At 51.2% G+C, this 65,435-nt stretch overlaps 1 protein-coding gene across 1 annotated transcript; it reads right to left on the bottom strand.

Annotated features, from left to right (window-relative positions):
• Nucleotides 1–6,311: 6,311 nt before the first annotated feature.
• GPD2 (glycerol-3-phosphate dehydrogenase 2) lies at nt 6,312–62,060 on the bottom strand. Its single transcript, XM_079311268.1, has 17 exons — nt 61,938–62,060; nt 50,937–51,044; nt 46,787–46,955; nt 44,084–44,208; nt 42,368–42,465; nt 40,383–40,546; nt 23,629–23,790; nt 22,409–22,553; nt 17,349–17,542; nt 15,660–15,794; nt 14,775–14,950; nt 14,200–14,331; nt 12,313–12,471; nt 11,079–11,191; nt 10,006–10,084; nt 9,820–9,918; nt 6,312–6,744 (listed from the first exon to the last, which is right to left on the bottom strand). The coding sequence occupies exons 2-17, from the start codon at nt 51,036–51,038 to the stop codon at nt 6,619–6,621; spliced, it is 2,178 nt and encodes a 725-aa protein (XP_079167394.1). The 5' UTR covers nt 51,039–51,044; nt 61,938–62,060; the 3' UTR covers nt 6,312–6,618.
• Between the last annotated feature and the right edge of the window lie 3,375 nt (nt 62,061–65,435).

Genomic DNA, 65,435 nt, shown 5'->3' with positions numbered 1-65,435 from the left:
TTTGGAAAAAAACCAGCCGGCGTCACAGATTACCTCAAATTACTCTAATTGGTCTTATTTTAAAAATTTATTTATTAGAAACAAATTGTTCAGGAACCAAGAACTGGTTTTAATGATCCAAAACAGAAATAAGTGTTCTAGTCTATTATGGCCCTATATGGAATAAATCAATATTAAAACTAATTAACCCTTTTCAAAGGCGTTTTGTCTCCAGTTTTTATTTAATGGTTCAGTGCAACCTGAAGTACTGCCAGAGCTGGATAAGCTCCATTTAAAAAATGGCCAATTTTGAAAACAATTTAGCAGCTTACTGTGATGAACATTTTTGTATTTTCTTTTTCTTTTAACCAGGAAGAACTTGGCTTCAAGAGGAGATGGGGGACAAACCATTTCCTTTGCTGATGCAATGAGTCACTAATCAGAACTGGGCACCCAGCTCAACCTCATGTGGAAAATGCACATATATTTCTGGGATTTCAAAGTAAATATTGTGGGCAAGGATTTAAGTGTTGTTCTACCAGCTACAGGGTTCTAGATGAGGATTTTTTTACATTCTTAATTAAAAAAAAAAAAAAAAACCAAACACCACTTTCCCCCCCCCCAAAAAAAAACCCCAAAAAATCCTGACCTTTTTGCAGTTCACAAGATTTATTTGCAAGAGGGCAAATATATAAAGGAAGTGGGAAAAAAATCCCAGTTAAGAATCTCTGCTTCCTGCTCCCTCCTTCCTACAGCAGTTTAACTGGAGAATCTCTTAACACCAAACCAAAATAACTTCAGCAGCAATAACTGGTTTTTAAATTCATATGAAAGCTTTATTAGTTGTTCCTTACACAATTTAAAAGAGAGGAGACAGATTTGCAGACAATTTGGGTAGAGACAAGCCCTCTTCACCTGGCTACTCCAGGCCCCACACTCCTCTTCCTCCCAGGAAATTACAAATTAGAGGAGTGCAGGGGGGGAGAGAAAAGCAGTAATTTATGAAAACACAGTACACCATAATTTTGCCATTTTTCTGCAATAAGGATGGCAAATGATTCATGGGGAAAAATGAAATATATTCCCCTGTCAGCTCAACAGATCCAAGATTTACAGCTCCTCGACTTGGACAGGAACAGCTCTGCTTGCATAGGAATGAACTGCAAATCAGTTAATTGGAGAGATGCAAAAATAATAAATGAATCTGTGCAAAATAAACAGCAGCAATCGGGGAGAGGAAGCGAAGGGCAGCTTGTCCTGGGTCTGCTCTGGGCAGGGACAGCAGCGAGCCTGGGGCTGGGAAGGGCAGAGGAATTCCAGCTGGTGGGAGAGGCTGAGCCGGGGCTGCCCCTGGCGGGAGGAAAACGCGATTTATCGGGGTGGGGGTGATGTGCACCCCAGGGGCTCACCTGGGAAAAGGGGGTGTGAGACCCCAGCCCCATCCATCCCTCCTGCACAGCTCACCTGGGAAACGTGAGATGTGTGATCCCTGCACAGCCCTGCACAGCTCACCTGGGAAAAGGGGGGTGTGTGATCCCTGCACCTCCCTCCTGCAGGAGCACAGCTCACCTGGGAAATGTGGGATGTATGATCCCTGCACAGCCCTGCACAGCTCACCTGGGCACTGCAGGATCCCTGTCCCATCCATTCCTCCTGCACAGCTCACCTGGTAAACGTAGGATACCTGCCCTGCACATCCCTCCCTGTCCCCAGCTCTCACCTAGCACTGCAGGATCCCTGTCCCACCCATCCCTCCCTGTCCCCAGCTCACCTGGCATGGGCACACCCAGCTGGGGCCCCCAGGCTCAAACATTAACGCTGCTTTGATGTTCCCCACCCTATTTCTATTCCTGCAACAGCCACACCAGGGTGATAAATCTGAATTTGTGCTCACTCTGGGGAGATGCCAGAGGAAGGGACCAGCCCCAAACTCCTGTGCCTTCCAGCAGCTTGACACGAGGTTTCTGGTGCTGCAAAGTGTGTGGGATAAAGCTGATCACAGCAAACATTCCCTGATTTACCACTGCACACTGTGGATTAGGGGGATCCATAATCTCTGTATTCCCCTCGGGTCCCACGTGCAGGGAGCTACTTGCACACAGCCCCTGCAGGAGCACAGCTCTGTGGCAGCTGCAATATCCCAAATTAACCCAGAAAATAATCTGGAGATTATCAACATTGTGCTCACAGAGCTGCTGATTCCCTGAAACGGAGAATGGATCTGTTCCCTCCTCCCAGGGCAGTGCAGGATCCCTCACCTGGCACCTGGCAGTGCAGGATTCCTCACCTGGCACCTGGCAGGGCAGGATTCCTCACCTGGCACCTGGTAGGGCAGGATCCCTCACCTGGCACCTGGAAGTGCAGGATCCCTCACCTGGCACCAGGCAGTGCAGGATCCCTCACCTGGCACTTGGCAGGGCAGTGTAGGATCACTCACCTGGCACCTGGAAGTGCAGGATCCCTCACCTGGCACCAGGCAGGGCAGGATCCCTCACCTGGCACCTGGCAGGGCAGGATTCCTCACCTGGCACACCCCAGGCAGTGCAGGATCCCTCACCTGGCACACCCCAGGGCAGTGCAGAATCCCTCACCTGGCACACCCCAGAGGAGTGCAGGATCCCTCACCTGGCACACCCCAGGGCAGTGCAGAATCCCTCACCTGGCACCAGGCAGTGCAGGATCCCTCACCTGGCACACCCCAGGCAGTGCAGGATCCCTCACCTGGCACCTGGCAGTGCAGAATCCCTCACCTGGCACACCCCAGGGCAGTGCAGAATCCCTCACCTGGCACACCCCAGGCAGTGCAGGATTCCTCACCTGGCACACCCCAGGGCAGTGCAGGATCCCTCACCTGGCACACCCCAGGGCAGTGCAGGATTCCTCACCTGGCACCTGGCAGTGCAGGATCCCTCACCTGGCACCAGGCAGTGCAGGATCCCTCACCTGGCACACCCCAGGCAGTGCAGGATCCCTCACCTGGCACATCCCAGGGCAGTGCAGGATCCCTCACCTGGCACCTGGCAGTGCAGGATCCCTCACCTGGCACCTGGCAGTGCAGGATCCCTCACCTGGCACACCCCAGGCAGTGCAGGATTCCTCAACTGGCACATCCCAGGGCAGTGCAGGATCCCTCACCTGGCACATCCCAGAGCAGGGCAGGATCCCTCACCTGGCACCTGGCAGTGCAGGATCCCTCACCTGGCACACCCCTGGCAGTGCAGGATCCCTCACCTGGCACACCCCAGGCAGTGCAGGATCCCTCACCTGGCACCTGGCAGTGCAGGATCCCTCACCTGGCACCTGGCAGTGCAGGATCCCTCACCTGGCACACCCCAGGCAGTGCAGGATTCCTCACCTGGCACCTGGCAGTGCAGGATCCCTCACCTGGCACCAGGCAGTGCAGGATCCCTCACCTGGCACATCCCAGGGCAGTGCAGGATCCCTCACCTGGCACACCCCAGGGCTGCCCTCACTCCCACTCCCTCTGCCCCAGCCCTGCACTCAGCTCTCAGCTGAGAGGTGAAATCTCCCCACCAAACACATCCCTCCCCTCGTGCTCCTCCCCAGAGAAACCCCCCCAGGGCCACCCCGAGGCATTTTCACACCTGCCACAACAAACTGCCAGCAAAAGGAGAGTTTTTAACCAGTTTTATTGATTCATGCTTCCAGTCCTGACTCAGTTAAAAACAAGGCACATTAAATACATCCTCTTATTGCTCAATAAACGCATGCTGCTCATTCCAGATATCAAAGGTAATAAATAATGGCAGGAAAACACCAGGACAGTTATAAAAACGACAGCCCAGCTCCAAACACAGCATTGAACAGGCCAGGCTGCAAGAGGAAGCTGCTGACAGACCCAATGCCACGTGTGGCCCTGCAGTGTGTCTGTGCACACATTTACACACATTTACCCAGACCCTGCTGGGCCCCCCTCCCCACAGGGACAGCCATTTAAAATACAAAACACCCACTGAAAAGCCAGAAATCTTTCACTTCACCAAAACAGAAAAAACAATCAAACAAACGAGAATAAAATAATCCCATTCCTGCTTTCCCATCCCAGATCAGCACAGCAAGACAGTGACATCTCCCAACTCTTCCCACAGTGCATTCACATCAAAACCCCAAAGAGCAAAGCCAACATTCTGCAGACACAACAGGGGGAAATAAACACCTGGGAGTTTTGCTTGGGCAGGCTCAGCTGCTGGGGGAGCACATGCAGCTGTCCCTGTCACTGCAGGGCAGCAGGAGGTGACACAAATGCCTGAGACACAAAGCAAAGCCTTGCCCAGGGACACCCCAGAGCCACACTCCAGATGCAGGACCAGCAAAACCAGAGAACAGAGAGGATACTTGGGTGTTCCTGCTTTCCAGGTGAATCCAGGTTATTATTTTAACAATGCCAGTTAGAGAGGAGTGGAGAATTTATCTTCAAACTGTACAAAAACTGTTCAACAGTGAAAATATTTTTTCTTTACAAAAAACCAGTTCAATATTGGAAATATTTTTTCTTCACATAGGCTGGAAAAGGTCTTGTGACTTTTACTTTGTTTTTTTTTTTTTCCCCTTAAACTTTTGTAACTAGTGGAATCCTGAAGCCCTTCCCTCACCTCTGAGCCAGAATGACTGTGTGTTATAAATTCATTTCCCTCCATCCTGCAGGATGTGTGCAATCTGTCACTGTGGGTTTGGAAACACGAGCATTCCACCCTTCACCTGAACATTCTGGAACCCAGCTCAGGAGGAAAAGCCTCCAGGAGCACAGGAACAAACCCTTCTGATATTCCAACACCCTGTGGTGCCAGATGTGCCAACCCCCTCCTCAGCCCCTGCCCAAAGCACAAAGCCAGAACCTGAACAACATCAGCACCAAAAACCCAAACTGGACATGCAAAAAACATCTGAACTGTTTTAGCAACTCATTTTAGGTCATTCTTGCCCTTTTCTGCTATTTTTCAGCAGCTGCATGTTTAATGTCTATTTTAAGGGCTCTGTTTCTGCAGGCAAACAGCATCTGCTCAGCATCTCCTCTGGTGCCTGGAGCCATTTCCCTGATCCAGCACCTGAGGAATCCTGGCTGCTCATTCCTGCCCTGCCATCTCCCACCAGTGCACGTGGTGGTACCAGTTAAACACATCCCATTTCCTTCAGCAGGAATTGTGACCCCTGGGAAGTGAGGGTTTGGTTGGAGGTGGAGCTTGCCCTGCTCAGGGATGCAGCAGATGCCAAATCCAGCTGCAAACCAGATTTCCCTGCCTTGTTCTGCATCAGGCAGAAATGTCCCCTGGCCTCAGCAGCAGCAGGACAACAGGCAGCTCCAGGGAGGGCTCCAGGCTTTGGCTTTCTCCTTTAACCTGCTGGAAAACAGCTGCTTTTCCCTAGAAAAGTTAGCAGGATGCAAGACACACACTCGTGGGCTTTTTTTCACTGTGTTTGAGCACTTTTAAATCAACATTTAAGACTCTTGTGCTACCAAAACCTGCCCCATCATCAGGGTGTCTGCCCCAAACTTGAAGCACTTTTTAGCACGAAACACCTTCAGCCTTTATTTCACTGCACAAAGCACCACCTGCACCAAGGCCATTTATTAGAGGCAGTTTATTTGTGTTAACAGGAGACAAGGGAAGCTGTTCCCAGCCTTCAGCTACATTATTACCTGGGGTGATTAATGCAGGAGTCTTGTTTGCCAGCTGCACTTTCTGAGTGGCCAAGCACTGGCCCCACTGGGGTACCAGGGCAAGCCCATCACCCAGGGGAGGCTCAGGACAGGTGCCCAGCAGCCCAGGAGGGGCTGGGTGTGTTCCTCTGGATGGGATCTCCCCTCCAGAACAAGCCCTCCCCCTGCCTGGGATTCTGTGTGTGCAGGACTCACCCTGAGCTCCCTGTGCTCTGAAGTGATGCAAGGGTTAATGGGCAAGGCATGGGCCAGAGGGAGCCCCCAAATCCCTGAGGGCACCTGGCACTGCAGGACCTGCACTGCTGCACATCTGGGAGCACAGCTGGCACTGCAGGACCTGCACTGCTGCACATCTGGCACTGCTGCAATCTGGGAGCACAGCTGGCACTGCAGGACCCTGCACTGCTGCACATCTGGGAGCACAGCTGGCACTGCAGGACCTGCTGAACCCCTGGCACTGCAGGACCTGCACTGCTGCACATCTGGCACTGCTGCACATCTGGGAGCACAGATGGCACTGCAGGACCCTGCTGAACCCCTGCCTGCAACCTGCCTGCTCCCCTGGCACTGCAGGGCCCTGCACTGCTGCACATCTGGGAGCACATCTGGCACTGCAAGATCCTGCACTGCTGCACCCTGGCACTGCAGGAACCTGCACTCCTGCACATCTGGGAGCACATCTGGCACTGCAGGAACCTGCACTGCTGCACATCTGGGAGCACATCTGGCACTGCAAGATCCTGCACTGCTGCACCCTGGCACTGCAGGACCCCCCACCCCACGGCCAATCCCAGAGCAGTAAGGAGATCATTAATGAAGGAGACAATGACAAACGCACCAGAGTGTTTCGGGAGAGCTGCCCAGGGGGCTGAGGAGCCCTGGGGTGGCTGGGGAGCCCCGGGGGCATGAGGAGCCCCCTGAGAGCCCCCTGAGAGCCCCCCAGAGCCCCCCAGAGCCCCTCAGAGCCCCCCTCCGCTGCGGTCCACGGGGATGGCCTGGCGCCGGCGCAGGTTCTCCTCGGCGCTCTTCATCAGCACGGCCAGCCTGCTGCCCGACACACGGCCCTTCTGGATGGCACTCATCAGCTGGGGACAGGCACAGTGTCACCTGCTGCCAGCACACAGCTGGGGCCAGAGCAGCAGCAGGGACACACACAGCTCACCTCCCTAATGCAAACCACACCCAAACCAACCCAAACCCAAACCAAACCCAAACCAAACCCAAACCGTGCCCCAGAGCCTGGCTCTGGCTTGGGGTGCAGCACAGGATGTCACCAGAAATGTGAATTCTGTCCCCATCTGCTGACCCGGGTGTGGCAGTGCCCCTGATCTCCTGGCACACATTCTCTGCTAATGGGATCTTTAAACCAGCTGGGCAATCACCTTTACCTTTCCCATGACCCACCCTTCATCCAGGAGGTATCACCTGTTAATGGGCCATTGTTAAAAACTGGGTGTGGCAGCGATTCTTATCCCTGTGGGAGATATCTCCTGTTAATGGGCCATTGTTACAAACTGGGTGTGGCAGTGCCCCTGATCTCCTGGCACACATTATCTGCTCATGGGCATCTTTAAACCAGCTGGGCAATCATCTTTATCTTCCCACAGCCCATCCTCCCTCCAGCAGATATCTCCTGTTCATGGCCACTGAGTCCCAGGGCATGGCTGATAAAATTCCATCATCCCACTGGGAGATGCTCCAGCCAGGGAAGGACCAAGCCTTTCTTTATTCAGGAGAAATTATTTTAGTGTTCCAGATAAAAAAAATTAAGAGAACTGTTAAAATATGTTATAAAGTATTTTCCGTATGAAGATGATAATTATGTTACAAGCGAAACTTTCTGGGATTGAGGTAGTTTGAAACCACAGGCTTTCTTTGGTTATTTTTAATATCTAAAGGATGCAGCTCATAGAAGATTCAGGATTTTTTTTTTTTTTTTTAATTTAGGAAGAAATTGTTCCCTGTGAGGATGGGCAGGCCCTGGCACAGGTGCCCAGAGCAGCTGAGGCTGCCCCTGGATCTCTGGCAGTGCCCCAGGCCAGGCTGGAACAAGTGAAGATGAGATTTAGGGTCCCTCCCAACCCACATCAAGCAGGGATTTCCTGATTCCTGATCCCCCACTGATCCCAGACCTGCCCCTTTTCCACCCACATGCCTTTCTTTGCAGAGACACTGTACTTGACTCCCACAATTCTTTCAAATCCAAATTCCTCTATGGACTTTTAAAACTAATTTGCCTTTAAGTCCTGGAAGCTGGACTCTGCTCCCTGCCAGCGAAAGCACACTAGTGCTAAGATTTTAGTTAATTCTTTTTTATCCCACGGATAAAGCCAGCATTAGAGCTGAAATTACCTGCAGCCAGCTCTGCACAGAGTGCTGGGGAAGCACTCTGCACTTGCCAAATGCAATTTCTTACTCCCACTGACTGCAGGGATCCTTCCCCTCCTCCCCCCCCCCAGGAAAAGCTGCTCATCACACCTGCAGCTGGACCTGTGCAGGTGTGCTGTGTGCCACAGCCACAGGGAGGAGACCAGTCCTGTGCACAGACAGGGATGTCCCTCGTGCCCAGACACCCTCCTGAGCCACCAAGCTTGGGGCCAGGTGCTTTAGAGGGATGGGATGGGCTTTGAGGTTCCTTCCCACCCAAACCATTCTGGCATTCCACGACTCCTCCTGATCTATCCTGGGGTCGTTGCCTTTACATCACTGCACTGTGACAGCAGGGCCACTCCCTGCCAGCCCACTGGGCTCCCCCAGCACCCTGCAGGTGGCCCAGGCCAGCCCTGCTCTGCCCCCAGCTGCAGAGCCAGGCAGCCCCCAGGCACAACCTGCTCTATTTTCCAGCACAAACCTCCACAAATATTTGCCCAGGGCTCGCTCAAGTTCTGCGCTGAAACGCAATTACTTGAAAGTTTTCAGAAAGCAAACACCCAAGTGCTGGGCCCTGACTTAACAGATCCATTAAAAAATTAAACAAACATTTAATGCATTTTGCTCCTTCCATGGCAAGCCCAGCTGATTTCACTGGCAAGCCCAGTGGAAGGTTTCCAGTGCAGATACAAGGCTGTCCCTTTGCAGCAGCCAGAGCTTTAACTCCCAAAGCCATCCAGGGTTCTCCTTCCCCCCTGGTGGGTTTGGTTTGGTTTGGTTTGGCTTGGTTTGGTTTGGCTTGGTTTGGTTTGGTTTGGTTTTCCCCCTCCCCCAAGTTCACTGCAGCTCCTCAGCTCAATTGCTGCATTTTAGGCAAATAAATACTCCTTTTTGCTAATGCTGGACACAACCTGTGAAAATTTTCTGCATTTAGATTCAACAATGCTGCTCTTATCCCCAGCTCATCTCCAGAGAGACAATTACCATTTCCTTTGCCTTGATCTTGTTTGTTTAACTTGACACAGTGAAGAAAGGGCTGACATTGACCAAAATCCCCAGCATTAATTTCTCTCCTGTTTGGCATTCATCATTGCCACTGGGCAGGGGAGGCACAGCAGGCTCTGAAATGCCACCCCAAAAAAGACTCCTCAAACACCAGCCCAGCTGACAAACTGCATGGGCAAAGGGAGCACCCTTGGGTTTGCTTAAAAGCCCCCCAAAAAGCACATGAATGTCATTTTTTTCAGTGAGACTGGAGCAATTTAGCCAACTCAGGAGTTAAAATGGGTTGTAGGGCCTGGAGGGGCTCTGACTTCAAGCTCATTGTTTAATATATTCAGTTTATTATTTAGTTGTTGTTTATTATTATTATTGTTATTGTTATATTATTATTTATTGTTATAAATATTTGGTTATTTAGTTGTTTATTATTCAGTTTCTTAGTTTACTAATTTTTATAACAACCTTTAACAACTGCAGATAAAGCCAGTGTGCACACCTGTGCCCTGCACCTTCCAGTGGACACCTGTATCACTTTAAATACATTTAAACAGTATTTCTGGGCTCAAAATGCCAAATTCAGGTCTGGACTGGGACACACTTTGTAAATTACTCATTCTTTTTGAGTCTGACTGGGGAAAAAAACCAACCTGAATCTGCAAGCCGTTGAGGATGGCTCTGTGTGCCTTGTACCAACACCCCAGGGGACACAGCCCTGGTGTCCAGCCCAGCCCTAAGCAAGGGGAGTAGCTCCCTAAGCTGTGTGCAGTTTAAACCAGGGCAGCACCCACCTGCAGGAACTCGTTGAGCTCCACCTGCCCGTTCTTGTTGAGATCCACCTCGTTGAGGATCTCGTGCAGGGTGTTCTCGTCCATCTGCACGCTGATGCTCTGCACACAACAAGCACAGCACGAGGGGGCTCAGCAGCCTGGCCTGTCTCAGGCTGCCCCCAGGGCCAGGGGCACAGGGCAGCTCACCTGCAGCACACGCTGCACGTCCAGGATGGTGATGAAACCCTTCTTGTCCTTGTCGAACATGTGGAAGCGCTTCTTGTACCTGCACGGGAGGGGCTGGCACTGAGCTGCCAGGGCTGCAGGGACAGCAGCACAGCAGCTCCCTGCCTCCCTGCCCTGGGCTGCAGTGCAGGATGTGGCAGAAATGGGCATTCTGTCCCATCTGCTGACCCGGGTGGGGCAGTGCCCCTGATCTCCTGGCACACATTCTCTGCTAATGGGATCTTTAAACCAGCTGGGCAATCATCTTTACCTTTCCCATCACCCACCCTTCATCCAGGAGATATCTCCTGTTAATGGGCCATTGTTAAAAACTGGGTGTGGCAGCGATTCTTATCCCTGTGGGAGATATCTCCTGTTAATGGGCCATTGTTAAAAACTGGGTGGGGCAGTGCCCCTGATCTCCTGGCACACATTCTCTGCTAATGGGCATCTTTAAACCAGCTGGGCAATCATCTTTATCTTCCCACAGCCCATCCTCCCTCCAGGAGATATCTCCTGTTCATGGCCAGTGAGTCCCAGGGCATGGCTGATAAAATTCCATCATCCCACTGGGAGATGCTCCAGCCAGGGCAGGAGCCAAGCCTTTCCTGCCCAGAGAAAAACTGAGATTTGGAACACCAGAGCAGCCTTTCCACTGGATCCCAGAGGAAAACCAGACCCTCCCACATCATCCCTGCACCTTCAGAGGAAACTGCACCTTCTCCAGGAGCACTGCTCCAGCTGAGCCACATCTGCCCCTGCAGGAGGATGCAGCACCATGGAATGGGACTGTGCCACCACCCTGACTGACTGACTGTGCCAGCTTGGATTCTGACTCTGGCAGGGTTGGGATTGTTCTGTGTAATACTGCATTGCTATTTTAATTTTCCTAGTAAAGAACTGTTATTCCTAATTCCCGTATCTTTGCCAGAGAGCCCCTTAATTTCAAAATTATAATAATAATTTGAGAGAGGGGGTTTACATTCTTCATTTCAAAGAGGAGCTTCTGCCTTTATTGGCAGACACCTGTCCTCCAAACCAGGACACTCACTCACCTCTCGATGTCTGCAGGCAGCAGGCTGATCTCAGAGCTGTCTGTTAATTGGTCTGTTTTCACTTTGTAGCCCATCTCATAGTACAGAAATGTTCTGGCAGCTTCAAGCTGCTCCTGCAATGGAAACACCAAACCTGGGTATCTGAGCAACAGCAACTTCTTACACAAATGTTTATTTTTTATACTTTATTATTGGGTGCTTCTACTTAACCAGTACTTTTCTAAGGTCCCAAAATTAAGCAGATGTCAACTGCTTAATTAATTTAAACTTAGGCACTTTTTACTCTTGGAAAAAGGTATCCAGGCTAGTAAAGACACTTAATTTCTGTGTAAATACTTCCAGGACCATCCACACCTTCAGTCACACACAGTCTGTCTGCCCCTTTCAGGGAGAAATGGCATTTTTAGGCCAGCCCTACAACATGTCATTTCTCTCCCACTTGATATCTCACTGTGAGGGTTCACCCAGCTGTCCAAAATCAGAAAAAAAATCAGGGAGCTCAACACCAAGCAGGTTCTTTATGGTTACAGGAGCTTCCTTTGCTGAGGCAGATCTGTTGAAAAGTGTCACTGAAGCAAAATAACTGACAGGAATAGGACAGCAATGCCAAACCTGCTTTCACTGCTAGGGCTGGGGAGCAAGGATACAGATCTTTCCCTTCCTCTCCACCCCCTGGCCCATCCCAACCCATTTCACAGCCATTTGATAAAGCTTTAGAATGAAATGCACCAAGTGACTCATTCTGCTGGGAATAAAGCATCACTTGTAGTTTTCTACTCAAGCAAGTTGCCCAGAAAGTTTTTTGTTCTGTTTTTCCTAAAAATTATTTTAGACTGGAATCCTGGAGGGAGCACCAAGAGCTTGCATCTGTAACCCACCAGGGCCTGGCCTGGCCAGCAACATTTTCCAGCACCAAAGGGACTGATAACTAACTAAGGCAAGCTACCACCCACAGGAGAGAGACTTTCTGAATTTTCCTCTCTTCAAAGCAAGTTGTTTTGTTGTTCGATATAGTTAATTTCTTTTTGTGCTGAGCAGTTGCCTGTTGAATAAACAGGTTTTTTTTCCAATTCTCCCTAAAGAAATTTCTCCCCAAACAGATAAAAAAACCCAAACCCTTGGGTTTGCTTCCTGGGGGAGAATTGCTCCCAACAGTGCCCTAAACCAGGACGGACCGCTAACACCAAAACCCCTCACGCAGAACAAAGCAGCTGAGGCTGGAAGGGCCCTGTACCTTCTTCTTCTGGTCACACCAGTTGAGCTCCTTGGCCATGATGTCCACGATCCTGGGCAGTGCCTCCTCAGCAGCCTGCACGTTGAGGAAGGCCAGGCGCGTGCGGCGGGAGAGGACGTCCACGGCGGTGCGCGCGTACTCCTTGACTGCGTACACCACCTGGGGTGGGATGGTGCCTTCAGTGTGCCTTCAGTGTGCCTCAGTGTGCCCCCAGTGTGCCTCCAGTGTGCCCTCAGTGTGCCATCAGTGTGCCCTCAGTACACACATTATTGGCTTTTCACAAATATTAAAGTGAATGCTGTATGTATCATGTTGGAAAACTTTGTTGAGGGCGCGCTCCTTCACCGCGTACACCACCTGGGGTGGGGTGGTGCCTTCAGTGTGCCATCAGTGTGCCCCCAGTGTGCCTCCAGTGTGCCCTCAGTGTGCCCCCAGTGTGCCCTCAGTACACACATTATTGGCTTTTCACAAATATTAAAGTGAATGCTGTATGTATCATGTTGGAAAACTTTGTTGAGGGCGCGCTCCTTCACCGCGTACACCACCTGGGGTGGGGTGGTGCCTTCAGTGTGCCCTCAGTGTGCCATCAGTGTGCCCTCAGTGTGCCATCAGTGTGCCCCCAGTGTGCCATCAGTGTGCCCTCAGTGTGCCCTCAGTACATATTATATTGTTAGTTTTGCACAATTATTAAAATGAATGCTATATGTATAATGTTGGAAAACCTTGCTGATGGCGCACTCCTTTACTCCATACACCACCTGTAGGGTGGGGTGCTGCCCTCAGTGTGCCATCAGTGCAGATTATATTACTGATATATTAACATTTTCACAAATATTAAAACAAATGTTGTATGTATAATGTTGGAAAACTTTGCTGAGGATGTGCTCCTTCACCCTGTACACCCCCTGTGATGGTGCCATCAGCACACACATTATTGGCTTTTCACAAATGTTAAAATGAATGCTGAATGTATCATGTTGGAAAACTTTGTTAAGGGTGTACTCCTTCACCCCACACAGCACCTGTGGGGTGGGGTGCTGCCCTCAGTGTGCCATCAGTATTTATATTTTTATATTACTGATACATTAACATTTTCACAAATATTAAAATGAATACTATATGTATAGTGTTGTTACAGTGAGTGCTGCAGTTAAAATGGTCATATGATGATGTATCTCTCTTGTTACAAAGCTTTTAAAGGCTTAATTATCCAATAATCAAATTATTTTTACTTTTGACCCAATGACCAAACACTCATGACCTGCAGTGTGGCATTTTTCATCCAATCATTAAAATACTACTTATACCCAAGAAGAAGGACAAGAAGAAAGAAAACTTTGGCCTTAAAACTCCAGCTTGTCCCATACCTATTACTATATTCTAAAAGCCCAAATTCCAAACCCTTTACCATGTGATATTACACACTTGTATTCAAACTACACACCAGTGATTTTAGTTCTATCTCTCAATTCTGGAAGCTTCCTCCAAGGCCTCAGGTTAACAGCAGTGGTTTTTTGGGGGTCAGTGTTTGGCAGCACAGAAAGCCCCAAACTCCCCACCCAGGATTCCCACACACATCAAGGAGACACAGCCAGCAGCAGATAGCAGCTTTAGCACCCCAAAAACAGGGCTGGGAAAGCTCTCTGTTCCTTGCAATATTTGATAGGATCCACCTGGGATCAAAAGTTTGTATATAAAGTAAAAAAAACTGGTGCTATATGAATATTCAATTATGCATAAATATATGTGTATATATGGATCCATACAGTGTTCTCTGTACAGGCACAGAGAAAATCTTGGCCTCCCTAGGGAAAGGGCTCAAGGAGATGTTTCAGATGCTCATGCCAAGGCCAGGACCACAGAAGGTGACATGGTTTTCCCACATACCTCAGCTTCAATGTAAGGGAATTCAGACACCAGACGTTTCCCAACAATTGGCCACCTCTTCCCTGTCACCTGGGCTATTTTGGCCACCTCAAAAGCCTTGTCCCCATAGGTGGAAGCCAGGTGCTGAGCCACCTGTGGAGAGGAAAACAAACCCAGCATGCTTAGAAAGCACATGAAAAACACATTTTCCTTGGACAATCCCTCATGCCCAGTAACAAACAGGCTGCCAGGGGGTTGAGTGTGGAGGAAACTCAGAGCTGTGGGAGGCTGGACAGCAGAGCCCTGCTGTGTCTGTGCCAGCAGACTGAGAGCCCAGCTGGCCTGGCCAGGGCTGCTGCACAGCTCGTGGGGTCTCCAGCAAGGAGACCCTGGCAGGTCAGAGTGTTTTTAAACAGGGAACAAGCTTAGGAGGAAGGAAAAAGGGGAAGATGATGAAGAACAATTACTAACTTTATTTCTGTTAGAACTCTCTCTGCCCCAGCTCTGATTTGGCTCACCAGAGCTGTGTCCAAGCCATGCTGGTGCTGGATTTAGGAGAAAAGCAAACCCCCCCAGCAGAGGAAGCCAGGCCTCACCTCACTTTCCAGCCCATAGTCCTGGACCAGCCTGATGTAGAGTGTGGGGCTCCAGTCCTGAGCCCCCTCCAGCTGCAGCCCCATGGTCTGGCAGGAGCCAGCCTGCAGGCAGTGCTCCCTGATGGCCTCATCAATGGTGTCCCTGGCCATGGCACGGTACGTGGTCCACTTCCCACCTGGGGAAAGGAATGGAAAAGAATTGTTTTGTCCAACCACTCTGTGAACAGAACTTACTAACACCTAACATGAAGTTTCAAAGTTACACACTAAGTAGCAGAGGTTCTGAAAAATATAAAATATAAATGCTAAAACCCAAGGCACCATTCCCCCCTTTAGAGGCTTAACAAGGCCTTTACCTTGTCAAGCTTCTACACACTACAGAGATATCTCAGTATTTCATGCCATGATTGGTGCCAGGCTGGCTCCACTGCTGCCACTGACAGCAGATTCTGTGACAAGAAGCAGCCCAGCCCAAGGTTCCTGCATGGGGCAGGCCAACCCATGGTTCCTGCAGGAGCCCAGCCCATGTCCCAGCCCATGTCCCAGCCCATGTCCCATGTCCCAGCCCATGTCCCTGTCCCAGCCCCTGTCCCTGTCCCAGCCCATGTCCCAGCCCCTGTCCCAGCCCATGTCCCTGTCCCAGCCCATGTCCCTGCCCATGTCCCAGCCCATGTCCCTGTCCCAGCCCCTGTCCCTGTCCCAGCCCATGTCCCAGCCCCTGTCCCAGCCCATGTCCCAGCCTGTCCCAGTCCATGTCCCTGTCCCAGCCCATGTCCCAGCCCATGTCCCTGTCCCAGCCCAGCCTGTCCCAGCCCATGTCCCTGTCCCAGCCCAGCCTGTCCCAGCCCATGTCCCTGTCCCAGCCTGTCCCAGGCAGGGCAGTACCTGCGATGGTCACCAGCCCGCTGGCACTGACGGTCACCACGTGGCTGCGGGACAGGGACTGGGTGTCCCTGGAGTCGGGGTTGGTCACCAGGGGCCGGATGCCACTCCAGGCTGCCAGCACGTCCCCTCTTCTCACTGTGCAGAGCCACACTGAGCCCGGGCAGCCCTGCTGGGCACTGCCAGGGGCTGCCCTAGGCCAGGCTGTGCAATCCCACAGTCACTGATGCTGGAAAGCCCTCCCAGGCTAGGGACTCCAGTTTGTGCCAATGCCACCTTGTCACCAGCCCAGAGCACTCAGAGCCACCTCCAGGTGTTCCCTGGACAGCTCCAGCCTGTTCCCCCTCTCCATGAAAATTCTTCCCAATGAACCTGAACAGTCCTTACACTGCATTTTATAAACCACAATAAAGTTTGTTACACAAGTGTAACACTCCCTTTCAGATCTTCCAAGCTTGAAGGTTGTTATTCCAAGATTTCCTGTTGACAAGTCATCCTTATCCACAGCCCAAGTGCAGTCACCAATTCACTTTATACTGGAGTCTTTGCAACATGTTTTTAATACAACTTTCAAATGACCGATAATTGAAAAATCAGTAAAAGGGTGTAAAAAACATCCCCCAAAGAACAGGGAATAGATTTCCAAAATCAATGGTGCTCTGCCAGCGTGTTCAACCTGCCAAAATGAAGTGTTAATCACAGACACAAGATCCTGTATCAGGTTTATAAACTAATGAAACTCCAGAAAGCAGCACGCGTGACGCTGTAATTAAGCAGCTGGAAGGTGTCCAAGCCTGGGGAAGTTGATAACCCTGGCACTGGCTCTGCCAGCACAGGCAGGGCTGTCCAGGGTTGATATGGGCACTGCTGTTGTTATTTCAGCTCCAGCCATCTATAATTGCACAGGAAAACCAGCCCAGGCCCAGCTGGGCTGAGCCACAGGGACTGAACTCATCTGAATGTGGGAAACCACAGAATGTCCTGGCTTGGGACAGACCTAAGGCTCATCCCAAGCCACCCTGCCAGGCAGAGACAGCTGCCACCAGCCCAGGGTGCTCCAGATTCTGGTGTCCAACACTGCCAGGCATCCAGGGCCAGCCACAGCTTCTCTGAGCACCCTGTGCCAGGGCCTCATCACCCTCCCAGCTGAGATTTCTCACCAATATCCCATCTAATCTCTCTCCTATTCACATTCCCATCTCCCTCCCTGCTCTCCTGCACTTCCAACACAAACTGCTGCTCCAGACACCCAGCAGGAGCTTCCCTGGACCCTTTCAGAACTTCACACAACATGCAGACATCAGTTCTCCACTTCAGGAAACGAGGAATTGAGCATTTCCCATGCCCAGACACTGGGTTTCCCTAAAGCTGAGTGTGTGACAAGCCTGATTGATTTTCAGATTGATTTTACTGCTGCAGCAGAAACTCAGCAGTCCAAATGCTTTCACAGAATAACTGAAATAAAGCAAACCCTCCTCTGGAGGAATGACAGGTACCCAGGGCAGTGCTGGAGCCACTGTCACCCTCCTGCAGGTGCCCAAAACACAAGGGAGGGTGGCCCTGGAGGTGTGCTGGTGGTGAGAATGGTGGTGGTGCTGAGTTCAGCCACTTGAAGGCTCTGGTTTCACACAGCCAGCCCCACAAGAAGTGCAGCAGCCCCCCCAGGCTGCCTGGGCTCCCTCCCAGCTGTACCTTCCACGTCTGGCCCCAGGTAGTTGCGCACTTCGCTCAGGATGAAGTTGATGTCCTCCTCGGTGGGGATGGGGTGGGAGGTGACATCTGTGGGGCTGTCTGTGGTCCCTGCAATGGTCATCTTCTCCCAGGGCAGGAAGAAGATCACTCTGCCATCGCTGGTGGCTGGGTCCAGCAGCCCCATGTTGTCAGGGCTGGAAGAGAGGAGGGACCTGGCTCACGACAGGAACGGGGCGGTGGCACCTGTCACCTGCCTGTCCTGCACCCCACAGCCAGGCCAGGACTGGGACACCACACCTGTTCTCAGGTAAAGCAGTTAATAAATGAAAAAATAATGGATTTCACGTGTGGTGAAATCCATTGAAAAGCATCTTGAATCCACTGAAAAGTGTCATAGGTTGCAATATAGGATGTAACCAAAAGCTGTTAACCCAGCTGGGGCAGTGCCCCTGATCTCCTGGCACACATTCTCTGCTAATGGGATCTTTAAACCAGCTGGGCAATCATCTTTACCTTTCCCATCACCCACCCTTCATCCAGGAGGTATCACCTGTTAATGGGCCATTGTTAAAAACTGGGTGTGGCAGCGATTCTTATCCCTGTGGGAGATATCTCCTGTTAATGGGCCATTGTTACAAACTGGGTGTGGCAGTGCCCCTGATCTCCTGGCACACATTATCTGCTAATGGACATCTTTAAACCAGCTGGGCAATCATCTTTATCTTCCCACAGCCCATCCTCCCTCCAGCAGATATCTCCTGTTCATGGCCAGTGAGTCCCAGGGCATGGCTGATAAAATTCCATCATCCCACTGGGAGATGCTCCAGCCAGGGCAGGAGCCAAGCCTTTCCTACCCAGAGAAAAACTGAGATTTGGAACACCAGAGCAGCCTTTCCACTGGATCCCAGAGGAAAACCAGACCCTCCCACATCATCCCTGCACCTTCAGAGGAAACTGCACCTTCTCCAGGAGCACTGCTCCAGCTGAGCCACATCTGCCCCTGCAGGAGGATGCAGCACCATGGAATGGGACTGTGCCACCACCCTGACTGACTGACTGTGCCAGCTTGGATTCTGACTCTGGCAGGGTTGGGATTGTTCTGTGTAATACTGCATTGCTATTTTAAATTTCCTAGTGAAGAACTGTTATTCCTATTCCCATATCTTTGCATGAGAGCTCCTTAATTTCAAAATTATAATAATTTAGAGGGTCCATTTAAGGAGAGACTCCTGCCTTTATTAACAAACATCTGTCTTTCAAACCAAGACACCAAGCCATGGATTTAAACAGATATTCCAGAAGTTTGGGGAAGCCAGGCCCGTGGATGTTTTTATGCCATAAAATAGTGGTGATTCCTCTGATCTGCCTCCACAACAAAGGTGGAGCAGGAGGGATGAGGGGTGGTGACTGGGAGGACAAGGAGCACAAAGAAGAGAAATGAAGACATTTAAGGAATATCCTTGCAGTGACACTAAGCCTGAGTTTGTCACCAGCTGCCACTTCAGCAGGAAGGAACACCCACAGACTCCTGAGGGGTTTGGAGCAGGGAACGTGCTCTGAGTGCCTCCAGCTCTGTGGCCCTGCATGGGCAACTCTGCTTTGAGGAAAAAAGGCAAAAAGCCCTCGATGGATGCTGCCACTCAGGCATTTATCATGGCTTGTGCCAGTGCTACAACACAAAAATTCAGCACAAGGATGAAAAACTGCTTGGGATAGGAGATTTTAATTAATGCATCAGCTTTTTCTGGTGTAATGTAAGAAGAATATCCACAGGTACAAACCCACTGCCTCCTCCTCATGGCTTATTAAAAAGCTCTGCTTGTATTTCAGAAAACAAAAGGCTTTTATGAGCACTTCAAAGTAAACAGGAAAACATTGACCTGCCTCTTTTTTTCCATCATTTTCAGTTCAAGGAATGATGCTGACTCTCATTTAAGGTGCTGCAAACAAACCTGTGCAGTCAGGTCAGGGCCCTTCAGGCTGTGCCCCTGCCCTGAGACCCAGGGAGCACATGGAGGGCAGGAGATGCAGATTTAGGGCAGCCAGGCACTTCAGAGGGGAATCACTCCATGGACTCAAATCCTAGCCAGAGTCTGAAGGCAAAAACCTGCTTGGGTGGGATTTACCTGTCCAAGCTGAATGGCTGAATATTGCACTTTTAGGAAGGCTGAAGTGATTACTGGAGGGAAGTTGGCAATATCTGGTGGCAAGGCTGGGAGAGAGGCAGAGAATTTCATAGCTAGCATGTATATTAGACCCATTTTAGCTGATATTTATAGACAGCTTAGGCACATGGTGCCAGAGGTACAATCTAATAGGGGAAGTCAACACAGGTTTGGGAAAGGTAAATCACCTCAGACAAATGATTACTTTTTAAAATGAAAAAGCTGTTGATTTAGAGACAGAGGAAATCAGAGGTTTAATATACAGTATCAGAATTCAGAAACTTTATAGACAATTTCTTCAAAGTATGAATTTTTTTTGTGTGTGTGATTTCATAAAAACTGCTAAAAACAAGGAAGAGGAAGAAGCAAAGACTTCAGACTAAGTTTCCCCACAGCAGCTGTGAAGTGTTTTAGATTGCACAGCAAGTGCTGGGAAAACAGTTTTCCATGTGCCAATTATTTACTGAATCACTGATACCAGCCATCCTGGGAAGCTCTCTCTCCCTGCCCTTTGCCATGCTTGTTCCAGCTTATTTAAATAACTAAAGAGCCACCCAAACAAATGCAAAATAAGGTGTTTTGCATCAGAAAGAAGCATCTTAACACCCAAATACTGGCCTTCCTGAGGCCTCAGGAGTCATGCTGCTGCACACCAGGAATACTTCTGAAATAACATGGTTTATGGGGCAGAATTCCTACTATTCCACCACGGATGGCAAAAGGAGGTAAAAGCTTTGTAGAATGATGAGATTTCTCTTTAAAGATGGCTAAAATGGGAAAATTCAGCATGGAAACTCCCATATGAAGCATAAAGCAATGTCTGTACAGAGAAATGTAGAGGTAAAAGCTCTGGGAGATCCATGGAAGGTCTTGGATCCATGGAAGATCTCCAGCTGAAGAAACATTTCACCAATGCACCACAAACACAATGAAAGAATGATAAAAAGAGACTTTCCATAGGGAAAAAGCAAGGTGCAACAAGCAAGTTTACCTGGAATGTGGAATGCAGAGCAGAGAGGAAATTTCCAGAAAGACAGAAACATGTGAAATTGCTGAGAAGGGAGAGGAAAAAGCCTTGCCTTCACAGACACATTCCAGACAGGAAGCCTAATTAATGAGGGGAGCAATTCTGGGACTGTTAATGAAGGACATCAATGAGTAAGAAACCCATGGGGAGTGAATGCATTAGGTTAACATTAGTTTTACAAAATCTTGACTGTATTTAAAACTAAAACCCTCTAGCTGTTAAAAATAAAAAAAAAAAAATTTAAAAAAAATCATTTGTGCTACTGTGGGCCAAAATCCTGCAGCACATTGCCAGGGCACAGGTGGACATGGTGAAATGCCAACCCTCCTGTGCTGAGCACTGTTCCTTGGCACAGCAGAAGGAAGGAAGGCCTGCTACAACCAAGATGAAATCCCACGAGTGTTTTCTATTTAGCAGACAGCTCCCTGCTCTCAGCTATCCCACTCCAAGGAAATTCAGTGCAGTTTTATCTTATCAGCTGGGCTCTGGAGGCAGTATGTGGGCAGATACTGTTTCCCAAGGAAAGTAATGCCCACATGCTGACATACACTGGGGAACATGGAGAACGAGAATTCTCCACATTTCCAATTAAAATTATTGGGTTATTACAGAATAAATAAACCAGAGCTCTCAAGCATATCCAGCCTTCTTCTACTTTGAATTTACCAAGTGAGTCCAGGTTTTAAAGCTTCCCATGTTTTTGTGCAGGGCCATAAAGCTAATCACACACATCCTCCTCCTGGCATATGAGGAAACTGGGATTACAGCCCATTTCTCCACATTTTTAGTACTTTAAAGCAGCTATCAGGTCATTTTACCATTTTTCATGGAGAAAGATACAAAAACGAAAAAAAAAAAAAAATCCAACAAACCAGAAGAGAATGCAGGGGTGATTTTACACCAGGCCAAAAATGCCTCAATTTTGCAGTGTGTGGTGGTGTCCTGTTGGGACAGAAACACCCCAGGGTGCACTGGAGGGATGAATTCCCATTCTGAGCAGGGCTGTGGAAGGCATTACTGCAAGGGCACTGTATCAACACAACTGGGCTAAGTCCATAAAGGGGAATTTCCATTAGGATGCTAATGACTTCAGGAACCAAAGGTAATATTTGAGTTCTGACTGACAAGGCTGGCTGGGAGAAGGGGATTTGGCTTTGCACAGCAAACAGGGAGAGGAGCAGGAGACTGCAGGGAGCAGAGAGCCACAGGAACCTCTCCTGGAACAAGGAGGGCACGTCCTGTCCACCAAAATCCCCAGAGAGGGGTGGGTGGGCTTGGGGCCACAGCAAATGTGGTTGTGTTACTCTGGGCTGCTTCTATTGCCCATGCAGTAATTGTTATTTCTGAGTACAGTGCCCATTCTGTCACTTACTCTGCACTCCTGTTTTCTCTGAGTCACTGCACAGGCAGCTTCATATGTAAAGGCAGGCAGTGAGCAAGATGATCTTTAAAGTCCCTTCCAAACCCAGACCACTCTGTGATTCCATGATTTAACAGGACAAGGGCTTCTGTAGGAAGGTGGAAGGTTTTACATGCTCCCTGTTTTCCTGAGGGGGTGACAAACAGCAGCACACTGAGCTCCAAGGCATCACTGAAACAGGTGCTTTGACAAGCCTGGGGTTGTGCTGCCTAAATGCCTCTGCTTCAGCAGCAGCCCTGCCTTGGGCAGCTCTAACTAAAATCTAACTAAAATCCCCACGGCTGCACTCTGCTCTGAAGAGATGGAATTGTTCTGGCCAGCGCAGCGCCAGATCCTCTTTAAGAAACACCAATAAAAATCAGGATCCAGCAGTGCAGTGGGAGCTGCTGAGCAGGCAGCAGTGTCCCAGCTGAGCAGGGCAGAGTGGCAGGGCTGCAGCAGCACTCACCTGTAGTAGCCAGGCATGACGATGTGCACGCCCGCGCTGGGCTGGCAGATGTTGGGCAGCTCCTGGTCGTCCATCCTGCGCACCGAGTCCGTGAACGGGCCCGTGGCGTTGATCACACACCTGGCTCTGACATCGAACTCCTTCCCTGCACGGGAGCAGCACTGAGCACTGAGCCTGCCCTTGGGCACTCACCTGGCAGCTCGTCCTACTGGAACGTGCACCCTGTGTCTCAGCAACAGCTGGCACCTCCTAAAAATTAACTCAGTGTTCACCCAACAGCAGAGCGGAGAGAAAATGGTCCAGAGGGGAATTCCAGCTTATGTGTAAGGGCAGGAGAGAGGCAGGTGGGATGGAGAGCTCAGCTGAAATGTGCCTCTCAAGAAGGAGATTTCAGCCTGCAGAGAGGGTAAATGGGATTCCTGCTGTACAGCACGGAGCCTTTCACAATGTCAGCTCTGCCTGACACCAGGCTGGGGTGCACAGCTCAGCCTGGCCTGCCAGGGCACCGGGCTTTGAGTGAGAAATGTGACACGAGTGGGAGCTGAGTGACACTAATGGCACGGCCCAGCAAGAGCTCCTGTGCAGGCTCAGGGCTGATAGCAGATGGCAGCAGCCCTGCTCCTCCCTGCCCTGTTAGCCCAGGGTGCCACTGTCCCTGCAGCGCCCACCCTGCAGACCCCATACAGACCCTACACACCCCATACACCCCATACAGACCCTACACACCCCATACACCCCATACAGACCCCATACAGACCCTACACACCCCATACACCCCATACAGACCCCATACAGACCCTACACACCCCATACACACCCCACACACCCCATACAGACCCTACACACCCCATACAGACCCTACACACCCCATACACCCCATACAGACCCCATACAGACCCTACACACCTCATACAGACCCTACACACCCCATACACCCCATACAGACCCCATACAGACCCTACACACCCCATACAGACCCCATACACACCCCATACAGACCCCATACAGACCCCATACACCCCATACACACCCCATACACACCATACAGACCCCATACAGACCCTACACACCCCATACAGACCCCATACAGACCCCATACAGACCCCATACACACCCCATACAGACCCCATACAGACCCCATACAGACCCCATACAGACCCTACACACCCCATACACCCCATACACACCCCATACAGACCCCATACAGACCCCAGACTCACCGGTGAGCACGTCCCGGCAGCGCACCCCGCAGACGCGCTCTCTGCCGCCCGGCCCCGCTGCCTTCAGCAGCTGCAGCACCTCGGTGTAGTTGGCGGTGGCGGCGCCGTAGCGCGCGGCCGTCAGCGCGATGGCCAGGTTCATGCGCGCGTCGTTGTGCTGGCCTGGGAGGGACAGACAGACAGCTGTCACCCGCGGCGGTGTCACCCATGGCAGTGTCACCCCATCACCCGTGGCGGTGTCACCCCATCACCGCGGCGGTGTCACCCACGGCAGTGTCACCCATGGCAGTGTCACCCACAGCGGTGTCACCCACGGCAGCATCACCACATCACCCACAGCATTGTCACCGTGTCACCCACGGCAGTGTCACCTGCAGCACTGTCACCCATGGCAGTGTCACCACGTCACCTGCAGCACTGTCACTCACAGCGGTGTCAACATGTCACCCGCAGCAGTGTCACCCAAAGCAGTGTCACCATGTCACCCGCAGCACTGTCACCCACAGCAGTGTCACCATGTCACCTGCAGCAGTGTGACTGTGTCACCCACAGCAGTGTCACCCGCAGCACTGTCACTCACAGCACTGTCACCCACAGCAGCGTCACCATGTCACTCACAGCACTGTCACCCGCAGCAGCGTCACCTGCAGCAGTGTCACCGTGTCACCGCAGCACTGTCAGCCCCGATCTGACACAGCCCCAATCTGTCACAGCAGTCCCTGTCACAGCCCTGATCTGTCACAGCCCCGATCTGTCACAGCTGTCCCTGTCACAGCCCTGATCTGTCACAGCCCTGATCTGTCACAGCTGTTCCTGTCACAGCTGCCCCTGTCACAGCCCAAATCTGTCACAGCTGTCCCTGTCACAGCCCTGATCTGTCACAGCCCCGATCTGTCACAGCTGTCCCTGTCACAGCTGTCCCTGTCACAGCTGTCCCTGTCACAGCCCTGATCTGTCACAGCTGTCCCTGTCACAGCCCTGATCTGTCACAGCCCCGATCTGTCACAGCTGTCCCTGTCACAGCTGTCCCTGTCACAGCCCTGATCTGTCACAGCCCCGATCTGTCACAGCTGTCCCTGTCACAGCTGTCCCTGTCACAGCTGTCCCTGTCACAGCCCTGATCTGTCACAGCTGTCCCTGTCACAGCCCTGATCTGTCACAGCCCCGATCTGTCACAGCTGTCCCTGTCACAGCCCCGATCTGTCACAGCTGTCCCTGTCACAGCTGTCCCTGTCACAGCCCCGATCTGTCACAGCCCCGATCTGTCACAGCCCCGATCTGTCACAGCTGTCCCTGTCACAGCCCCGATCTGTCACAGCTGTCCCTGTCACAGCCCTGATCTGTCACAGCCCTGATCTGTCACAGCTGTTCCTGTCACAGCTGCCCCTGTCACAGCCCAAATCTGTCACAGCTGTCCCTGTCACAGCCCTGATCTGTCACAGCCCTGATCTGTCACAGCTGTCCCTGTCACAGCTGTCCCTGTCACAGCTGTCCCTGTCACAGCCCTGATCTGTCACAGCTGTCCCTGTCACAGCCCTGATCTGTCACAGCCCCGATCTGTCACAGCTGTCCCTGTCACAGCTGTCCCTGTCACAGCCCTGATCTGTCACAGCCCCGATCTGTCACAGCTGTCCCTGTCACAGCTGTCCCTGTCACAGCTGTCCCTGTCACAGCCCTGATCTGTCACAGCTGTCCCTGTCACAGCCCTGATCTGTCACAGCCCCGATCTGTCACAGCTGTCCCTGTCACAGCCCCGATCTGTCACAGCTGTCCCTGTCACAGCTGTCCCTGTCACAGCCCCGATCTGTCACAGCCCCGATCTGTCACAGCCCCGATCTGTCACAGCTGTCCCTGTCACAGCCCCGATCTGTCACAGCTGTCCCTGTCACAGCCCTGATCTGTCACAGCTGTCCCTGTCACAGCTGTCCCTGTCACAGCTGTCCCTGTCACAGCTGTCCCTGTCACAGCCCTGATCTGTCACAGCTGTCCCTGTCACAGCCCTGATCTGTCACAGCCCCGATCTGTCACAGCTGTCCCTGTCACAGCTGTCCCTGTCACAGCCCTGATCTGTCACAGCCCCGATCTGTCACAGCTGTCCCTGTCACAGCTGTCCCTGTCACAGCTGTCCCTGTCACAGCCCTGATCTGTCACAGCTGTCCCTGTCACAGCCCTGATCTGTCACAGCCCCGATCTGTCACAGCTGTCCCTGTCACAGCCCCGATCTGTCACAGCTGTCCCTGTCACAGCTGTCCCTGTCACAGCCCCGATCTGTCACAGCCCCGATCTGTCACAGCCCCGATCTGTCACAGCTGTCCCTGTCACAGCCCCGATCTGTCACAGCTGTCCCTGTCACAGCCCTGATCTGTCACAGCTGTCCCTGTCACAGCTGTCCCTGTCACAGCTGTCCCTGTCACAGCTGTCCCTGTCACATCGCGTGGCGCTCACAGCCGCTCGCTGCTGGGGCTCTTTTTGTACATTCCTTTGAATTTCCCAACACACAACATAAAAAGACCCAAAACAGAGAAGTAAGTGGACAAGAATTAATGAAGGATTCTTAACATATATCATTAAAGATTTATTACTGAAATTCCCTCGTTAAAGGAAACCAAGAGAGAGGTGGAGGGACGGTGAGGGGAAGATGATTAATTACTCTGGAATGCTGGCTTCACCTGAGACTTTTTTCCTATTTATTATTGCACTGAAGTTGGAGGCCTGGATGCTGGCTGGGAAGAATTACTATACATTGAAGGGGCCAGGCTCTGTGTGTCCTGAATAATTAATTTCTGAGCAGGCTAAACTTCCTGAGGTACAGCTCAGCTCCCCACCTGTTTGGACCACTCCTATCACGGGCTACACCGATAAAGTGATAAATTTGTAATAGATACTGTAGGTGATTAATGTTGCCAGCATTCCCAGCATTTACTATAAATGGTTTATGTAAAGTTTGGTCCTTCGGATTCTGCCTGCGCACATCTCCAACCCCTGTTCAAATCATCTGTTCCCAGCTAAAAGGGCAAAGTTATAAAGATGGGATCAATGGCCCTGCAAGCAGCACCTCCCCTCCCCAAACCCCTCACTCCAGCCCTGCCCAGGCTGGGCACTGCAATCCGTCTTCAGCTGTAAAAGTTACACAAAGTGCACAGAAAGAGCAGCATGATAAAGCACCGATGAAGAAACAAACAGTGACTCTGACCACACTCAGCACACAATGCCCAGAATCAGCTGCAACAACAGAAGAACAGCAAAACAACTGAGCAAGATGTCAGCAAAAGTTGGGGATGCTCCATCACAGGGGATGCACGAGAGGGAACAACCATCGGTCAGAGCTGGCAGGAAAAGAGTCCAGGGAATGCAGGGCACAGCTGCTGCTGCCGTGGCACAGAGGGTAAATAAAATAAATAAATCACCTTAGGAGCCTCACCTCAACCCTGCCCAGCTCCAGGCAGGGCTGACAGAGGCTGCAGAGGGAGCACTGGCTGACAAAGGGACAAAGGACAGCCACAAGCTGTGGCACATCTGCTGCCACACAGCAGCAGGGATTGCACAGGAACCCAGTGCCCCAGGTGATGAGCTGAGCTCACAGCTCAGACTCGAGGCTCTCCAGGGCTTTTCCAACACAAATGCTTCAGTGATTCTGTAATGCAGGGAAGGCTGCTCTAGCCTGAAGCCAGGGCTCTCAGAGCTCACTGCTCTGGAGATAAAGGGGGATGTTTTATCTGCTGTGAACTGGGCCAGCCTGACCCAGGGCACTGCAGGACCCAGCTGCCCCAGGCCAGGCAGCAGCACCCCTCAGACAGGGTGGGGTGGGTTGTTGTGGCCAGAAATGTGAATTCTGTCCTATCTGTTGAAGCTGGGGCAGTGCCCCTGATCTCCTGGCACACATTCTCTGCTAATGGGATCTTTAAACCAGCTGGGCAATCATCTTTACCTTTCCCATCACCCACCCTTCATCCAGGAGGTATCACCTGTTAATGGGCCATTGTTAAAAACTGGGTGTGGCAGCGATTCTTATCCCTGTGGGAGATATCTCCTGTTAATGGGCCATTGTTACAAACTGGGTGTGGCAGTGCCCCTGATCTCCTGGCACACATTATCTGCTAATGGGCCATCTTTAAACCAGCTGGGCAATCATCTTTATCTTCCCACAGCCCATCCTCCCTCCAGGAGATATCTCCTGTTCATGGCCACTGAGTCCCAGGGCATGGCTGATAAAATTCCATCATCCCACTGGGAGATGCTCCAGCCAGGGCAGGAGCCAAGCCTTTCCTACCCAGAGAAAAACTGACATTTGGAACACCAGAGCACCTTTCCCACTGGATCCCAGAGGAAAACCAGACCCTCCCACATCATCCCTGCACCTTCAGAGGAAACTGCACCTTCTCCAGGAGCACTGCTCCAGCTGAGCCACATCTGCCCCTGCAGGAGGATGCAGCACCATGGAATGGGACTGTGCCACCACCCTGACTGACTGACTGTGCCAGCTTGGATTCTGACTCTGGCAGGGTTTGGGATTGTTCTGTGTAATACTGCATTGCTATTTTAATTTTCCTACTAAAGAACTGTTATTCCTAATTCCACCATCTTTGCCAGAGAGCCCCTTAATTTCAAAATTATTATAACAATTTGGAGGAAGGGGGTTTGCATTCTCCATTTCAAAGAGAAGCTCCTGCCTTTATTGGACACCTGTCCAAACCAGGACACAGGGCCACCAAACCCCAAACCCCACAAGGGGGATTTGCTCCCTCCTTGCAGCAGGATCCTGTGGCCAGGGGGTTTCAGCCCCCCCAGTCTGCCCCTGCCAGCAGTGGCCCAGGTGACACAAGCCCCACTCTCCCCTGCTGTGGGGATTCATCACACCACCCCACCTCAGCCAATATTAGCTTTGGTCTATGCAACCCTGACTGTTTAAATCTGGTGAGTTTGCCTCACCCCAGGCTTGTCACTTATTTGTCCAGAGCAAAAGCAATCCAGAGGAGCCAATCAGCAGAATAAATAATGTGGAAATGGGTAGTTCTACAAAAGCACATTTCCAAGTAACAATTATTTAGCAAGCCCCAAATCCAAAGGCTGCTCAATGTTTTGCTGAGCCTCCCAATGCTCCTGAAGCCAGAGTGAGCTCAGGACACTCTCAGCACAATCCAGGGTTTGGACCACTGTGCTCACAACAACATTTTCCTGCTTTCTCTGAAGCTCTCATCCATTTTCCCCTCATCATTATTCTGATGCAAGAACCCCCATGCTATTACTCACTGCTCAGCTGTCCAAAAGCAGCTGAGTGCCCATGGAATGCATTTGCAGGCAGAGGACTGGGAAATAACCAGTTCCTGATTAACTGCAGTGGCAGAAAAACACACTGGCTTCAGATTGATGTGACCTACAGCGTGGAGTCCTCGAGTATTTCATGGCATAAACAGCAGAGATCTGGAGAGGTCTGGATTTGAAAGGAGTAAAGAGTGACTTCCCACCCTGGGAATTTATCATCTGTGGAGAACAACAGTGCAGCACTTTAGGAGAGATGGGGTCACAGGATGGTGGTTTTATACTCAGGAACAGCTGGATTTTGCCTTTTTTTTAAGGCCTGCCAACTGGCATGTGTGTATTCTCCCCTAGATAATGACATTAAAATCCTGCACCTGAACAGACCATCAGAATATCCTGAACTGGGAGGGAGGCACAGGGATCACCCAGCCCAACTCCTGGCCCTGCACAGACACCCCAACAATCCCCCCCTGCCCCTGGGAGCACTGTCCAAACACCCTGGAGCTCTGGCAGCCTCGGGGCTGTGCCCATTCCCTGGGCAGTGCCCAGCACCCTTCACCCAAAGGGGAAGGGCCTTTTCCTGCTTTCCAGCCTAACCCCTCCTGACACAGCCCCAGCCCTTCTCTGGGCACAGAGAGCAGAGATGGGAGCTGCCCCTTGGGAGGGAGCTCCAGACCACAATGATGATTTAACACTCTGGAGAGAAAAGGAAGGACAAAGCAAAGCAAAGGTTTTGCATCTCAGCCTTTCTGACCTTGCAATCAAATGCCATTCTCCCCAGGCACAGACTCCTTGAACACAAGAGAAAAGCAGCTCCAAGCTTGAGCTCCTCCAGCCCAGGCAGGAAAAGCTCTCCTGACACAAACAGCACAGCACCTTCCCCAGATGTTTGTGATTCCACTCTGAAACCCGAGGTGAGGGATCAGTGCCAAGGGAACCCTGAGCTCCCAGAGAGAGCCAGGATCCCCCAGCACAGCCAGCCCTGCCCTGCACAGCAGCCCAGGCACAATGGGCTTCAGCTGTTCAACACCAAACAGAACAATCATCCCCCTTGCCACCACAGGCGACCCCTCCGTGCCCCTTTGGGGTTTTCCAAACACTTCAGCCAAAAACTCTTCTCTAACAACAGAGTGGCTAAACCAAATCAATCTGGGTGAGTGTGCTCCTGAAGATCCTCTAAAACTCCTAAAAGTGGGCAGCACAGTGAAATGGCACTGTGACATTGCCCAAGAGCAGAGAGATGATCACAGTGCCCTGCCTGGAGGGCTCTGCTGCTCATGGCACTGATGGAACATGCTGAGCTCTCTGCAGTCCTTGTGCAGTGCCTCTTGAAAACAGCAATGAAAACTGAGAGAACCATCCCTCCCTTATGTGTAGTTTCCACCTGCTGTAATAAGTGACAATGAAGAGATATTTTCATTTTTAGTAAGGGCAGCCAGCCCAGCTTTTCCCAGAACACTGGCCTACGAGTCTTCACCAAATTAACTCTGAATCCTCTAGAAAACCCCTCAATCCTAGAACCTACACTGCTGAGGACATTTAGAGTGCAAAGACAGTTTGAGTAAGTCTATCCCACACCACGTTAAGCCCAACAGTGATGCCATTTGGTTTATAATTTCTTCTTTTTGTGTAATTTGGGAAAATTCTATTTTCACTCCTTAGTAGCAAATGCTGCATTTCTGCACATCCGAACAGACAATGTTTCCTTTGGCACTCACAGGATCCTCCCCCAGAGTGCACACAGTGTACATTCAATTTTATTTTTATCAGAGCTGAGCCCCAGCCAGCAGGGAGTGGTAGCAGAGCCCACAGAGTGGAGAGATTTGTTTGGGACTGATTGAGGAGAGCTGTGTGAAAACCAGAGTGTTAATGAGGAGCTCAGGCAGCTCTGGTCTGTTCTGTCCTGTGTCACTCTAACTGCCCTGCTAGGGCTGGCCATGGGAGGGACAGTCAATCCCACCCTCCTACAGGTGCATTTCCCACTGCACCAGCTAACTGCAGGCACCCAACAAAGCAGAACTGCAAACCAAATCCCTCCATGGGCAAAGTTTTCTTGTGTGCATCCAGACCCCCCCACATTTAGGGCTGGTGGGTGATTGCACAATTACACATATTCATTAGATTTGTACAACTACACCAAGTCACCACCACTGTCCCTCTCCTACCATTTTAAGGAAGTGCTTAATTGCAGGAGCAGCTTCATTACAAGCACAGAGCAGGAGCCCAGGAGCTGCTGTGCAGATGGGAAGGGTTAGATGCCAGTCAGGCACATGAATCAGCTGCAGTGACTCAAAACCCTTCCAGACTTCTCTGAGCAAGAGCTCAGCCAGTTCTCCTCCCCAGACATGAGCAGAGGCAGTTCAGGGGGAATGTCCCCTTTGACCTGTGAGTCACAACTTGTCAGTACAACACCCCAGCCCTGAACTCTGCAGCTCCCTGAATCACATGGAACTGCAGTGGAACTTGCTGCAAACTCCAGACTCCCCAGGACATGCAGCACCCATGTCCTTGTCCCTGTCCTGCCCTGGGGATGAGTTCTGGCTCCACCAGCTCCATCCCCCAGCACTCCTGGCTGCTGCAGCAAGCCCAGGCAGGAGGAAGGATGATGGACAAGGAAACATGGAAATAACCACAGCCCACACTGCACATTCCACACCCACCCTAAGGTGTCAGCTCTCATGGAAAGGGAAACCTTCTCACAGCTGAATTGATTCCAACAGTTCAAACCCAGATTTGACAGATCCAGTTTGAATAATCCATAGCAGCCACCTTCATTTCTGACCTCTTCCATTTAGCCCCAGCTCAGATCACAAGAACTAAACCTTCCTATTCTTGGAATCACAGAATGGTTTGGGTTGGCAGATTTCTCCCTGATCTCCCACCTACCCTGCTCTCTGTCCCTTTAAAGCCAATGTTCTACTATGGTATGTTCCAAATTCTGTAGTTATAAACATAGCAATATCACCAGCAAGAGGCAGAAAAGTCATAAAATATTTTTACAGAAGAAATCTCAATATCCTTCAGATGCCTGTCTGATCAATTCTGCTGCCAAGTTACAGCACAGGAGCTGAAACTCCTACTGAAACTAAGATCCCAGAAAGCAAAAATAAGCCACAATACCCACCACATCCAGTGACAGACAGAATTTGGAATTCTGGCTCTGTGTGAGTGCTTTATAATTACGTTGTTTCCCACTCCTTTTGTATCAGCCTTCAAGTTGTCACTACACTGTGAGTGCCGTGTCAGTGGCAGGAAAAGCACCGTGTTAAAATGAAACTAAACATTGTCACTGTCAGTTTATGGCAACAGCTCTGAAATGTCACTGTGAGTGCTGTCAGGGCACACAGGGGCTGCAGTGGCTGTGCCACCCTGCCAGCCTGGTGTCACCTCAGCCTGCACTGTCCCCTGCCTCCAACCCAGCCAGGGGCAAAATCCCAGCAGGGGAACTGCCAGGGCAGCCAGCCTGGGCTGGGCTTAACTCCAACAGAGCAGGGATGGATCAGGAACTGTGTGCTGGGCTTGGGCTGCTGCTGCTGAGCCATCAGGAGAGACCCTAATCCAAAACCTAAACCTAATCCTAATCTTAACCCTAACCCTAACCACAATCCTAATCTTAACCCTAACCCTAAACCTAATCCTAATCTTAACCCTAACCCTAACCACAATCCTAATCTTAACCCTAACCCTAACCACAATCCTAATCTTAACCCTAACCCTAACCCTAAACCTAAACCTAATCCTAACCTTAACCCTAAACTTAATCCTAATCTTAACCCGAACCCAAAACCTAATCCTAACCCTAAATTTAATCCTAATCTTAACCCTAACCTTAAATCTAATCCTAATCTTAACCCTAAACTGCATCTTAATCTTAACCCTAACCCTAACCCAACCCTACCCCAAATCCTAACCCTAACCTGGGAATCACACCTGGCATGGGGATGGAGGGTCTGCAGGGACACAGTGCCATGCCAGAGTGCAGAGATCACAGAACCCACAGCTCCAGGACTGGAAGAGCCTCTCCAGATCAGCCAGCCCAATTCCAACCCAGCACCACCATCATCTCCTGTAGCCCTGTCCAACCCAGCACCACCATCATCTCCTGTTATCCCTGTCCAACCCAGCACCACCATCATCTCCCACTGCCCTGTCCAACCCAGCACCACCATCATCTCCCACTGCCCTGTCCAACCCAGCACCACCATCATCTCCTGTTATCCCTGTCCAACCCAGCACCACCATCATCTCCCACTGCCCTGTCCAACCCAGCACCACCATCATCTCCTGTTATCCCTGTCCAACCCAGCACCACCATCATCTCCTGTAGCCCTGTCCAACCCAGCACCACCATCATCTCCTGTTATCCCTGTCCAACCCAGCACCACCATCATCTCCTGTATCCCTGTCCAACCCAGCACCACCATCATCTCCTGTTATCCCTGTCCAACCCAGCACCACCATCATCTCCTGTTATCCCTGTCCAACCCAGCACCACCATCATCTCCTGTTATCCCTGTCCAACCCAGCACCACCATCATCTCCCACTGCCCTGTCCAACCCAGCACCACCATCATCTCCTGTAGCCCTGTCCAACCCAGCACCACCATCATCCTCTGTTATCCCTGTCCAACCCAGCACCACCATCATCTCCTGTTATCCCTGTCCAACCCAGCACCACCATCATCTCCTGTATCCCTGTCCAACCCAGCACCACCATCATCTCCTGTATCCCTGTCCAACCCAGCACCACCATCATCTCCTGTATCCCTGTCCAACCCAGCACCACCATCATCCCCTGTTATCCCTGTCCAACCCAGCACCACCATCATCTCCTGTATCCCTGTCCAACCCAGCACCACCATCATCTCCCACTGCCCTGTCCAACCCAGCACCACCATCATCTCCTGTTATCCCTGTCCAACCCAGCACCACCATCATCTCCTGTTATCCCTGTCCAACCCAGCACCACCATCATCTCCTGTATCCCTGTCCAACCCAGCACCACCATCATCTCCCAAGCCCTGTCCAACCCAGCACCACCATCATCTCCTGTTATCCCTGTCCAACCCAGCACCACCATCATCTCCTGTATCCCTGTCCAACCCAGCACCACCATCATCTCCTGTATCCCTGTCCCACAGCAGAGCTCCAGCCCTTCCCCTGAAAGCCACCACACCCTGGGGACAATGCAGATGTTTGTGCCACAATGAACAAGTGATGTCGTTTTGTTCAGGAATAACCCTAAATCTTTTTGGTAACACGATCTGAAGAATTATTCCCCGTTCACTTCTTAAGGTTACACAAACCCCATCCTTTGCTTATACAAGCATTAAAAAAAGAAAAGAGAGAGGTTCTGAATTCACTGGAATATTCATCATTTCCAACCTTAAACCCAGAGCGTACAAACAGACGAATCCAGCAAGTCAGAAAGCAAAGCCAATTTAATCTGTGGCTCCCCTGAGGTAAATGTAGTTCACAGTCCTGCCCCCACCCCAACCTCAGCCATAATCCCTGCTTCCTGGAGGTAAGAAAGCACTGGAGTGAGGAAAATTCTGCAGCAGGATATAATGATCCAAAATGACAGGGACAATAATGACAATGAATTTCATGTCTCCCAGTCATGAGCTGGGGATGCTTGACTGGGCTGACTCACACGATTAAATTGTTACAGGTACAGCAGGAGATGCAGTTATCATCCCCAGCTTTTGGGAGGGTGCCTGGGGCAGGGCAGGCAGCACAGCCCTTCTGTGGGAGCAAAGGGCTCCTCCTGCAGCGACGGGCCACCTCTGACAGAGCCAAATCTGGGTTAAAGATGCAGCTGGTTCAGGCCATTGATTTTATCCCTTCTGAAAATGATAAAAGGGCCCTGACACGGGTGAAGTGCAGCAGGGCTGGAGCCAGAGAGTGTGCTGGGAGTGGGGCAGCCCTGCTGCAGCACATCCCTGTGCCTGTGCCAGCACCAGCACCAGCACAGACACTGCTCCTCTGCTGTCCTGGGATCACTGCACATCCCAGCCACAGCTCACATTCCAAACCCTGCATTCCCCAGGATTTCACCATGGGCATCCCTGCTGCAGCACATCCCAGCCCCAGCACAGACACTGCTCCTCTGCTGTCCTGGGATCACTGCACATCCCAGCCACAGCTCACATTCCAAACCCTGCATCCCCCAGGATTTCACCATGGGCATCCCTGCTGCAGCACATCCCTGTGCCAGCACAGACACTGCTCCTCTGCTGTCCTGGGATCACTGCACTGCACATCCCAGCCACAGCTCACATTCCAAACCCTGCATCCCCCAGGATTTCACCATGGGCATCCCTGCTGCAGCACATCCCTGTGCCAGCACAGACACTGTCCCTCTGCTGTCCTGGGATCACTGCACTGCACATCCCAGCCACAGCTCACATTCCAAACCCTGCATTCCCCAGGATCTCATGGGCAGCCTGTGCTACAGAACACAGCCAGAACACCCTATAAAACATTGGGGTCTGTGGCATACACAGATTATTTCCAGCTATACCCATGGCTGGTGTGCCTCAAGGCTTCTCTCACCCACCCAGCCTCAGCTGCAAACAGCAGGAAATATGAGTAGCTGTGTATTTAAATTCACCTATGGAAAGTCTGTTCAGTGACAAACTGTCAGAGTTTTTATATCCAGGGAAGGAAAAACAGCCACAGAGTTGTCTGTAATATCCCTATTACAGCTCAACATCTCCAAATATCCATTTGTCAAACATGAATTATAAAGCTACAACATTTCATAATTCAGGACACACTCAAGTCCTAGGAAAAATAGCTACAAGAGCCCAAATAAAAAAAAGCATTTATTCCATTTTTGACAGCTTAATGAATGCCCTACTCTTTTGCATTGATTTTTGTGTGTGTGTCTGTGTGTGCACGTGTGCCTGGGAAGGATTTCTCAGGGGGTTTGCTGTAAACAGGGAGAGCAAAATCCCCTGCCAAGGCTTTTGCTACTTTTAAATAACCTCCACATTAAAACATTTCAGCAGAGAATGTATGCAAAACTACTGAGAATGCAAAAAAGCAAAAAAAACCCTACATCCCAGTAAACATAGTGGAGATTTGTAGAACAAGACATTAAACAATCCAATACCTTGATGTGGCAAGAGAGTCCCAGGCACAGCATATGTTAATTTATTCTTTCAGGAAATAACAGCAAATTCAGAAAGCACAGTCAGCTGAGCCGTAGAATCCTAAATTCAGGATTGATTCCAGAACACAAATTTTCCTTACACACCTAAGGGCTCATGTTGCAAGGCAAAATCTGTTCAAAACCAGCCTGCAAGCACCTAGAGACAGAAAAATAATGTATCCTAAAGAGAAGTGTGCCACTTGGAATGGCTGCACACCTTCCACTGACACACTCTGGCCAGCTGGGCCCCTGCTCCAGTGGCTTTCCAGTCTTCATATAATCAACTCCAGCCATTGAAATGGAGATGAATTCTGCATTTGAAGTGCTTTGCATCCATCCTGCCCCGATGCTGAGCCCAGCCCAGCCCCTCCCTGCTCCTCTGCAGCTCTCCCTAAGTGGATCTGACAGATCCCTGCTCAGATAGCAGCTGCCTGCTCCCCCCAAAATGTTGCCTTTTTGCTATTCAGGAGTATCCTAATAGCAAGGAATGCTAAATGCAGTCTGACATGTCCCCCTAAGAAACAAACTTGTAAGTTGTGGCTTCAAAGCAAAGCCTGAATAAATAGGACAGGCTGTGTACACCCCAGCTAACATCCAACATATGCTCTGGCTTCCCCTGCTCAGGCAGAGCAGGAATAGCCCCTGGACAAGCTCTGATTTGCTCTTGCTGGTGCTTCCAACATCTACAATTCAGCCTTTTCTGTGCCTGCATAAACAATTGGAGGGTGGGATGAAGAGGAGCCCGGGCTGGGAACAGGGAGTCCCCATGAATTATGGATGGCTGGGGGTGGCACCAGCCCCACAGAGAGCACAGGGGACAGGGCCAGCCTGGGGACAGCCCTGGGCAGGGCTGCAGGGCTCAAAAAACTCACTGGGACATGCAGTGCCTTCACCTCCTCCCCTCAGTGCTGGGGGCACTTACAGGGAGATAAAGAGAGGGAAGGATAAAACTGCATTGAGCTGCAGTTAACAAACTGCAGCCTTGAGAGGGCAATTTGTTGATTCATTCTTTAGGGCAGAGAGGAGGGATGGACAGAGAACAGGAAGATATCACCTTCTTCAAGGCTTGTATTTTGCTTTGCCATTATTCCATGCTCTATTTTATGACTAATCCTCCTGAGAGGAGCAGAACAAGTTTAGTTCCACCAGCCCCTCCTGTGCTCCCAGCTCCATTCCCTTCCCCTCGTGATCCTGGGATTAGGGAGTGGCAGCCCATCACTGAAACTGCAGGGCAGCAATTCCCAGGAGCTGCAGGAGCTGGGAGTGCCAGCCCATCTCCCATGCAGAGACCAGGTTAACTGATGAGGACACAGCAGGAGCTGGGAGCAGCCCCCTGAGTCCCCCTGAGCCCTCCTGAGCCCCCCTGAGCCCCCCGGAGCCCCCTGAGCCCCCTGCCCCAGGGACCCCACCCCCAGCAGGAGCTGGGAGCAGCCCCCTGAGCCCCCCGGAGCCCCCCTGAGCCCCCTGCCCCTGTTCCCCACCCCCAGCAGGAGCTGGGAGCAGCCCCCTGAGCCCCCTGAGCCCCCCTGAGCCCCCTGCCCCTGTTCCCCACCCCCAGCAGGAGCTGGGAGCAGCCCCCTGAGCCCCCCGGAGCCCCCCTGAGCCCCCTGAGCCCCCCTGAGCCCCCCTGAGCCCCCTGCCCCTGTTCCCCACCCCCAGCAGGAGCTGGGAGCAGCCCCCTGAGCCCCCCTGAGCCCCCTGAGCCCCCCTGAGCCCCCCTGAGCTCCCTGAGCCCCCGCCCCTGTTCCCCACCCCCAGCAGGAGCTGGGAGCAGCCCCCTGAGCCCCCTGAGCCCCCCTGAGCCCCCTGCCCCTGTTCCCCACCCCCAGCAGGAGCTGGGAGCAGGCAGCTCTCACCTGAACTGACTCTGCAGCAGGATTCTGTTTATTCTGCATTAGCTGCAGCCCCACAACACCCAGATCTGCACTGCCAGCTCCCAGATCTCACCCTCACTCCCTCAAACCCATTTCATTCCTCAGGGAAACTCAGGTTTGGTGGAGCTTGGAGCTTCATTCTAAACAGCATTTCTTTAAATTCTGCCTAAAACTGAGCATTACTGAGCTGTGCCTTATAAAGAAAGCAAGGAAGATTTTTTTTTTTCTATTTTACTGTTCCTCTCCAATATTGAGTGTGGGATTGTTTTCCTCTGCTGGGATGGCACCAAAACCTCCAGAGACATCTCTCAGTCACTCAGAGCCCTGCCCTGCCTGTGTTTGCCATCAAAGCCCACATGGCATCTGATGCTCAGTCTTTACATTCACAGCACTGTTTAAAATAATTATTCATCTAAGAGACATGAAGACCAACCCTCAGGCTATCCTGAAAGGTGTATCTTTGCAATGCTGGAGTAGTAAATAGGCATGATACAGCCAAATTATTTATTTAATCAGAAAAAACTTCACTAGATTATAAATGGATTTCAAGCTATAGTGCTCTTATGAGAAGTGTAATTACAGTTAAGAGAAGCACTTGGTTCTTCTGGCAGGCTCCTGGGATCCCTTAAAACAAGCTAAGGAATAGCTCAGCATGCAGAAAAAAGAAATCTGAAATCCTTCTCTGTGTGCTCTCTATGGCAGGTCCTGGTCCTGGGTACAAACACCACTATATAACCCCACAACAAATTTTGCTAAATTTGCAGATTTTGCTCTTATATCCCCCAGACCTTAAAAATAAGAAAAAATGCAGCTTCCTTCAGTGGTAAAATCAAGGAAACACCAAGTCCATCCTTTGAACCCAACCTTCCTCCCAGACAAGAATCTTCATATACATATTCCCACATATAATATAAGAATTTTTAATTGTTTTTCCACTCTGTGGGCTCTCTGAGACACCTGCAATTACCAGCACAAGCTTTATCCAGAAGCCTCATAAACCATTGGGGTCCAGTGTGTTTGCAGAGTCCCTCTCTGCCCAGAACCCTTTGATGAGCTGATGAATTGTCCTAAATGCAGCTCTACAAATGGAAAAGAATTCTCTTTATAATCCACCTTGTGTGAAGGCCCTTCTGCTGCCAGGCCAGGAACCACATCTCCCCCAGAACACTCTACACCCCCAAGAAACACCATTGCATTTTCTCCCACACCCAGCAAGCTGCTGTCATAAAAACACCACTTAACTCCCAAGTTAACCACTGAGAGACAAGCTGAATGCTTCAAGCTGCAGAGACCCAGTGCACCATCTCCAGGCTCACACTTGTTTTTACCCCTGCCAGAGTCAGACAAACAGAGACATGAGTTCCTCAGTGAGAGATCAGCAAGTTCTAGTGAAAGCTGAAAAACCAAAATCCTAGATAGAAAACAAGTTTCCATGGAGGCTCCAAGAACATGGTTTGAGACACAATAAAACTATAGTAAGACTATTGCTTACATTTTAGATAGAACAAGATAGACCACACGTGTAGTTTATATGTGACCTGGTGTGCTCAGGAACTAGAATTCTAATAGGTTAAGAAGAAATGGTTTGTGCAAAAAAATTGCTGGGTAATTTGTGTATAAAATTTTTGGATCAGAGAGATGCTGGCTGTTGCTGTCTCTTTCTTCTCTCTCCTCACTGCCACCATCCTTGCTCAGAAAAAGACACTGCAGCAACAGGGAGCAGCTTCTGCTTCTAACTGGGACTTTACTTCTATTCAGAACCTACCCAAAACCTTTAGCACGGACTTTAACCCTTTGTCTCTCCACCTTTCCAGCCTGATGTGCCTTCACAACAAACAACTTTGTAACACCCAATAACTGCTTCACCCCTGCCAGAGTCAGAAAAACACAGGCCTGAGTTCCTCAGTGAGAGATCAGCAAGTTCTAGTGAAAGCTGAAAAACCACAATCCTAGACACCAGTGCTGAAAACAAGTTTCCATGGAAGCTCCAAGAACATGGTTTGAGACACAATAAAATTATAGTAAGAATACTGCTTACATTTTAGATAGAACAAGACAGACCACGTGTAGTTTATATGTGACCTGGTGTGCTCAGGAACTAGAATTCTAATAGGTTAAGAAGAAATGGTTTGTGCAAAAAAATTGTTGGGTAATTTGTGTATAAAATTTTTGGATCAGAGAGATGCTGGCTGTTGCTGTCTCTTTCTTCTCTCTCCTCACTGCCAACATCCTTGCTCAGAAAAAGACACTGCAGCAACAGGGACCCAGACAGGAGCAGCTTCTAACTGGGACTTTACTTCTATTCAGAACCTACCCAAAACCTTTCGCACGGACTTTAACCCTTTGTGTCTCCACCTTCCCAGCCTGATGTGCCTTCCCAACAGCCAAGCTCACAAGGCCCAGCAGGTGCCCATCCCTGAAGCAGAGAGCAGCAGCAGGCAGGGCCAGGCAGGCAGGGCACCCACCGTCGTAGTAGACAATGGCTCCCACCAGGCGGTCCCTGCGCAGCATGGGGAACAGCTCCAGGGCTCGGGCCTTGCTCAGCACGTAGCTGCTCCTCAGGCACTGGCTGCCTGCCACCAGGTCGTACAGCTTGATGCCAACCCAGTAGTAGGGCAGCTGCCACCACCTGAGGGGAGGAGAGAGCAAAAGTCAGCAAAAAAATAAACCAAATGGGGTGTTCGGGGGTGTGTGTGCATGTGGGTATTGGAATAGAGGGCATGGGGAGCAACACAGAATGTTCTACAGCTGCTCTACCCTGCTGGCCTGGGGTACAGCACAGGATGTGGCAGAAATGTGAATTCATTCAATGTGTCCCATCTGCTGACCTGGGTGGGGCAGTGCCCCTGATCTCCTGGCACACATTATCTGCTAATGGGATCTTTAAACCAGCTGGGCAATCATCTTTATCTTTCCCATGACCCACCCTTCATCCAGGAGCTACCACCTGTTAATGGGCCATTGTTAAAAACTGGGTGTGGCAGCGATTCTTATCCCTGTGGGAGATATCTCCTGTTAATGGGCCATTGTTAAAAACTGGGTGTGGCAGTGCCCCTGATCTCCTGGCACACATTATCTGCTCATGGGCATCTTTAAACCAGCTGGGCAATCATCTTTATCTTCCCACAGCCCATCCTCCCTCCAGGAGATATCTCCTGTTCATGGCCACTGAGTCCCAGTGCATGGCTGATAAAATTCCATCATCCCACTGGGAGATGCTCCAGCCAGGGCAGGAGCCAAGCCTTTCCTACCCAGAGAAAAACTGAGATTTGGAACACCAGAGCACCTTTCCCACTGGATCCCAGAGGAAAACCAGACCCTCCCACATCATCCCTGGAGCTTCAGAGGAAACTGCACCTTCTCCAGGAGCACTGCTCCAGCTGAGCCACATCTGCCCCTGCAGGAGGATGCAGCACCATGGAATGGGACTGTGCCACCACCCTGACTGACTGACTGTGCCAGCTTGGATTCTGACTCTGGCAGGGCTGGGATTGTTCTGTGCAATACTGCATTGCTATTTTAATTTTCCTAGCACAGAACTGTTATTCCTAATTCCCATATCTTTGCCTGAGAGCCCCTTCATTTCAAAATGATAATAATAATTTGGAGGGAGGGGGTTTACATTCTCCATCTCAAAGAGAAGTTCCTGCCTTTATTGGCAGACACCTGTCCCTCAAACCAGGACACTGCACAGCATGATGAGCTCATGGTAACAAGGCAGTGTAAAAACTCCAGACCTTGGAGCTGTGTGCCACTGTTTTCAGCTGGGCTACTCCCAGCAGTGAGTTGAACACATTCAAGGATTCATTTGCTCTAAAATCAGGCAGTGGTGCCCCAGTGAGACACTGGAGCTGTGTGTGCAAGCTGAGAGGTTCCCCCAAGGCACAGTGAGACCTCCTGCACAAACAGCTCCACAACAAATGCAGGAAACCACTGACCTACACGAGCTCCAGCTCTTAACAAGCCACTTACACTAAGACAGGACTAATAAAAACAACAATGGTCTTAACAAAATTAAGCTCCTTCAGCAAAACCTCCCTGCTGTAAGCAGCCTGTCCCAGTGAGTAATTGCTCTTGGAGACTGAAAACCCAACCCAAAGCACTGAATGCCTTTCTCAGAGGTGGAGGAAGTGTTCTGTCCATACCCACCTGCCCTGTGCTCACATGGATTGAATGGCACCTTGCTGGGAGCACTGGCAGGGTGTGCTGAGGGCAGGGGGGCACTGAAGAACAGCAAATACACCCTGGCAATGAGAACTCTCTCCTGCTGTCCCTGCTGGAAGGGCCCTGAGGAGCTGCACCCCCCAAAGCAGCCACTGCTGCCTGGGGCACAAGAGATTTTGTGTTTCTGCAGCCCAGCCCAGCCCTGGGACAGCTGTAAGAACCTCCCCCAGGCAGGGTTTGCTTGAGAGAAGCCAAGGGAAAGGAGAGAAGGAACAGCAGAGCTTACTTGTAGATGGGCAGCATGATGGGCAGTGGGGCTGAGAGGTGGGGTGCACTCTTCAGCAGGTGTGCTCGCTCCTCCAGAGCCTCCTTCACCATCCTGTACTGCAAAACACAGCCAGACATCAGCCATGGGCACTGCCACAGTGTCACAGACAGTGTCACCCTCCTCCAGAGCCTCCTTCACCATCCTGTACTGCAAAACACAGCCAGACACCAGCCATGGGCACTGCCACAGTGTCACAGACAGTGTCACCCTCCTCCAGCCCTCCCTCACCATCCTGTACTGCAAAACACAGCCAGACATCAGCCATGGGCACTGCCACAGTGTCACAGACAGTGTCACCCTCCTCCAGAGCCTCCTTCACCATCCTGTACTGCAAAACACAGCCAGACACCAGCCATGGGCACTGCCACAGTGTCACCCTCCTCCAGCCCTCCTTCACCATCCTGAACAGCCAAACACAGCCAAACACCAGCCATGGGCACTGCCACAGTGTCACAGACAGTGTCACCCTCCTCCAGCCCTCCTTCACCATCCTGTACTGCAAAACACAGCCAGACACCAGCCATGGGCACTGCCACAGTGTCACAGACAGTGTCACCCTCCTCCAGCCCTCCCTCACCATCCTGAACAGCCAAACACAGCCAGACACCAGCCATGGGCACTGCCAGAGTCCCCACCCTCAGCACCAGGGGAAACACTCAGTAATTTGAAATAAACTTTATCCAAGCACCAACACCTCCCACCATTGTTACTGGCCTTTCAAAAGCACCCTGTGATCTGCTGAAAACCCAAAATTCATGGAAGGGATGCCCAGTAAAGTCTGAGCAGTTTGATCCTGGCAGCACAGCTGTGTGATTTCTCCTCAGCACACAAAGCCCACAGCAGGCTGGGGCTCATCCCACACTCACTCTGGCAGCTCCCACTGCCCAGCACACCCACTCTGCAAATGCAGCAGGGCTCTCCCCAAACCCACCCATGTGCACCAGCAAGAGCTGTTCTCTGGCAGAGAAGGTTCTCCAGCTGGATTGCTGCAGGGTTTGGGTGCTCCCCCTGAAAAATCCCCATTCCTGCAGCACTGCAGCCACTGACACACACTGTCAGGGGTTCCATTCCCCAAAACAGGAATATCAGCCTTCCACCCACACAGGAATGCACAAAACCATTTATACACCATCACTCATTTACCATATTTTCTTTCCCCGTGCCAAAATAAATCACTCATTTACCATCTTTTTTTCCCTTATTCCAAAATAAGTCGTTCATTTACAATATTTCTCCCCAATTCCAAATTAAATCATTCATTTACCATCTTTTCTTTCCCCATTCCAGAACAGGACAGCTGCTCATTCCCCTCAATTCATGGTATTACCTGCCTTATTTTATTATATTAATATTATTATATTAATTTTATTATTATATTATTTTATTATATTATTTTATTCTACTTTATTTTTTATTTTACTTTATTTAATTTTAATTTAATTTAATTTTATATTTTATTTTATATTATTTTATTCTATTTTATTCTGAGGTCAGCCTGTAAGGTCAATGCCACAGCCCACCAAAGCTCCCCAAAACCCCCCCAGAGGAGGAGTTTCCCACTCAGAGTGGCTCTGGAACCCAGCACTGAAAAGCTCCAGAGGAGACTCAGCTCTGCCTGGGACAGTGAAGTGTCTACCAGCAATTCCTGCTGAAACAACCAGCACAAAAAATTACCTGCTCAAAATCCAGTTTCATGATGGCCTTCTGGAGGTACCTCACTCCACCATGGATCAATTTAGTGCTCCTGCTGCTGGTCCCTGATGAGAAATCATCTCTTTCTAGAAGGGCTGTTTTTAGTCCTGTGTTACCAGAAAACCAAATTAACTTCTTAAATTACACAATTTGTATGTAATTCATTAAAGACACTTCTCTAGGGTAGAGACAATCACAAGAAAAATTACTCTGTACATGGATAAATTTGTATTCAAAGTGTAGTGCACTGTCTATATTGTAATGAAAAATTTTAGCCTTCTTCCTGAGGGAAAAGTCAAAGCAGAACTTAAACAGCAGCACATTAAAGCTGGATATTTCACAATGGAAAAGCATTAGAGCACATTTCCCAAAGGAAATGGGAGCTGGGAGCAGGGCAGGACAGAGGGCTCCATGCTCACTCTGAACTGGGGGTGAAGAGCTTCAGACTCTGCAATCCCAGGCAGGGACACAGCTCTTACCTGGACTTGGCTTCAGAGGTGCCCCAAGCCAGGGGGGACCCACAGAGAGTGGGGCACAGCTGGAGCTGTGACACAGAGCAAAGTGTCACTGCAGCCCTGGGGCTGGGAGCCCTCCAGGGTCACTCAGTCCCTCCCTGCTCAGCCCTGTGTCCCTCTGACCCACCACAGACACTGCAACACCTGCTGCTGCTCTCCCAAAACTTCCATGTCCTCAAAAAAACACCTAATTATTGCTGGTAACTTACAAAGATCAGAGATTCATTTTGCTCTGATGTGACTGAAGATTAATGGACACAATCAGAAATAATTTGGTGCAGATTTATCAAACATACAAAAAGCAAAATTTGCTGTTAAGCCAAGCAAACAGGATAAAAGAGCAAGTTCCATGAATGAACAGCAAGGAGACACAACTCATTAACCAAGTGCCTGTGACTATTTCACACCTCAGAACCCTGCTGATATAAGCAGGATATCCACAGAAAGGATAAACAGAGATCAGCTGTAATCACTTCTGTCTGCTTTCCAACTGCATGTGCTGCCAAAGCCCAGCAGAGGCAGGAGGGCAGAGATCTCTGTCCTGTTATTAAATCCAGCCAGGCTGGAATTTGGACTCACCTGCCCATGTCAGCCCCTATGCTTGATCCATTCCTGTGCCCACACCTGGATGAGGGTTCCCAGCTCAGCCCCAAAGGCACCCCTGGGGCAGGTTTTGCCTGTTTCTGAGGCAATGCCCAGGTTAAAACCTGACAACTTCAGGGCTCTGCTCTGGCCAGTTCCCAAAGAGGCAACAGGAGCACTGTTAAATCCCACAGACCTGGGAGATTTGACTTTTCTGTGCTGTCTGACACTGACCCCAGGAGGGCACTGCTTTGGACTTGAGCCTTGGAGAAGCTTCCAAATTTGAGTGATGGAGTAAAAACCACGGGTGTGTAGTTAAACACAAGTGTGTGATTTCACATGGTGAAGGGTTTGGAATTTGGGGGTTTAGAATATGGGTATGGGACATTGTTGGGCACTGCCTCTTTTTCTGTCTTCTTCATTCTCCATGATTTCAGGCACTGTGGTCACAGGAGTTTGGTTATTGGGTCAAAAGTATCAATAATGTAAGTGCTGGTTCTCTGTTGGACTCTTTAGCTTTAAAAGACCTTGTAACAGCTGCATTCAGCTCCATTTTGTTCACTTTTAGCTGGTAGAACTCTCTACTTTAAATAAGATTTAATAAACAACCAAGCCTGACCATGAGAAATTTGTCTCCTTTCTGTTTTTAATCCTGACTCTGAGTGGAGGCAGAAGAAAATGAAGATAAGCCACTAATTAGGTGCTGCAATTAACCCAGTTCCAGAGCATGGATTTATGGTGTGACCTTCCTCAGGGTCCCTCTGCCTTGTGAGAACAGAGGATTCCTAAGCAGGAAATCCAACCCTCCACCTCCCAGCACCTTGGAGAAGGCAGGCTGAGGAGTTTGTCACCAGCCAGGTGCTCCAGGAGAGACTGCAGGTGAGCCCAGGTGAGCACCAGGTGAAGCCCAGGTGAGCCCAGGTGAGGTGCATTGATCCCAGGTCAAGCCCAGGTGAGCCCAGGTGAGCCCAGCTGAAGCCCAGGTGAGCCCCAGATGAGCCCCAGGTCAAGCCCAGGTGATCCCTGGTGAGGTGCAGTGAGCCCAGGTGAGCCCAGGTGAGCCCCAGGTGAGCTGCAGTGATCCCAGGTCAAGCCCAGGTGATCCCTGGTGAGGTGCAGTGAGCCCAGGTGAGCCCAGTTGAACCCCAGGTGAGCCCAGCTGAACCCCAGGTGAGCCCAGGTGATCCCAGGTGATCCCAGGTGATCCCAGGTGATCTCAGCTGATCCCAGGTGATCCCAGGTGAGCCCAGCTGAGCCCCAGGTGAGCCCAGCTGAGCCCAGCTGAACCCCAGGTGAGCCCAGCTGAACCCCAGGTGAGCCCAGGTGATCCCAGGTGATCCCAGGTGATCCCAGGTGAGCCCAGGTGATCCCAGGTGATCTCAGCTGATCCCAGGTGATCCCAGGTGAGCCCAGCTGAGCCCCAGGTGAGCCCAGCTGAGCCCAGCTGAACCCCAAGTGAGCCCAGCTGAACCCCAGGTGATCCCCAAGTGAGCCCAGGTGAGGTGCATTGATCCCAGCTGATCCCAGGTGAGCCCAGCTGATCCCAGGTGATCCCAGGTGATCCCAGGTGAGCCCAGGTGAGCCTTACCTCTGGTGGCTGCATCCAGGGCACAGCCACAGCCCGTGGCTCCCCCTCCAATGACCAGCACGTCGAACTCCCCGCTGCTCTGCAGGGCCTGCAGCTGCTGCTCCCTGCTGGGGAGATGCTCCTTCCTCACTGGAGCACCTTCTGCAGCCTGCACCTGCACCAGGGCACCCTGCAGAGGTGAGCACAGCCTGTCAGCCCCTGCCTCGTGCACACACACCCCAAACACAGAAAGGTAAAATCAGCTATCCCAGCCATTTCCAACATTGAACAATCACATCCCATCAAGCACTGAGCTGCAAACAGCACTAAAACCATGGGCTGCACCCCAGTGGAACACTGTGCTCAAGTGTTACACCTGCATTCATTACCCCTAGGAACACTCACACGTTGCAGGATGCTGTTATTATTTTAATAAACATTGCAAAGGAAGCATTTTAATCAACAGGCACACGGTTGGGCTTTCCAGTCTCTACCAAAACATTCACCCCAGCACAGGAGGCAGAGCTCAGTGTGTTCATTAACCCAAGCTCAGGTTTGATGAGTGATGTGACTGCCAAACACGGCAACTCTAATTTCACCTCCTTTCTGAGAAACTTCCCAGCAATGCAGTTTATGTCTTACAGTAAAATAGGACTTTAAAGGGACAAAGTTTAACAATGTGGCAGTTTCCAGACAAGTTCCCATTTTCCTGCCACGGCCCTGGGAATGTCTTTGGGCTGATATTCCTGCAGCCAGTGCTGTGCCTGGGGAGAGAAGGGCTGATGCTCAGCCACTGCCAGGGACTGTGGCTGAAAGGTCTGAGCAGTCTCTGAAGGCTCTCTGCTGTGAACATCAACTTCAGCTGAATTCTAAACATTTCCAGACTTTCCTGAAAATTATAACCACTTGGAACACCAGAAAAACCTGTTTAACCCTAATTTAAGACCTAATTTAAGCCCAGTCTCCAGGCCAAATGGCAGACTTAACTATGCAGAATAGCTTCTGTCCAGATCTCCCAGACAGGAAAGAGCAGACTAATAAAAATTCAAGTGACAAACCACAGAAACTCCTTTCCAGCCAAGCACAAAAAGCCTCAGTTCAGATTATATGGTGCATGCAGCCTAAATATTTTTGTTCAGAATTATTTGCTCCTTCCTCAGCAGTATCATGATTTAAATGCATTAGCTCTGTGTCCCTCTCTCTGCTACAGAGCTGAAAATAAAATCTGGTAACGAGCAGCCACGACTCAAGGAAGTGCATATTGCAAAGATAATTAATGACCAGGCTCATCCTGCAATCAGGGGGATGCTGGAACACAAGAGCTCAGGAAAATCACCCTGGGCAGCAGCAGCCCTGAGCTGCACACTGAGGATCCAGACTGACCCTGGAGCCCCTCTGGAGCTGGGCTGGGAGCTGGGAATGTTCCTCTGCAGAGGGGAAGGGTCCAGGGAGAGCTCAGAGCCCCTGCCAGACCCTAAAGGGGACCCAGGAGAGCTGGGGAGGGGCTGGGGACAGGGATGGAGGGACAGACACAGGGAATGGGGGATGGATGGGATATTGGGGATTCCTGGCTGGGCTGGGATTCCCAGAGCAGCTGTGGCTGCCCCTGGAATGTCCCAGGTCAGGCTGGATGGGCCTTGGAGCAGCCTGGGACAGTGGAAGGTGTCCCTGCCATGGCAGGAGTGGGATGAACTTTAATGTCCCTTCCAACCCAAACCATTCTATGCCTAAAGGTGCTGAGGAGAGTGGAGAGGGACTGGGGACAAGAAAGAAAAATTAAGATTCAGATCAAATGCCAGCATGGCCAGTGGGTTTTGCCCACGTGGGAGCTGCAGGGAGCTGTGCCAGCTCAGCCTGGCATGCAGCAAAGCCCTGCTCATGCCCTGGGGATCAGAGCAGAGCAGCCCCCAAACACAGAGACCTCCCAAACCCCTGGAGCTGCAGGCAGAGATGAGCCAACTGCTGACACATCACCACAGCAGGGACAAATTCTGGGTGCTTTAAAGAGATCCTGCTCCCCCCTGTCCTTCTGGCCATGGAATTCTGTGCATTCCCAATCCTCCTGCCTCTTGCCCTGCTCCCTCACTGGCCATCTCGGCTCCAGCACTGCTATAAAACTTTTACATCCCCAAAGTGCAATAAAAACATATCAGAGAACCCCAGAATGGCTTGGGTTGAAAGGGCACCCTGCCACTCCCAGCCTGCAGTGACAAGCAGGGACACTAAACCCTCCCTGTCCTGCACATGCTTTGGCTCAGCCACACGTGCCCAACTCCACCAGCTCTGGAGAAGGAAAACCCCCCACCACCTCCAAATTTACCCTGACATTTCCAGAGGAATTTCCAAACATGACTCCTTAACTTCAGGAAAAGAACAGAAGACCAGAAAAGACAGATTTGGAGTTGGAGGAACTGGCAGCAGGTGGGTTTGACTCCCTGTTTTGGTTTGTTTTTAAAGCCATTCTTTACAACAAATGGCTCCTAGCAGAGCCCAGAGCAGAGCCCCAGCACCCAGCCCCTGCTCTAGGCAGAGTGTGGAGATTAGCCCTGGAATAGGAGAGAGTGATTAGTAGCAGGAATTGATATAGATATGATGCATCTTGCTGTCAATGAAATGGGGGAGTGAAGAAAAGCTGCACACAGGGATTCCATCTGCAGTAACGTGATTACTTTGGCAGTGAACAAGTGTGTTTACTGAAATAAGCAATTGCTGTTTATATCTACAATTTCTCAGGCAAGAGTTCCCTGAATGGTTTTGATTACGCTCTTAGTGAGAGGAATTTAGTTTGGCAGTTTGAATTTAATCATCAAGTTATAAAGTGATCTAGTAATCCATAAGCCAGTGCTCTTGTTAATTTGCTACTGTAAATCTCCAGGTAGGTTTGCAGAGTCAAATTTATCATCCTTATTCATTTATACAAAAAAAAAATACAGTAATTAAAAGTCCCCAAAGCAGACCCTGATGCATTATCATATTATCTCACTACAGGATTCACCTTGCTGAGCAATTCCTACTGGCAGCCCAGCAAGAGCAGGATTGGGGAAGGACAGCAGAATCTCCCAACTCCAAACCAAAGCACTGCCTTTCCCCTTAGAGGAAAACCTGGAGCCACCCTGCCATGGGCAGGGACATCTTCATGACCCCAGGGTGCTCCAAGCCCTGCCCAGGGACACTTCCAGGGATGGGGCAGGGGTGGAATGACTCCAGCTCCAAGGCTCCTTCCAGCCACACTGTTCTGGGGGGTCAATGATTCAATTACAAATGTGACCCCAAATGTCAGCACAGGAAAGTGAATTGGGATAAAAGCACAGGTGGTTCTGTCACTGTGACACCATGATCACACCCTGTCAAACCCTGGGTTTAACCTGCCTCTGGAAGTGGTCATTCCTTCAGAACAATGGGAATTCCCCAAATCCTGGAATTCTGCAGACAACATGCAACAAGTGAGCTCTCCAGGTGACTTTTCCCTTCCAACTCCTCATTTCACAGTCCTAAAAGCCACAGCTGCCATTTTTGAGAGTAATGAAGCCAGGCTGGGCTGAAGGCTGCAGAGAGCACTCCCAGCCTGGAGCAAGGCAGGCAGCCCATGGGGAGCTCACTTCACATGCTGGGCTTTATTTTCTGCAGCAGTATGTGCAGCCTTAAGAATCCTGCCTTCTCCACTCCCCAGCCTGGCTCCCCAGAAATGACTCATCCCATCCCCAGCTGCTCCTCCTCCTCCCCACAGGAACAGCCAGCAAAGGGATCTGAAGAGCCCTGTGCATGTGGCACTTGGGGACACAGGGCACGGTGGCCTTGGCAGAGTTGGGGAATGGCTGGGTTTGGAGTCTTGGAGGAATTTCCCACCCCAAACAAGGCCATGGTGCAATGCTGAGAAGGCAGCTGAAGGGCACAGGCAGCCCAGCCCTGCAGATGCTGTGCCAGGAGCCCAGCAGGAGCTGGCACCTGTGTGAAGCTGGGATGGACACAGGGACTGCTGCCTTCACCTCCAGCTTCTAGGCTTGGAAACACTGGCCAGACACTGCTTTTGCTTCAATCAGGTCTTCCCACTCCTCCTGCAACTAAGTAAAGCCCCCAAAGGTCATTTTTAAAAACCATTTGTACAAGCCTGACATATGCTCTGACAGATTTTAAGTTTCCTATTTTATCAAAAATCGTAATTAATACTTACGTGTTTGTTTCTATACTGAGAAAATTGAGAGAGGCCAAAAACTGTTGCTATGGCACCTCCTCCAATGAGAGCAGTTCCTTTCACTGCCTTCTGAAATGCCATTTTTTACTGGAAGAAAAGAAGATAAAAATTAATTGGCAGTTTTACCATATCAGGATCTGATACACACAGAACAGACCATTTGAAGGAACTAATGACAATGTTGTGACAAGTTGAAATTTAGGGTAGCAATGTCTTAATTAGAGATTTTTCACTGCAATATTAATAACTTCTACACAAAGTCTAGACAGAGGGAAGGCAGAGAAAGCTGAGAAAGGACAGAAGAGTGTTTAGATCAGAGCAGACACACACACCCAGAGTGACCCTGACACAGGTACTGCCAGCCCCACAGCCAGGGCACAGCAGGAACAGCCTGTCCCCAGCCACAGGGCCACCAGGAACAGCCTGTCCCCAGCCACAGGGCCACCACACCTCATCCCAACACCCAGCACTCCTGACCAGCTGCCAGCATCAGAGCCAGCTCCCCTCCAGCCCTGCTGCCCCCAGCCCCAGCCCCTGCCCTACCCGGGGGTGGCACAGCAGCAGCACACTCAGGGACAGCTCTGACAGGCTCACAGGCAGGGTGGCACTTCAGCCCCAGCTCCAGAGGCTTTCAAACCAGCCCTATGTGGGTCAGGCAGGTTGTTAATAGGCCCAGAGCTCGGGTGCTGAATGACAAACTTGCAGGGGCTGAGCTGAATGTTAAGCAGGCTCAGCCCAGGCTGTCCTGCCTGGCCTGGGGCTGGAGCTGAGCTAGGGCAGCATCCATCCCAACACACAGTGCCCAGCAGCAGCAAAGCTGAAAGCAGGGCACAGCCTGCAGGGCACAGCACAGAGCAGCCCTGGCCATGGCAGGATGGGCAGAGCAGCCCCTGGGGCAGGGGCAGGGGCAGGGGCAGGCAGGGGACACACACACACTGCTCTGAGCTGCTGTGCACACCCAGTGCATTACCACACTCAGAAACATCCCCAAAGGAAGGAATTCCTCCCAGCCGTGCCCAGAGCATCCCTGGCAGTGCCCAGGGCCAGGCTGGACAGGGCTGGGAGCAGCTGGCACAGGGGGAGGTGTCCTGCCATGCAATGAGATGAGCTTTGAAGTCCCTGCCAATGCAAACCTTGACCTCATTCCCTGAGCACTTTGCCTGCAGCACTCTCAGCCTGGGGAAAATCCCCACAGGCATTTGATGCAGAGCTGCTGTGAGCACAAACTGTGCAGGGCATCATCTACACAAGGCCAAGACTTGCAGCTTCCCACAAGTTTTTCCAAAGAGGGGCTCTTGGAGACTCCCACCATGACTGCCTATCTTGTACCACATTTTCCACTTGTCTCTAACTGTGGCTGCAAACAAAGATCAGCATTTCATCCTTCCCTGGTGCTGTGACAGGGAAAGGTGACACACAAAGCCCAGCAAAGGCAGCTCCTGGGAGGGAAGTTACTGGGCAGGTCTGGCCACAAACAAAAAGAAAACAGAGGAAGAGCATGGATAGCCACCAAGCTGTGCCACGAGGTGGAAGCCAGCAGAGCACAGAACTGGAAGAGCAGCTGGAGCATTGCCTGGGGGAGCTGAGACAGTCAGCAAGGCTCCTGCCCCAGGGGCAGCAGCGTGCCCACAGCACCCAGCTGTGCCAGGGACACACAGCCCAGGCTCCAGCAGCAGCAGGGGCAGCTCTGCTCCCCACAGAAGCTGTGGCACAACCAGAGCAGTCTGACACCCCCAGCAGCAGCAGAGGAGAGCCTGGAACCCTGCAGAGCCTGTGCTGGAACACACACCACCAGCAGCTGTAAAGGAACAAATCAGCATCTTCCAAGGAGCTGTCTCACAGCCTGCAGAGGGGCTGGCTCACAGGAAAGCCAAGAGTGCCCCTGGCATGCTGGATGAGCCCAGCAGGAGGGGAGGTGGCTGGATCCCTGCTCAGAACCAGGGCTCCTGCAAGCACCAACACTCAGCCTGCTTCTTGTCCCCTCCTGAGACTCCATTCTGGGCACAGGGACACACCTGCCAGAGCTACACCATTCCTTCCCAGGGGACTGGAGCACAGGGCACAGATACAGACTGAGAGCTCAAGGATTGTCACCTACCCCAGCCTGGCACCTGCCCCACTGCAGACACAGCAGCTCCAGGCAGATGAAGGCACATCAGCTGTGCCACAGGGCACAGCTTTCCCACTCTGATCACACAGTGGCATCTCTAACACCCCAAGGGGACTCTGCAGGAGGATTTCCAGCCCCAGGGCATGTTCCATTATCTCTCCTCAAGGCTCAGAGCCCATTACAGGCAGTTCTCCCAGGAAGGAGCTCTCCCAGGAGACTGCTGCTCAAATTGCCACATCAATCTTGCTCACTATCCCTAAGAGAAGCTTATTCAGGAGAGAGAGGAAAATAAGGCTTAGCATAAGCCAGCCTAGCACAAAGCCAGACAGACATTCCAACCAGTCAGTGCTTTTACACCTGGAACAGCCCAGCTGCATCCCAGGAACCCAGGGGCTGCATTTGTGAGCTGTGAGTAAAAGAGTTTGGGGTTTGGAGGAGGTTTTACACCTGGAACAGCCCAGCTGCATCCCAGGAACCCAGGGGCTGCATTTGTGAGCTGTGAGTAAAAGAGTTTGGGGTTTGGAGGAGGTTTTACACCTGGAACAGCCCAGCTGCATCCCAGGAACCCAGGGGCTGCATTTGTGAGCTGTGAGTAAAAGAGTTTGGGGTTTGGAGGAGGCTGGGTGGGCTCAGGGCACTGCAGGTGGGCAGAGCCCGTGCCAGGCTGCCCCAGGCTCTGCCAGTGCATGGCACATCTCCAGTTCCTCCCAAAAGGGCACTGCAGGCAGGAAATGGCACACAGGTCTCTGGAAAGGAGGGGAATGCTGCCTTGGTGCCACAGAGCCACAGCCTGAGCAGACACTGTGGGATTTCCCCAGCTCTGCCCCAGACAGCTGCTGCCAGCTCTGAGGATACACCTGTGCAGAAGGAATGCAGTTCATGTGGTTCCCACAAAGGCTGCACCAGGGGAGAGCCCACCTCCTCTTCTGAAACCTGCCTCCCTTCCTGAGATCACAGCTTGTGACAGAAATGGGATTTTATTTTAATGAGAATTATAACACCAACCAGCATGAGAAGCACTACAGTCAGAAATATGACATCTTTCCATCACACAAATATTCTGAATCACCTTTAAAAGCAGCTCAGAGGGTTTCAGTGCTGTCAGTGCCATCTGACACAGTAAATCTGCATGCTAAGCCTTACCCTTGATTTCAATGGAAGCCATAAATGGCACCTTTGGACCCGTGGCCTCACCTGGAGGGTGGGCTGAGGTCCCTGACAGGCTGCAGAACAAGCTGTGGCAGGAGCAGGAGCCCCTGGCTGGCGTGGGCAGAGCCAGCAGCACGTCACAAGGAGCAGCTACTGCATGGAGTGATCTGTCCAAGGAGTTCAGTAACCCCAGGGAACAGTTCCCACAACAGCTGAGCACTGGTGGAGATGCAGAGGGACATCAGCTCCAACTGCTATTAAAGGATTCATGGTAAGAAGAAATGGGCTTTAAACTTGAAAGGACACAAAGGGGTGGGGGCAGCAGTCTACACAAAATGGAAACTACACCAAAGATTTATCAGCACAAGTTCCTGCTTTCAGTTTCCAAAAGTTAATACAAACCCCAGTCACAGCAGGAAATCCTTGGTGCATTTCTTAACAAGCAGCTCAGCCACATTCACCTGGAGTGGAATATTCACTTCCAGAGGAGTGTCCCAGTCCAGGGCCAGGCTGGTGTCCAGCTGAGCCTCCCCAGCTATCTCACTGTGTGGCCAGAAATGTGAATTGTGCCCCATCTATTAACCCAGCTGGGGCAGTGCCCCTGATCTCCTGGCCCATATTCTCTGCTAATGGCATCTTTAAACCAGCTGGGCAATCATCTTTACCTTTCCCATGACCCACCCTTCATCCAGGAGGTGTCACCTGTTAATGGGACATTGTTAAAAACTGGGTGTGGCAGTGCCCCTGATCTCCTGGCACACATTATCTGCTCATGGGCATCTTTAAACCAGCTGGGCAATCATCTTTATCTTCCCACAGCCCATCCTCCCTCCAGGAGATATCTCCTGTTCATGGCCAGTGAGTCCCAGGGCATGGCTGATAAAATTCCATCATCCCACTGGGAGATGCTCCAGCCAGGGCAGGAGCCAAGCCTTTCCTACCCAGAGAAAAACTGACATTTGGGACACCAAGGCACCTTCTTTCCAGTGGATTCCAGAGGAAAACCAGACCCTCCCACATCATCCCTGGAGCTTCAGAGGAAACTGCACCTTCTCCAGGAGCACTGCTCCAGCTGAGCCACATCTGCCCCTGCAGGAGGATGCAGCACCATGGAATGGGACTGTGCCACCACCCTGACTGACTGACTGTGCCAGCTTGGATTCTGACTCTGGCAGGGTTGGGATTGTTCTGTGTAATACTGCATTGCTATTTTAATTTTCCTAGTGAAGATCTGTTATTCCTATTCCCATATCTTTGCCTGAGAGCCCCTTCATTTCAGAATTGTAATAATTTGGAGGGAGGGGGTTTACATTCTCCATTTCAAAGAGAAATTCCAAATTCCTGCCTTTATTGGCAGACACCTGCCCTCCAAACCAGGACTCACACCCTGGATTTTCCAGAGCCAGGCTGGTGCCCAGGTGAGCCTCCCCAGGTCTCTCACCCTGCACCTGCTGTGTCACAGCAAGGGCTCCATTCAGCAATCAATAACTCCTCACACTGCTTTGCTTTCAGCCCCAAACCCTGCAAGGCACCACTCCCAGCCTGGTTTTTACAGAAGGGATTTTGACACCTGTCCCCAGCAGGTGTTTCTGAACAGCACATGACAAACCTGTGCCCCCACAGCCTCACCAGGCTGGCACTGCTCCTTCCTCCTGTAATGGCCAGCCCAGCCAGCTGCCAGACTATGGGCTGGATGTTCCTGGGGGTCCTGCAGCCCACTCCCACCTGGGCAGCAGGTGGCTGAAAGGGAACTGCCACAATCACCAGCATTTCTCTGTTGAACCCTGAATCCTGGGAGCTCTGAGCTTTCTGTGCTTTCTGACACTGACCCCTGGAGAACACAGCTTTTGAGCTGAGGCCTTGGAGAAGCTTCCAAAATTGAGTGATAGAGTAAAAATCATGGGTGTGTAGTCAGAATAGGAGTGTGTGATTTCACATGGTGAAAGGTTTGGAATTTGGGGTTTTCACATATAGCAATAAGTATGGGACAAGATGGACATTCTTGGATGTTGTCTCTTCCTTCTTGTTCCTTTTTCATGATTTCAGGTTGTAGTTTTTGGTTGGATAGCAAATCCCACAGTGCAGGTCACAGGTGTTTGGTTATTGGGTCAAAAGTATAAATGATATAGATGTTAATTTTTAATTGGATAGTTGGGCTTTAAAAGACCTTGTAACTAGCAAGATACACCTGCATTTTCTCACTTTTAACCTATTAGTTGGAAATGTTGCAGAACTCTCTGTATTTTAGACAAGATTTAACAAACAACCAAAATCTGTCTCTTGAGCATTCAATCCTGACTCTGAGTGAAGGCAGAAGCAAAAAGCCAACCATTATCATTTATCTACTAAGGTACTAATTACACAGACACAGGGCTGGATCTGAGCAGCTGCTGTGGGAAGGAATGAAAAGGGGATGGTGAGGAGCTCAGCCCAGAGCTGTGAGCTGCAGGGGAGCAGCAGGAGCACAGCACAGGTGGATGCAGGGCTGGGCTGCAGCAGTGTGAGCTGCAGGGGAGCAGGAGGAGCACAGATGGATGCAGGGCTGGGCTGCAGCAGTGTGAGCTGCAGGGGAGCAGCAGGAGCACAGGTGGATGCAGGGCTGGGCTGCAGCAGTGTGAGCTGCAGGGGAGCAGCAGGAGCACAGCACAGGTGGATGCAGGGCTGGGCTGCAGCAGTGTGAGCTGCAGGGGAGCAGCAGGAGCACAGCACAGATGGATGCAGGGCTGGGCTGCAGCAGTGTGAGCTGCAGGGGAGCAGCAGGAGCACAGGTGGATGCAGGGCTGGGCTGCAGCAGTGTGAGCTGCAGGGGAGCAGGAGGAGCACAGATGGATGCAGGGCTGGGCTGCAGCAGTGTGAGCTGCAGGGGAGCAGCAGGAGCACAGCACAGGTGGATGCAGGGCTGGGCTGCAGCAGTGTGAGCTGCAGGGGAGCAGCAGGAGCACAGGTGGATGCAGGGCTGGGCTGCAGCAGTGTGAGTGCCCTGAGCTGCAGCACACACGGGAAATCGGGAGGAGAAACCCAGCCTGCTGAGGGGAGAACCCCTGTGCCTCCCGGGCCATCACCATGGAATCCACATTCCATCCAAACGAGCACATCCAGCACAGTGAGTCACCGATGCACGCCTTAAATAGAAACCTTGCAGTTTGCAGAAGCTGCCAGAGACCACCTGGTGCATGCACTGTCTGACTGCTCCCTCCCCAGACTGCTCAGGTAGGTTTGGGATGAGGAGAGGGGCAGACTGATGTTCCTCCAGGCCGAGTCCTGCCTCTCAAAGAGCTGCAATCCAACCCAGACTCCAATGCAGAGATGCTCAGCTCCCTCTAACCTAGCTCCCACCCCTCTGCTTGTCAGGTAAACCCAGGCTAAGCTCTGACTGGGGCACTTCCAGCCTTTAGAGCTGCACTGCTGTGCCAGGGCAGTCTCAGGGTGTGTCAGCGCAGGAAGGGCAGCTAAAAGAAAAAGGGGATGTAACCAGCAAACAGCTCAATGAGCAGCTGTTAACCAGGTCAGCTAATAAACTCTGCGTGCCTTTGAGAAGCTGGGCGTGGTGACACACAGGATGCCAGGCCAGAATAACTGCAGTGCCTGCAGAGGAGCTGATCAAAGTTAAACCAGCCCAAGCTGGAGCTGCTCCCCCTGCCAGGCAGATCTGTGGTGAGGAGCTCCATCCCCAAGGAAGGGCTCCGAGGGTCCAGCACAGCAGGGACACATCCAGAGCTCTCCTGGAGCCTCCCACGGGCACTCGGGGCTCCAGTACCCAAGGCACAAAAATAAAGGAGAAACAAAGCAGAAAATTGGTATCCTATGCTCATTCCCCCACTCAGCTCTACTGCTTCCAGCCACTTCTTCTGCCTCCTGTGCTCAGACACCAAGACACTCCCACCCTGCTGTAGATGACAGAACAACTGCTGTAAACTCTGCCCCACAAGGAACAAACTATTTTTTGGCTCCTCCCTGCATTTCAGCCGAACCACTGCTTTCTCTTCTGCTTTATTACCCTCCCACTCACAGATGATGAGGGGAAAAGTCCGATGTGCAAACCCCTCTTGGGATTTCAATAGCAATAGTCCTGCCAGAGACAGTAGCTGTTTCTGGGAATGAGGAAATGCTGCCGACAGGGATGGCTGGAATCACAGGAATTTATCTGAGCACTAACAGGAATGCAAAGAAACACCAATGTCAACAGGTGTTTTGAGCTCTCCTAGCATACAAACATCACAATATATTCATCAAGTTCTAGATGAAAGTATTTCAACTCCCTCCTGTCCTGCTGGAAGGAGTGGGAAGCCTGGTCTGACTAATGCCTGCAGGATGATTTCCATACCTCTGTGTTCTTCTGCCAAGGTTAACTTCAACTTTTCAAAGAGTCACTCTTGCTTTCACTGTTGGTGGGGGTTAATATCAGCCATCAGCCACACCCACAATACAATGACTGCAAACCAATTACTGTCACTAGAAAGAAATGCTCTTGTCAGATACACTTAATTTATTGCTGTCTCCCATTTTTTTGATATTCCTCATTCCTCTCGTTTTTAATGCAGATATGTGAATAGACAGTCTGCCAGTTCAGCTTGATCCCAGTGCTGGCACTTTATCCATGCTTTTCCTTCCCTCCCTCACCCAAGATTCGAGGAGCAGGGATTAGAAAACAAGGTGTTCTGCTTTTTACAAGACTGGACATATACAAACAGGAACCTGCTCAAAAATTAGCTACAAATCAGGTGAATACTGAGGTGTGGCAAGGAAATAGCCTAGTTATATATCCTGGGATACAGATTGAAACCTGATAGCACATGCAAATCTAATCCTGGAGGAGGGGCCTGCATTCAGAATCACTCTGAAATCACAATCAATGCTTCATTTGAGAAGCTTTGCAAAGCAAATAAAAGCAACCCAGTCCAAGACTTTGGACTCCATCCACAGGATCTGGTTGTGATTCAGGGTGAGTTCACCTGGAAACCCCTGGAGACAGAGGCTCAGGCTGGCTGGGGAGCCTGGCTCAGAGAGCCATTTAGGGATATGGAATGCTTCCAAAATCAATAAATACCGTGATGTTGTGGAAGAGCTCTGGTTACAAACGCTCTGTTCATTACGTAAGAAAAGCTGTTTCCTAAAGTGAAGCTTTTTGGAAGGAGCAGGCTGCATCTCCATTAGCAAGGGCTAATTGCTGGAGCCCAGCAGCTGCTGCAGACAGCTCTGTGCTCTCTGTACTGCTCACCCCAAGAGCTGCAGCCTCACCACAAACACCCACCCAGCACTGGGAGTGCAGGAATCCCTCCTTCCTTCAAGCCTCACCTCCCAACTGCCCCACCTGCTCCAGCTTTCCTTTCCCACCCTTTAATTTTTATTTCACAGAACCCTCAGAAAGGTTGGAAAAGCCCTCCAAGATCATGGAGTCCAAGCTGTGCCCAATCCTCATCTTGTCCCAGCCCAGATCTATGGGTGCCAGCTCCAGGAATTCCTGGGACACTCCAGGGATGGGGATCCAAATCTCTCTGGGCAGCTCCAGTCCCTGAGCTCCTTTTCCATGGGGAAATTCCTGTCCCTGTCCCAAAATACACCCTGCCCTCCCCTGGGGCTGTTCCCTCTCCTCCTGTCCCTGCTCCCTGGAGCAGAGCCTAGCCTGTTCCTATCCCCACTCCCATCCCCATCCCCATTCCCATCCCCATCCCCATCCCCACTCCCATCCCCATTCCCATTCCCATTCCATTCCCATTCCCATTCCCATTCCATTCCCATTCCATTCCCATCCCCATTCCCATTCCCATTCCCATTCCCATTCCCATTCCCATTCCCACTCCCACTCCCCACCTTGGCCATGGTGTCCCAGCAGGTCCCAGGTGGGTGGCAGGGACAGGGATCAGCAGCACCCTGTGCTGCCATGGGCTGCAGGAGCACACCCACCATGACACAGCTGATCCCTGGAAAAACTCAGCTTTTTGTCCAATAACATACAGCAGCTTAGTTAATCTGTACAGCCAGGCTGGCAGAGCTCTGGAGGGTGCATAGCCCATAAAAAAAGCAAAATAACTCCCCAGGCCCCACTTGCCAGCACACAAACAAGCAGCACAAGGAAGATATTGCCTAACTGAGCTACTTGGAAATGCCAAGCCCTGTTTTGAAACCACAGCTCCGAGTGGAAGGTGAAAGTCACAACTGCAAACTGACAGCAGAAAACGCACATTTCTTTCAAATATTTGCTGAAGCTTGCAGGGAGTTTGTGGAGACAAAGCAGGCAGCAGCAGGGAACCTGTAGGAGCTGTCCTGTGGAAAACTGCTCAGCATGAACAGCCTCTGCACCAACCACGTCCTGCCAGCTTCCTAAACTCCTGTCAGGACAGGCAGCAGGTAGGAATGGAACTCCAGAGAAAATGATATGCACTAGGTCTGACAATAACAAACACAGGCCCAATAATAACAGTTGGTATTATTACTGTGCACACACATAATTAAGCAAAGTGTAAATCCATATATATATATATATATATATATATATATATATATACACGACCAAAGTAATGCTCCAAATTAGATACAAGGGTGTGAATAATCTTTATACACACTACTCAAAACTTCCATCCAACTTCAGACTAAGTAAACTGCTAATTGACTAATGTTAAAAGGAATAATATTCTGGTTATTGCTATCGAACGGGCAATAGCAGACTTTGCTTTACATATTATCACAGAAAGATCCTGAACTACCAGACCAAGTCTTTACTGGCTAATCAGTCACTGCTCATCACTGAAAACTCCTGAAGAACTGTAACCATGAATATTCAAGTTAGGAAAAGAAGAGGGTGGGAAGGAGCAGGGAAGAGAAGAAAATGCAACTCCTCAGGAGGGAGGAGAGCCCCAGCTGCCCAGCAGCAGGTGAACCCCAAGCTCTGCACACACACTGACAACTCTCCCTGCAGAATCAGCCTCACCAACATTTACTGAGTGCTAAACAGAGGTGAGAACTCAGAGGAGCTCAGAACACCAAGCAATGGTCCCATGAGCACGTTCAGCGGAAGTAATAACTCACTTTCATTTTACAAAGTTCAGTGTAACTACAGCTGAGCTGGTTTTTACCCAGAATTCAGGTTTTTTGATAATGGGAGATATTATTTCTATCAGCTCCATCCAAGGAAAAAAAAATATATATAGTTAGTGAGGTCTGCAACATCCTTATTGATTATCTCTAGACACCTGGAGGCACAGAGCTGTCCCGGACAGGGGGACACCGGGCTGGACCTGCCACTGTGGGACAGGAGCACGGCACAGCCGCAGGGGCTCTGCACTTCATAAAACCACCACACTCTCCTTATTTTTGGCCTTTTTTTTCCCCAGCCAAAAGCTTGAATAGAAGAGAGAGAAGAAGAGCAGTGATGGCGCAAGCTGCTGTGCAAGATGGCAGGGCGGTTTGGGCTGGAAGGGGCGATAAAGCCATGCAGTGCCCGCTGCCGTGCAGGGCCAGCTGCCGTGCGGCGCTCCGGGCCCGCCGCGGGGGATGGCGGCCGCACGCCGCCCAGCCGAGCCGCTCCGAGCCGCACGGAGCGACGGCCCGCGGGACAGAGCCGGGGATGCTGCGGCGCCAGCCCGGAGCGGCACGGACAGCCGGGGCGGGGGAAGGCTGGAGCAGGCAGGCTGCGTGCGGTCAGCGAAAGGTTCCAAGGAAAGGCCGGCCCCGCTCCCTGCACCGCGCCCGCCGCCAGCCCCGCTCCCACTGCCCACACTTACTGCGGGAGCCGGGACCCGCCGACCCGCGTCCCTCCGCGGGCTGCTCGCCGCACCGGAGCGGGGGCGGCTCTCCGCCCGCCCGCCCTGCCTCCCGCCCTCCGCCGCCGGCAGCCAGCCCGGCTCCCGCAGCCCCGCCTCGCTCCCGGCGGCGCCTCCCCGCGCTGCGGCCTGTTCGGCGCGGCCCAGCCCGGCTCAGCCCGGCCCAGCCCCGAGCCCCGGCTCAAACCCGAGCTCCGGCCCAGCCCCGGCTCAGCCCCGGCTCAAACCCGAGCTCCGGCTCAGCCCGGCCCAGCCCCGGCTCAGCCCCGGCCCAGCCCCGGCTCAGCCCGGCCCAGCCCCGGCTCAGCCCCGGCCCAGCCCCGGCCCAGCCCCGAGCCCCGGCTCAAACCCGGCTCAAACCCGAGCTCCGGCCCAGCCCCGGCCCAGCCCCGGCCCAGCCCCGAGCCCCGGTTCATCCCCGTCCCATCCCCGGTTCATCCCCGGTTCATCCCCGTCCCATCCCCGGTTCATCCCCGGCTCTTTCCCGGTTCATCCCCGTCCCATCCCCGGTTCATGCCCGTCCCATCCCCGGTTCATGCCCGTCCCATCCCCGGTAGATCCCCGTCCCATCCCCGGTTCATGCCCGTCCCATCCCCGGTAGATCCCCGTCCCATCCCCGGTTCATGCCCGTCCCATCCCCGGTTCATGCCCGTCCCATGCCCGGCTCTTTCCCGGTTCATCCCCGGTTCATCCCCGTCCCCTCCCCGGTTCATCCCCGTCCCATCCCCGGTTCATCCCCGTCCCCTCCCCGGTTCATCCCCGTCCCATCCCCGTCCCATCCCCGTCCCATCCCCGGTTCACCCCCGGTTCATGCCCGTCCCATGCCCGGCTGCCCCGCTCGGCTCCCGCCGGGCGCGGCTCACGGTGCTCTGCAGCTGCCCGGTGTCATTTCAGCCTCCCGGACACTGCCGGGCTCGGGTTGCTCCAGTTCTGCACACTCGGGGATATTCAACCACCGTGTCCAGAGCACTGCTTACACTGGGCTCGTAAAAGCGGCCAAGATCTCCAGGGGCAGCTGGAATTAGTAGATACCCCAGCTTAGAAGCTGTCGACTGGAGAGAAGGAATTGAAAATAAAAGGGAAAAGACCAAAAAATGATTCATTGACTTCTAAGGGTATGGTTTTAGGCTGTGTGTTTCTTGGAGCACGGAAGAATAATAATTGGCATACGAAATAGAAAAGGGGATTTAAACCCAGTTTGTAGTGAATGATTTCAGCATGATCCAACACTGGGTGTGAATGCCCCATGTATGTGTTCTAACATGGCAGTAGATGTGTTTCATCCATCTCTAACAAATACTTTCCAGAGCTGGCAGAATCCCCTGTCTTCCCACCCCTCAAAGAGGTTGTCTACCAGTATTAATGACAAATTTAGATTGATACAGGGCAGTTGATGAGTGCAAAATGTACCTAGAGCTGGTTTCCAAGTCAACATTTTCTGCTGTGTCTTACCAGCTCTTTCCAACCAGCAAAATCTTGAAGGGGGCAGAAAATGAGAGCATTGTACTGTCTCCTGATGAAGGGAAAGTGAAAACTTCATAAGGATCCCATTTCCCAAGCAATCTCACTTTCCAGGGGAGGTTCTCCTCACCTTCACAGCCCAGCTACCAGCAAACAGGGTTGGGCTGTTCTTTCCCCTACTTTCTGTTCAACTATTACAGTCCTTTTATCTTAGCTACTGATTATTTAAGATTGGGCTTCGTAAGTTTGAAGAGCAAAAGAGTTTTGCAAGGTTAAGTAAAAAACCGAGATGCCTGGAAGTATTGCAAAATTCATCCCTCTGGAGTCTGTTTTTTATTGAATGCCTGGATGAAAATATTACCTCCAAAGGCTCAGTGTGTGGCTTGGTCCCCGGGACAGCTGCCAAGACAGGAATTTCAGATGCCCGAAATCATGTGCTCAGCAGGTGTAAATTGTGTGCAGGGAGAGTTCACCTTTTGTCCTCAACCCCAGAGGCAGTTTCTCTTCATTAGCAAGGGAAGATGGGGAAAAAGATCATCCTCGTTTCCTGACTGCGTGCCAGAGTTATGTATCATAGCAAGAAAATCTGTTCATACATTCACAAATATGTTTTCTCCTAATCTGTCTTCAGGAAAAAGTCTCTGTGAGGAGCAAAGTGGTGACGATGGCAGCAGAGCTGAGACGAAGGGACAGCAGCAGATGCAGAATTTCTCTGCTGGGGTTTTCCCTGCGGGCTCCATGGTGAGTTCCTCCCGTGTGAAAAGCCAAGTGCTCCCTGTGGTTGGGCATTTAATCGCTCCCACCTCGGGCTGTGGCTGTCAGGTATCACTGCAAGCCCAGCCCTGGGGCTTCCCTTCCCTGCTCAGTTCACCACTGACCAGGATGTGTTCCTGACATTCGGGTATTTCCTCAAACTGCAGCAGATAAATCCATCTCTGTGTGTCTGAGGGAGAGAAAGTGGCTGATTTTTTCTATTAAGATGTGTTATCTTCATAATTATGTCTGATTGTTTGCTGTCCCATCGAGATCCCACATCAAGGAAACAAATGCAAAAATTGCAGTTTTACAAGGATAAGGTCAGGGGTCACATTATTTGTAGCAGAACAAACACCATAATTAATTGGCCTCTGCCTGCACTGGCAGCACAGGAGGGAATGGAAGGAAGGGATGTGGAGCACCCTGTGTTTTTCTGGGGCAAACAGCTGAGCTAGGTCTGATGGACAACATCAATTCTGTAGGCAAAGAAAAGAAGAAGGACAGTATATTTTATAAAGCAATGCTTGGATTAGTCAAGAGTAGTTATTTTCTCTTTAAACGTTTAAGGAGCTTTGTTGTGGCAGGAAATATAAGGGAAAAAAAAGCTCTATTAAATTTATTTTCTCTCCATGTGCTGGAGCGAGAGACTGTATTCAGCAAAAGGCTCTTCAGAATTTGTGCTGTATTATTTTTTTTCTCTCAGACAATGGCAGATGAAAACCAGCCCTGGTGACTGTAGATGTCTGTTGTGTATCCACCATTGAATGGATTAGGAACAGCTCAGAAAACCTGTTCAAAGACATTACCAGGACTTTAAAATTCCCAGCCTGGTATCCCATAATGGATAAACCCAGGCTTTGTGTCCCTGTTTGCCTGGCATTGCCTGCCTGGTGCCTTCCTTTTGGCACACTTTAGGCAGGGTCTGGGATGAGCAAATTCAGGGTGTCCGTGCGTTTATAAGGAACTTACAGATTGCCAGCAACATCATCAATAACTGTGCTGGGAAAAGTTATTTTAAATAACCACATACATCATTGTCAATTTGCTTTCAGTGACCTTTTGTGATCCAGAACCATTCCATTGGACAGGGGAGGGTATTGGGGAATGCCTGGGAGCCTGGTGCAATCAGCATTCCTGGCTGTGAGTGGCTCCTCTCTCTCAGGTACCTCACCCCATCTTCCCTCAGCACCACTTGCACCATCCTGTTCCTTCCCCAGAATTTCAGATTATACCTTTTCATCC

This window comes from Erithacus rubecula, assembly GCF_903797595.1.
Source record: "Erithacus rubecula genome assembly, chromosome: 8".
NCBI lineage: Eukaryota > Metazoa > Chordata > Aves > Passeriformes > Muscicapidae > Erithacus > Erithacus rubecula.
Note: the sequence above shows the minus strand (reverse complement) of the source record. Positions and strands in the feature narration are given on the sequence as shown.

Bases quoted from the DNA above. Each gene is read 5' to 3' on its own strand.
- GPD2 (XM_079311268.1), bottom strand. From the start codon at position 51,038: ATGGCATTTCAGAAGGCAGTGAAAGGAACTGCTCTCATTGGAGGAGGT. The intron at 12,472-14,199 runs GTATGTGGGAAA...ATCCCACCCCAG, and splicing joins TCCCTTACATTGAAGCTGAG to GTGGTGTACGCAGTCAAGGA. The intron at 10,085-11,078 runs GTGAGTGAGTGT...CCTCCCGTGCAG, and splicing joins CTGCCTGCAGACATCGAGAG to GTACAAGAAGCGCTTCCACA.